The sequence below is a fragment of the Dryas octopetala genome, chromosome 2 (assembly GCF_963921425.1).
Source record: "Dryas octopetala chromosome 2, drDryOcto1.1, whole genome shotgun sequence".
Taxonomy (NCBI): domain Eukaryota; kingdom Viridiplantae; phylum Streptophyta; class Magnoliopsida; order Rosales; family Rosaceae; genus Dryas; species Dryas octopetala.
In genome coordinates this window covers 12,007,167-12,079,255 of record NC_141367.1, presented here as the reverse complement: position 1 = coordinate 12,079,255, position 72,089 = coordinate 12,007,167, and the positions used below count along the sequence as shown (strand labels likewise).

The 72,089-nt window shown below is 34.9% G+C and overlaps 4 protein-coding genes and 3 pseudogenes across 7 annotated transcripts; 4 read left to right on the top strand and 3 right to left on the bottom strand.

The window, feature by feature from the left end:
- Positions 1 to 5,934: 5,934 nt before the first annotated feature.
- LOC147293130 (methionine aminopeptidase 2B-like) lies at positions 5,935 to 17,106 on the bottom strand. 2 transcript variants are annotated; one of them, XM_086233273.1, is made up of 12 exons: positions 16,946 to 17,106; positions 15,708 to 15,852; positions 14,883 to 14,919; positions 14,663 to 14,797; positions 14,312 to 14,411; positions 14,071 to 14,216; positions 13,887 to 13,978; positions 13,676 to 13,770; positions 11,595 to 11,691; positions 8,169 to 8,312; positions 7,846 to 8,063; positions 5,935 to 6,212 (listed from the first exon to the last, which is right to left on the bottom strand). In XM_086233273.1, exons 2-12 carry the CDS (start codon positions 15,832 to 15,834, stop codon positions 6,102 to 6,104), a joined length of 1,302 nt encoding a protein of 433 aa, XP_086089399.1. In that variant the 5' UTR covers positions 15,835 to 15,852; positions 16,946 to 17,106; the 3' UTR covers positions 5,935 to 6,101. The 2 variants fall into 2 exon arrangements, with proteins under 2 accessions (XP_086089399.1, XP_086089400.1); XM_086233274.1 differs by having other exon boundaries at positions 15,708 to 15,844; positions 16,946 to 17,102.
- A 5,762-nt stretch (positions 17,107 to 22,868) lies between these two features.
- LOC147293129 (protein FAR1-RELATED SEQUENCE 5-like) lies at positions 22,869 to 28,311 on the top strand (annotated as a pseudogene). Its single transcript, XR_015120771.1, has 3 exons — positions 22,869 to 23,149; positions 26,356 to 26,911; positions 28,026 to 28,311. The product of XR_015120771.1 is annotated as a protein FAR1-RELATED SEQUENCE 5-like (transcript).
- A 1,435-nt stretch (positions 28,312 to 29,746) lies between these two features.
- Positions 29,747 to 34,864, top strand: LOC147293128 (protein FAR1-RELATED SEQUENCE 7-like). Of its 2 annotated transcripts, XM_086233761.1 has the most exons (3): positions 29,747 to 30,060; positions 30,247 to 30,776; positions 33,909 to 34,864. In XM_086233761.1, the coding sequence occupies exons 2-3, from the start codon at positions 30,252 to 30,254 to the stop codon at positions 34,092 to 34,094; spliced, it is 711 nt and encodes a 236-aa protein (XP_086089887.1). In that variant the 5' UTR covers positions 29,747 to 30,060; positions 30,247 to 30,251; the 3' UTR covers positions 34,095 to 34,864. The 2 variants fall into 2 exon arrangements, with proteins under 2 accessions (XP_086089887.1, XP_086089886.1); XM_086233760.1 differs by having other exon boundaries at positions 29,747 to 30,776.
- A 4,448-nt stretch (positions 34,865 to 39,312) lies between these two features.
- LOC147293127 (uncharacterized) lies at positions 39,313 to 43,467 on the bottom strand. Its single transcript, XM_086232730.1, has 2 exons — positions 43,431 to 43,467; positions 39,313 to 41,747 (listed from the first exon to the last, which is right to left on the bottom strand). Exons 1-2 carry the CDS (start codon positions 43,441 to 43,443, stop codon positions 39,493 to 39,495), a joined length of 2,268 nt encoding a protein of 755 aa, XP_086088856.1. The 5' UTR covers positions 43,444 to 43,467; the 3' UTR covers positions 39,313 to 39,492.
- Positions 43,468 to 52,677: 9,210 nt separating this feature from the next.
- On the top strand, positions 52,678 to 55,200 carry LOC147293126 (disease susceptibility protein LOV1-like). Its single transcript, XM_086230291.1, has 2 exons — positions 52,678 to 53,483; positions 53,517 to 55,200. The coding sequence occupies exons 1-2, from the start codon at positions 52,902 to 52,904 to the stop codon at positions 54,834 to 54,836; spliced, it is 1,902 nt and encodes a 633-aa protein (XP_086086417.1). The 5' UTR covers positions 52,678 to 52,901; the 3' UTR covers positions 54,837 to 55,200.
- Positions 55,201 to 59,446: 4,246 nt separating this feature from the next.
- Positions 59,447 to 60,673, bottom strand: LOC147293125 (calmodulin-like protein 3 pseudogene; annotated as a pseudogene).
- Positions 60,674 to 65,236: 4,563 nt separating this feature from the next.
- Positions 65,237 to 65,557, top strand: LOC147293124 (tubulin alpha chain pseudogene; annotated as a pseudogene).
- The last annotated feature ends 6,532 nt before the right edge of the window (positions 65,558 to 72,089 follow it).

Below are 72,089 nucleotides of genomic sequence, written 5' to 3'. Positions count from 1 at the left end.
GATAAACACAATAGCCAATTGACTTATAAATATCAATAATCAATAGTCAAACGTCTTATATAGGCCATCAAAGAGAATGAAAATAAACACATACACACTATAAATTTAGAATCTCTGATCTACATACTGACTAATTGATAAACTCAAAAACATGTACCTTGGTTTTCCGAACCAAGCAATATTTCTTAAAATGCTCCAACTTTTAAAGAAATACTATTTATCATTTTCCAGTTCTTTCTAATGAGCCTGAGCACATTAGCAGGTTTATTAATTTTGGGTAGTCCTCACTTTATGCCTTTACAGGCTTTTACGCAAATCTCTTTTCAGCTTCTTGACTTACGAAATGAACAAAACTATGTCCTTATTGCTTAAGCCTTACCTCTTCTCAGTCAAACATATTGGTCAAGTCCTCTTCACATTCCACTTGTCCTTAATAGTGTTATAGTGAATTTGAAATGGCCCAAACTCAAGGCAAACAGTAAAAATTAATTTGCCAAGAACTCATTCACATTCATTCTTAAGATCTTAATTTTTGTTGCTTAATTAGTTGTTTCAAGAATATACTCATTCATGCTTCGCATGCCATCAAATTTCATGATCGCGAGCTTATCCATTAATGTCCATGTAAGGTACATGCCAGCAATCTTGAAACAATTAACAAAATTTCTTAAGAATCCTCTAGCACTTTCAGTTTAAGGGAGCGTGGTCTTAATTTATATGCCAATTTTGTATAAACGAGCAATCTTATATGCCAATCCAATGGTCAACAATCTTATATGTCAATCCTATATGTGTACACCACATTGTCATATAGGATTGCTCTTATATACAGGGTTGACATATAAGATTGCTTGTAATTTATATAGGATTGGCATGTAGGATTGCTCGTTTATACAGGATTGCCCATGACTAGCATGTGGATGTGAGAATTTCTCCTAGTTTCAAGTTCAATTAAGACAAAAGTTTTGTTTATCTATATGGATATATGAACAAGGAGTGATATATATATATGATCATTGCTAGGTAGTGAGGCTTCCATTACATTTGCTAGTTGAGGAAGAATCTATATAGCAACGTTCATATGATTTTTTTTATTTAATTTTTTTTTAGACCTTTACTATTCTTTGAGTTTCTTTATAGGATCCTTTAATTTTTAAGATAAAATTATTAATTTACTTACCTAGAAGTAGGACAACAGGTTGCATTATTAAGTTTCAGGACAAAAATGCTGAGCGCTCAACACTTCGCACTTGGAAACGACGTCTGTAGTTAGAACATTGGAGCTACGTTATTTGTTTTCAATGAAAAATACTCATTTTAAATCTTTAACAAAAAAAAAAAATAATTAACTTCACAAATATTAAGATTAAAAAAATGAAAAAAAAGAGAGCGGTAAATCCAGATGCAACTCAAAATGTAGATGTAGCTCAAAAATGCAAATGCATTGTTGAGCAATTTGCAAAATACAAGTGCTCGATAGTATAATTTACATTAATGATGGACGGGAGTGCTTAACGCACACATTTTGTCTTTATCTTAATATTGTTATTAACTATATTTTTTTGTTAAAATTTTTAATTGTGTGGTAGTAGGGAGTAATAAGCCTTTAATAAAATGGTCTTACTTGTCCTAATACAATAGTTTGGATTTAATATTTTAAATATAGGGTTAAAAGAAGTGGAGCCAAGTTTTAAGGAAAAAGACAAGCTAGTTTGTAAAAACTCAAGTTATTTGACAAAAAGTAGGAGCTACTTGTAAACTTTATATTGAGTAAATCATTAGATTCAGTCCATAAATCCATGACCTAGAACTTCATGATTCTCACAGTTACTTAAGGCGAAAATTCAATTAACAATAAATACATACCTTGATCCATGAAACTCGATACTTGAATGCGGAATAACGATTGACAATGAGTTGTTCTCGAAGCCTGAGAACTGGAATTAGTGTTTCTCTCTCTTCTCTATAAACCAAAGTCATAAAAGTGTATTATGCGTGCGTAGAGTTTTAGATGGATTTATCATACATATTTATAGAGAGATAGAGGACCGAATTTCTCATTATAATCCTTTTAATCTCTACTGTCCATCATAGTAGATATAAACTAGGAAACTAACTCAAATCCTTTTATCATTATGACTATATCAATTATAATCCTTATTAGATCGAGATTGTTATATGGACCACAATTAATAGGGTATTTACTTGTTGGGCAAACAATTAATTCCAACAGTCTCCCACTTGGTCCTTATAATAATCATAACTATTATGATCTGATTTAAGGAACATAAACGCACAATAAAATTGAATCAATCACTCTAATGGTTTACCTTAGTTAAACAAACCACAGTGTGAGTCACAACGGTTCCATACTATTCAAAAGTATGGTTTCTTCCAAGTACTACGACACAATGGCTTATCTAGCTACGCCTATAAGTTGGGTCATTCATTAATGGTCCCATAATGTCTTTGAAAGACTATTTCTGTCATGTTCATTCATTCACATGCATGTGTACATTAATGCAAGACAGAAAATTTTTGAAGTCAGGAAAATATCATGTCAAATAAATAAACACTAGCAATCCACAATTAAGTTGTTCTAATGGCTACACTCAAGACCCATTCCTTCAGCATGCTTCATGAATGTATTTGGTGCCAGCCCTTTCATGAGTGATCTGCTATATTAACACTCATACTAATGTGTTCAATTGACACTCGTTTATGAACTTCTTCCTTAATTGATAGGTATTTCACTTTAATGTGTTTAGTTGCATTAGTATACCTATCGTTCTTTGAAAAGAACACTGCTGCAACATTATCACAGTAAATTTTCAACGGCCTAGAGATAGAATCCACAACTCTAAGTCCTGAAATAAAATTCCGCAACCATAACCCATAATTTGTAGCTTCAAAACAAGCTACGAATTCAGCTTTCATGGTAGATGAAGAAATGATGCTCTACTTAGCACTCTTCCATGAAACGGCCCCTTCTGTGAGAAGAAATACATAGCTAGCCGAAAGTGCTCTTTAAGCAATCTACACACCTTCCATAATATGAGTAACCAATCACCTCAAGGTGGTTACTTTACCTAAACGTGAGCATTTGGTCTTTTGTCCCTTGTAAATACCTTGACACTTTATTTGCAGAAACTTACTTCCACGATCTTTAGGTATATACACCGATCAACGATGTTTTCTTTAAACTCATAAGAAGTAATGGTATCAAGAAACTTAAAATACCATTGTCGGGAAGCCTTTTTAAGTCCATACATTGACTTCCTTAATAGACATACCTTGTCGATTTCTTGTAGGGATGTCTTGATGTTTGCAACAAACATCATTCGTAAAAACATCAGGCTGAGTTTGTTGGACCTAGATCATGCCTGATGAATATATATACTTCTCATCCTTGCTACTTGACTCAGTAAGAGCAGCGGGTTCATCAATGAGAAGTGACATATCAAGGTCTAAAATCTCCAAAATAAATTGTACTTGCTCATTCCAGTCTAAAATTAGTCTCATCAAATTTAGGAAAGGATGAGACTTGCAAATAAAGGGAGATGGGAAGAGAAACTGCAATATAATAAGTATTAACATTAATGTTATTCCTAATAATACACAACATAATAATTTTTCAAGGAAATAAATTTGTTGAAATTTAGACATGCTTATTAGCTAGGGTGACATTTTAATCAATTAAAGAAAATATGACATCTGTGGATGTCCTATATTTTCTAAGTTAAAGAATACGCCACCATTTTATTGTTTAATAAATATCAACAAATTCATGATTCAATATCATATTTAGACCTGTGGGTAGCCAACTTATGCGTGATGTGAATACAAACATATAATATAATGATCCAATATCTATAACTACAAATTGGGGCACTGTGGTGAACACCAAGCCATACATACATGAGTACTAGTATCAATATTTAAAGTTAAAACAGCTTCTTGACTAAAGAAATACGATCCTCAAACAATATATGTATATAAACAATAGTCAACAGTACAAGCCAATTGACTTGCCTAGTCAATAATTATATACATTCAGTTTATCATCATTTCATGTATACAAGTAACTTTGTACAGTATATAATTATGGCAAAAAAAATTGATGACTGTAATAGCATCCAAATCAAAACTGATATAAAATTCATATATCAAAACTGTTAGATATGTATGTTAAATTATTAATTAATATACATGAAAGTCAACAATATATAAGCACATGAATTTCAAAAGGAAACTTATAGAATATTCATCCACATAAATTCAAACATGGACGCACATTAAATCGATCAATAATAGCCTATATTATAATTATATCAATAAGAGTAGCAGCCAAACGATTTATATAAATCAATAATGAGTAGTCAAAGGCATGGAATGTAAGATATATATTAATGATAAACACAATAGCCAATTGACTTATAAATATCAATAATCAATAGTCAAACGTCTTATATAGGCCATCAAAGAGAATGAAAATAAACACATACACGGTATAAATTTAGAATCTCTGATCTACATAGTGACTAATTGATAAACTCAAAAACATGTACCTTGTTTTTCCGAACCAAGCAATCTTTCTTAAAATGCTCCAACTTTTAAAGAAATATTATTTATCATTTTCCAGTTCTTTCTAATGAGCCTGAGCACATTAGCAGGTTTATTAATTTTGGGTAGTCCTCACTTTATGCCTTTACAGGCTTTTACCCAAATCTCTTTTCAGCTTCTTGACTTACGAAATGAACAAAACTATGTCCTTATTGCTTAAGCCTTACCTCTTCTCAGTCAAACATATTGGTCAAGTCCTATTCACATTCCACTTGTCCTTAATAGTGTTATAGTGAATTTGAAATGGCCCATACTCGAGGCAAACAGTAAAAATTAATTTGCCAAGAACTCATTCACATTCATCCTTAAGATCTTAATTTTTGTTGCTTAATTAGTTGTTTCAAGAATATACTCATTTATGCTTCGCATGCCATCAAATTTCATGATCGCGAGCTTATCCATTAATGTCCATGTAAGGTACATGCCAGCAATCTTGAAACAATTAACAAAATTTCTTAAGAATCCTCTAGCACTTTCAGTTTAAGGGAGCGTGGTCTTAATTTATATTGTTTTTTTGAGTCATTGACATAAACATAATGCTTAATCTATTTAATCTTTCCTGGACTTTATGGAAAGTCTTTCCATCATACTGCTTTTAACTATAATAGCAGTAAGTTTCTCAATTTGAAGTGTCAAATCAAAATATTATCCAAAACACTTTGATGAAACTGGACTTGTTTGCATAAATGTGAGAATTAAGTCAAACATTAGAATAGATCAAACATGTGAATGAAACGAAATAGAAATTGTCATTGCAATATAATCATAAATCCCCACCGTATCAATGCTTTGAGTTAACAACACGTAGAAACATAAATTCGAATTACATATACATAAGCCGAAAACACAATAAATGTGCTATCATAGTTCTCCTTTGGATATATATATATATATATATATATATATATACACGTATGATAATACCAATAAGCAATTATTGATGTTTTTTTTTTTTTTTATCACATTATTAGTAATTGTACAATCCTATTGAGGGCTTTGTTATCTTTGGATATCCAAAACCAATAAAAATATGATATATACAAATTACCCCCTTTATATTCACTAATCATATGAATAACTTATCTACCTTTGGGCGATCCTTAAATTTCACATGACCGATGAAAATCAATTTACTCATGAAGTTCAAACTTTGAAAACTTTAATAAGGCTCAAGTACATTTATATGCATCCATAATTCATGAGTAATTGATTAATTATCATTTAATTTGAAATATATAGATCTTTTTGGTAAACGAAATATATAGATTTGAAATCCAAATAATGGAACATTAGTGTCTTTCCGAATCAACATGTCACAGACGAAGAGCATAATAGTTATATATAGTTCAAGAATTCAAGATTAGAAAACAAAGATAAAAGCAGAAAACTCAAAAATAAACTTATTCCTGTCTGTAGCCTGAAAAAACATGGTACAACCACCATGCAGGTTTTCATGACAATGTTATCTTCAACCCACGTCAGTAGTCATCACCTCTGGATATAACCTCTTTGCAGGTTGGCCGGAGTAAAATGGTATGCTCAAACTGAGATACATAGCTGCCCTTAACATCACAGAGAGGAGGATAGGGCTGTCATAAGAAAAATGAACAAGGTTCTTCCTCAGCACCAGTTGCATTTAGCGATAAAATAAAACGCAGCCAGTACACACAAGAAGCACATATTTTAGAACATATTTCTACTCCCCAAATCTGAGTTTAAGGGGAAATTATTATCACTAGCAGTCAGAACATAACTTGATTTTTTCCTTTTCTGTTTTGATCACAATAAAATACTTGAGCAATTAAAATGAACATAACTTGCATGTAGCGATATAATAAAATACACAAGGTTCTTCCTCAGCACCAGTTGCATGTAGCGATATAATAGACACAGCAAGTACACACAAGAAGCACATATTTCAGAACATATTTCTACTCCCCAAATCTGAGTTTAAGGGGAAATTATTATCACTAGCAGTAAGAACATAACTTGATTTTTTCCTTTTCTGTTTTGATCACAATGAAATACTTTAGCAATATAAAATGAACATAACTTGCATGTAGTGATATAATAAAATACACAAGGTTCTTCCTCAGCACCAGTTGCATGTAGCAATATAATAAACACAGCAAGTACACACAAGAAGCACATATTTCAGAACATATTTCCACTCCCCAAATCTGAGTTTAAGGGGAAAATTATTATCACTAGCAGTCGGAACATAACTTGATTTTTTCCATTTCTGTTTTGACCACAATAAAATACTTTAGTGACACAAATCCATAATTATATAATGCAAGTTGGTGAACTGTCACCTTTTTCCTTTCTTTGCTCTCTTTGACCAAGTTGGTGAACTGTGAAACTAAAAGGACTTGCCTATGTATGCTTTGTGGTGGGTTGGGGTTTGAAAAAAGTAGGGTTTCTGGGATAAATTGGAGCTGGCTATACAACAATCAGTTGCTGAAGTTCAGGGTTAGTAACAGATTTTGGTAATCTAAATCTGTCTTGGGGGATTACTTAAAGGCTAAAAGTGGTGGGAAAAAAGATGAGAGAGAGAGAGAGAGAGAGGGAGGGAGAAGATGAGAGAGAGCCTTGCTCCCTCCCTCCCTCTACTTCTTCAAATAAAACAAATCAGCTAGCAAGTTTTATCATGTATAAGATCAATCTGAGTATTTTCTCCATTAATATTCTTTGATATCTTCATGTTGATTCATGTCAAGCTTTTACTGCTTATTTTTCTGAAATGTGAGTCTCAATCAAGATTTTTGATTTCTAACCAAAAATGATTTGACTAATACTCAGAGCCAACTTATTTCAAATAGTATATTTTCACATAAATCCTTTCCTTAAGCATGTTGGCACATCAAATTAAAAGACATGCAAGGCATCTGAAATCTGGACCTAAAATAAATCCTTCACTTGATTTTAAAGCAGAAGTTACAACTTCAGCGCCCTGAGCTATAACATATGCAAGTACTGTATAATACTTCCAAAATTGCGTTCCTGGAGATAAATTTATAAAACACCAAAGACCATTACTATCAATTAACGTGTCCACAAGGCAAATAAGCAATTTGGTGTACGGGAAATCCTATTTTGCATCATAACAAAATCAAAATAAAGCCATGCTTCGTAATAGAAAATAGTTGCATGTTGGAGTAGAGTTGCATGGACCGTTGATGCATATACAATTGGATAAACAAGTTGATAGGTGAAAAATACCTGGACAATGCCAGCATCACACAAATTCTTTAGCGCCATAAGATATTTAGTCTCTCCCAGGCGGTCTAAATACCGCCTGCAGAAGGCCAATGTGGAGAAGTTCTTGTTAATTGTTGCCAGCAACTGCTTTGCCCTGGGCAACCTCAACGGGATGTGGCCGACTTCAAAATTTTTCATGTAATGGCTGCACTCTAGATCTTCTCTGACATACCCTTTCCCTGAATATAAGTTATAACATAGGACAATTAACAGAGGTCACATGTGAACTACTATCCATTCACAACAGAAATCAAATTCCTTCCAGTTCCAAAACTGTCTTTTACCAGTTGAGGCGAAAGTTTCAATTGCGAAAAATTCACCCTCTTCCATTTTCGTCTGCTCCCCTCCTTTCACAATAGGAACAGATTTTCCAGCATGGATTTGATAACGTCCAATGCTATGTCCATTCAAGTTTCGGATACTTTTAACTGCCAACATTAGCCAAAGTCTACCTCACATATACAGAATTATCAACAGGACATCTCATATGAAAGCTGTTGATATGATGAGTATAAATAGAAAATCAATATTTGATGAGAAAATACAACACTGAGCAGGAAAAACAAAAAAGAAAAAAAAACCAGAAGTGTTTTCAAAGCCGTTAGAGAATATGCAGGAGCACAAGCAAATGACACTTTAGTATGTAATAATGCTAATCCTTGCTTTGATATTTTTCCCTTTCCCAGTAGGAGTCAAAAGTTAATGCGACTAAGCCAACTACTCAAGAAGTGAGAATATTATAAGTCATAAGGGTGACACAGGGTGGTGTATTTAAACCATAATTTCTCCTCAAAACTCAATTCAACAAATAATTTTAGAAGTTTTTTTTTTTAATAGGGAAAACAAATAATTTTAGAAGTCTAGTCTGTAAGACCTAATTATTCAAGAGGTAGAAGTTACTAAAACAAAAAGTAATCACCAATTTGACCACATATAGATTCATTATTTCAACAAGTACAAAATTTCATCAATTAATTTTGTTCTACAGATATAATTAATAGCTTAGTATTGTGATTGGTGAGATACTCATGCAAGGGACCCACAAAGTGATAAATTAGCAGCTATCTTTGACTTCTCTGGTTTCAATGCATTTATATAAAGCCACGCGTGTCAAAAGTATTTGTGATGAATTGACAGTAAAAAGCAATCATGAAGACCAATTTGGTTTTGACTAGTAGCACCGATTTTAAGCCTTCCTTATGAAGGAATATCATGTGCTTTACAACTTGGAATGTCCTCAATGTAAAGAAAGCTTTCTGCCAGTATGTTTTGGTGACTTCAAGGTTGATTGCAGTCAAGGATCGAGGTATGCATTGAGGAGAAAACTAAGAGTGAATGCCTCTAAGTTGAGCGAGTGTTCCTGGGAATATTACGAGTCAGTGTACAAGGGGTTTGGGTTTGGGTTATATGATTTAGCTCTAATATGTGTTGTACTACCATTTATACTCCTAGTGAAGAACAAATCTCTCTCTCGTTGACATAGGCAGGAAATTTACCAAACCACATAAATCTTGTGTGCACAATCTCTCTTTCTTGTCTATTTATTCTGCCCCCATTGTGGTTTTTTCCATGGTGTACGTTATCATTTCTGAATCTCATTATACACAAATAAATCCAAACACTTAGGGTGTGCCTTGGCGCAACGGTATGGTTTGCCCCACGCAACCTGACAGTCGTAGGTTCAAGTCACAGAAACCGCCTCTCTAAAGATAGTGATATACTGATAGTTGTAGGTTAGTTACAGAAACAGCCACTGTAGAGATAGTGATATGGCTACCTACATCTTACCCTCCCCGAACCCTGCATTGCGGGGAGCCTCATGTACACTAGACCACCCTTCTAAGAAAATAATTAAAGTAGGTGCTTTCTAAAATATCTTTATCACAGATAAAGATCCAAGCATATATCATCAAAGATACTTATCCTGAGAAAGAAAAACTGCAGTGAACTAGTTAGATAGAGAGCAAAGTATGTTTTTCTTAACAAAAAAAAATGAGTGATGCTATATGCACACCTCTATTCCTCTCACTACACACACCCCCTCACTTAATTTGTGAAATGACACATTTGACGCAAAAGGAAAAAACTCTAAGGACAACCCATAGTTTATGAGGAAAAAAACTCTCTCCACAGCTAAACCCAACGCTCTATAACCCCACATCTTCCAACTACAACATTTCAGCCACAACCCCTCATCCCATAACCCCCTTCATCTTTCATTCACTAAACCCTAAACCTTCTCTCTTTCTTCTATATAGGTAATAGTATTGTAGAAAAACATATTAGTTTTGATGAATGGAGCCTCCACTCGTCCCTTATTCATCTTCAAATGAGATATGATAGTCAATTTTTTAGTGTTTTTTTATATTTTCTTTTTGTGTTATTCTGTGTTGTTCGTGATTCACTCAACGAACCAGGGCCGAATGGTCCAAAATGTTTCAGCAGGGTCCTAGCAAAAATTTATGGGTATTTGGCACAGTTTCAGCAGGGTCCTAGCGAAAATGTTATGGGTATTCGGAAACTGGGTGCCGAATACCCATAACATGTTCGGCAAACCAGTGTCAAACGACCCGCGAAACCATCTTCTTCAACTCAAAATTCCAGCTGCCAAATACCCATAACATGTTCGGCAGACCAGGGCCGAAAAACCAGCGAAACCCATCTTCTTCAACTCAAAATTTCAGTACAAAACTCTAAACACCCACAGTCCAAATCATCTCAAACACACAAAAAAAAAAAAAAAAGTGTTCTAATGGATTAACTGAGATTAGATAGGAAAACCTTAGATTTGGGAGTTTGGGGTGGGTGTGGTGAGAATTTTTGGTGTTTGAAGTTAGTTTGAAGGCAATAGGGGTAGTTTGATAATGTGAGGGATGTTTTGTGAGAAATTATAAAATCTATGAAAATATAGGGGTGTGTAGTGAGAAGATTAGGGGTGTGCATATAGCAGCACTCAAACAAATAATGTTTTCCAAAAGCACATGACACATCAAATCACAGAAACAAAGTTATCACACTTAAACCTGTAACAAGCTTCAGTTAATATCTAAAGCTTTTGGCAGAGTATTTGTAAAACTTATGACTGTTTCAAGCCATTGTCTTCTGAAGTGAGTCGAATTCCAATGTATATGATGTCGGTTTCATGATTATATATACTCTTTAATGTATAAAAACTTATTCTAATTTAAACAGTATCCAAATTTTCCATAACTTCTGCTATGATTCCCAGATCTTCTCATTTTTGGAGGCATGAATGAGCATAGAACAATATTTGGAATCAGCGCAGAAATAACCTGTACTACTTTAGGATCAGTGTGATTCAAGTATATACAAACAATAACCTCATTCACCAAAACATTAGCAATGCTGGTGATGGCTCCCTTTTTTTTTTCTTTTTTCTTTTTTTCAAAACAAATGAACTACATAATTTGCACTTTGCGATGAGTATAAAAGATGATATTTTATTTGCATGGTTTTTTAAACAGGACCAACGTTGTATGATCCAAACAGAAACCAGGTGACCTTTATATGATACTAAGCAAGAATATCAACTAAAGGATAATTATTGGAGTGACTCTTCACTCTTGTAATTTAGAGAAATAGAGAGATGATCATTGAACACTCCCTGGTGGAAGTAAGATAAGCCCTACACATTCATACTGTTAAAATATGACCAAAGTAACTATCCCAAACATCACATGGAAAAATACCTTGATACACCTTTCCATTGATTTCAACCTCATATGATTCCATGACTTCTTGGATTGCAGCACCAACATCACAAAGACGCACGTCAATTCCAGACTCCTAGACAAATAACAATTCTGAGTCACAAAGCTTTTGACTGAAGCACTAAATTCAAATTCAGGTAAAAATTATATCCAGTGAACGTGTAATGATAATAAACCATAACCTAGTTAAAAATAAAAGTTCATTCATAAGTATTATAACACCCCAACAGAGCACCAGAATGATTTAAAAAGCAGTAACATGAATGACTACTTTTGTAATACATAGAAAGACAAAGAAACTATCAAGAGAGAAAGATTAAAAACATAAAAATTCGATACTTATAAAGTTTGATTGACGGAAGGAAGGAAATAAAAGCATCAAATGTTATGAGTTATACTTTTACTGTATTACCCCATAATATTAGGTGGTATTGGTTTGACAAGAAAAAAAAAAAAAGAAACAAAAATAAATTGGTAATCTCTCAGAAGAACATTTTAATCTTTCCTCCCCTTCAATCTCCCCCAAACAAATATTCTAATCTCACAAGGATGCCACACAAAAATAGGTAAAAGACACTCCTCTCCATCCTCCCCACCCTAAACCCTCCTGTTAATTTCAAAGGCATACCATCTCCAATATATGGTATAGATAACATGCCAATAGGCTAGAGATTGTTTCCTGAGTATGCGTTCATATGGTACTAGGATGTAGAAACGCATAACCCACTAGGTTGCACTAACGAGCAATTGCAAATGGATTTCCCCCAAGCATCCGATGGTTTTGTTCTAATGCACACTACTGCCTTGGCCCCATCTCCAAATTTCAGACTGTCCTGGAAGCTTGAGTTGTTCATAAGACCTCCATTTCTGCCTAGAACATAATCCTTTGTAAGTTCCTTGGTCCTTGCCATAAATTCCCCTTTCCTTCTTTCAACTGTAACTCTTGAGCCTCTCTTTTCACCCTGCTTATCAGGGTAAAGTAAGCCAAGAATCATGTCCAACATCCATTTCCCAACTTCCATATTCCTGCCATAACATATTATGATTTTGTTGAATTAAGATGAATCTTAAACAAAAAGATGGAAATTTTTATAGCTCAGGCTCACAAGCAAAAAGATGAATCTTTTCCTTGCTGAGCCATCACCAAGGAAAAGGACGTGCTTGTTCTCAGGGTATGATTATTTAGTCCATGCCTTCATCACAAAGGGCTCATCCACAGTAGTACAGAAAATTTTATCAAAGTCATTTGATAATAAAAATATCCTCATTAAGTTTTACCCACCTTTACAGCTCCTGTCAAGAAAATAATTCATATGAGAAGAGAGTCTAGAGATAATGCAAATGAAGAAAAGTTGCATGCTTTCTGTGAGAAAGAGGGAGAATGTGAAGAGAGAGAGAGAGAGGAGTTTGGATGTGGGAGACGTGGGAGACGTGGGAGCATCCACCAAAAAAGAAAGAGGATATTAATTTCCACAATTAATGCAGAGAGCCACATTTGGTTCAGTGTGCAGTTCCCAATAAAATAATAAATGATGTTTTCTTCAGAAGCATTTTCAGCTTTTAGATGATAAAAGATCCAAGGACTGAAAATGTGTGTTAAAATTTGTGGTTTTATGTGCGACCCAAGAACCTGACCCATTCTTAGATATCTAGCAAAGTGTTTGTATTTCACAGTCACCATCTCTCTCCCTCTCACGTTTCCTCTGTACAGAATATCAAATCCAACAAAAAAAATTGACATAATTGCTCATATATTTCACATCAATTAGTATAAAATAATGATGTCACCTTGAGGAAGGATATCTTAATTGTCTTTCATGTATGGATACATATCAGTCCTAGTTTATGATCATTTGAGTAAAGATTTGTAGTCATATAATCATTATTGGCTCAAAGATCCGATTCTCAAAGTCAAAACAAGAAACTTCAAATTTACAAGCAATAATTTTTAGGACTTGAACCATACAATTATATAGATTGAGTAGATGGGCTCAATTGACAGACCCAAAAAGAAAAATTGTATTTAAGCCATTAATTTTAACCAGGGGAAGGAACAGTACCTTGATCCCAGTATTTGTTGCTTCACGTGAGGCTTCAAGCAGCGGATCAAACATAGGGTTGAATGCTACTGTAAATGCACAGTCAACTATACATCCTGTAAAGTCAACAATAACCCATGCATGATAACTGGGCCAAGCGTAATAGAGTTCGCCAAAGAGTTGACTTCTCAACAGGGATCAAAACACACAGAATAAGTAGAGGTTGAATTACCGTCAACATGAGTTCCAAAATCCAACTTCATTACATCATCATGCTGAAGCACTGTCTTGTCACCTGTATTTGGGGTCCAATGAGCAGCAACCCTGACAATAACGAGAGTAATGAACACAAATACAATTATGTGAAGAACAAAGGAAGAAATTAAATTCACAGGTGACGAATTTAGAAAAATTACCAATTCAAAGAGCATCCTGTGGGGAAAGCAATGCCTGCTTCCAGACCATTCTCGGATATTAACCTACGGACTGTGTTCTCCAATGTCTCACACAAATCAGTCATCAACATTCCAGGCCTTAAGATGCCTTTGATGTATTTCCGAACCTAAGTACAAGTAAACAAAGCCTCCAGTTGATTTCATCTCTCAGGTCATTTTATTTTAAATTAAGCAGCAATATATTTACAAAATGAAACTTCACCTGGCGATGAACTTCTGCAGCTCGACGAACCGAACTATACATTGGTTTTTCAAGACGCTCCAGCTCCCTCTTCTCTTCAGAGGTAGTCCTCCACAGGTTACTGAAACATAATACCAAATTTGAACAAAAATCTTGAAGAAATAAACAAAGGAAATGCTTCATCCTCTCCCAAATTCCCAGCCTTTCAACCAACTCTTTTTCAGTTTTATTGATGCCGCCTTCTGCAACATTTGGGTTACTTTTTGCCTCATGAGTGGGATTGCCACTTAAACTAGTGGAGTATTACAATCCCCTACCAAAGTGCCTAAGAACTTATTGCAACCAAAAAAAAAAAAAATAGCCCTCACTCACTCGTCTTTGTACTGTTGAATTTCACCCTCAGGAAACTCTCCAGATGGGAATAGATCAATAATAGGAATAGATGGTGGATCAGTCTGCCCTCGGATAGATTGTGGATCAGTCTGCTCTGGCTGTGCTTTCTTTTTCCTGCAGATAAGAAAAGAAATTAGCAAAATTCCTAGTGAAAATGTTTAACAAAAACAAAATAACAAAACCACAAAAATTTCCTTACTTGCTTTTATTTTTCTTCTTTTTTTTCTTTGTAATATCTGCCCAAAAAGCCAAGAGTGAGAGAGAGACAGACACAGAGCGAGATACAGAGAGAGAGAGAGAGAGAGAGAGAGGTGTGCAATGCAGAACTGCAAACATTAGAAACACATGAACTCATTCGAGTATAACACATTAAATTGTCCCGCTCAAGTAGAACTTATTACTAAAAGTTAATCTCACATTGTCTGGTTTACCAAAAGTATTTTTTCTAATAATGTAGGCACCCCATAATGCACTTCATAACCTGGGAAGAGAACTATTCCACCATATAGATTCTTAGATACAGAACAAGTGAAGGGAAGTGTTGAGTTAAGTATCTTTAATATTTTGAATTGAATACATTGAAGTAGAAGTATAATGGCTTTCCTGTTGCATGGCAAATTCCAAGTATACACTTGACTAAGGAAATTCAACAAAGTCTCTTTTGACTGGCTAAATACATATAGGATTTAAAAGCTTCATTTTTATCTTGTCACTCATTGCATAGCTAAAGCTTTTTCCCTTGTTTGAATCTTTCCATGGTAATGTTTTCTAGTAGCATTTAGTGCGTCTTTAGGCTTCTATGGTTGCACAAAGCTCCATATGCACTCTCCTAAGTTGATTGCAAACTGAAAGGACAACAAGTCCCACTCTTTATGCCAGAGATTAAGCTAATGGAAATAACAAAAATAATAGTATTGAGGTACCCAAAATAAAGAAAGAAAATTGCCCAATAATGTTATGGAGAAAAGAGAGAAGTAAGAGTAACATGGTAGTGATTTTGATATGAAAGCAACGAAAATATCACCTTTTTCATCATCTTCTTCATTTTGCAAACTTGGAGATTGTTGAGTGGGCTCTTCATTGCCATTTCTAGGCTCTAAAGTCCCATTTTCATCACTTGGGATATTATCATTAATCTTTTCCTCTGCCATCCTCAATGACCTGTAACTCTATAGGCAGAATGCACATCACTTATCAATCAATCATAACAAAAATGGAAAAAACAAAACTTAAAAAATTTCAATTTTAGGACTTGATACGACTGAGTATTCTTATTCTTAATCTTAACATGGTATCCCATGTTCATTGGAGGTAGAAGGGATCGGGAAGAAACACAGGATCACAGTAAGGGTAGTGAGTATTGAATATACATAGATGCCACTTGGGGTTGAACACCAAAACCCTGTACTTACAAGTTTCCAACAGTCTGGAGAATAATGACATAGGTGCAACTGTGCAAGTGAAGAAATTAAGTTTACATTACAAGTTTTTATCACTAGAATCAGAATTTAGGATTTAAATGTTTATTTATGTTTCTTAATTATTTTGCTATTTATTAGTTTTTAGGTACTTTAATTGTTATACTATTGCTGTATTCATTATGTTGCAGAAGTGAGGAGAGGAACCCACTTACAGTAAACAACCAGAGGCTCGACTCTCTACCTTATACCTTTATAATTGATAGTACGCAACTACGCAGTGACCCCATATTTGAAAACTCAAAGAGTTTTTCAATTTCTAAGAAAACCCAAAAGCGTACTGCATACATTCATTAGACTCGCAAAGAAAAAAAGAGAAAACCAGAGCAGAGCTCACATATTTAACAAATTAAGGAAGAACCAAAGAAACCAACAACGATGACACAAATAATAGATACACAGAAAAGTTGGGGAGATCAATACTTGTCAGCAAAGATAGCTGGGGTTTGTAGTGATACTAACACTTAAGCTCCAACAAAAAACTTTTTAAATCAAGTACTTTCAGAGATAATATTCAAAAATCCCACAGGTGAACTCTTTAAAATGAAACACAAAAAACAAATACCTCAAATTCCTATAACTTCTGCAACAGTTTTTCAAGTCAAATTCAAAGCTATAGAAACTAGCTTCAGAAAACTAATCCCTTCTTTCAGAAAATTAAAGACAACAAAAAAAGAAGCACAGAGAATAGGAAGTGACAGATGAAGACACCAAAATGAAATAAAAGTGTCCGTGTGTGTCGAGCACGCAGAGAATCAGAAGTGAAAGGGCTTAAAATAATTACCTGAGGCTGGAGTATAGTCCACGGCGGTGCAAAGCGGGGCTGTTGACAGAAAGAGGGAGAGAGACACTTTGAGGCAGAAAGTCGCGGCGGTCTCTGTAATGTTTCTTTCTCTGGGCCTGGGCTCCCCTTGCCTCTTGGCTTTGTTCTCGGTTTGGCTTTTGGGCCCTATTTTTATGAAATGTTTTTGCTAACTCTATATCGTGTGTCACTATTCAGACTCAACTTTTTTATTAAGACCCTCAACAATTAAATGAAATATTAATTTATAATTTCATCCTAACGTAAATTGACTATTAAAGATAAACACTTAATTTAAAAATTAAAAAAACAAAATATACCCAATATTTCTGTATACCCACAGCTTCACTTATCTCTCCAACTGCCAAAGCAATGAACCCAAGATGGGCTTGCTTTGATTCACCCATCTTTTACAGCCAAATTGGGTGGGTGGATGGGTGGGTAGGTGGGAAGGGGGTATCAAATCCTTATAACATTGTCGGAAATATCAATCACTTTTGTTTAGTACTAACTTATCTTTCTTGGCAATGCAAATCCATCTATATCAGATGCTATTTATACTAGTTTTTTATAGGAATTGAAGCTTGGAAGTTGAATGAGCTGAAATGAGATCAATAGATTTAATACACTCATTTATTGACTATAGTAAAACTCGTAGCCAGTCTGGCCTTTATTTGGTTATTTCCTTGATCTATATAAATGTATGAATGCCCAAATCCCTTTGTATATGAATTTAAGTTTCTTCAACAATATTTTGTTCAAATGATTGAAGATGTCTTTAACACTTTTCTTGAATGGATCTCTGTGATGGCATTGCTTATACCCAATTTGATATTCGATGGCAGTGGTTATGGTGTTTGGTGGTGGTGGTGGTGGTGGTGGTGGTGGTGGTGATGGGTATAGAAAATAGGAATTGTTGGGTGTGTTCATTGGGTTTTGATAAGGGTAATTTTGGAAAATTGGTTGGGTGTGGTAATAAGTTTTTAAAATTTTTAATTTGGAGTTGGGTGTAGAGATCATGGTGGGGAAAAAAATAAAAAAATTGGGTCCAAATAGCGGCACCCCTCTATCTCGAGTCTTACTTGAACTTCATTTTTTATTTTTTATTATTTCGATTTGCACACCCCCATTTTCTCTCACTACACATCTTTTCAACTTATTAAAATTTCTAATTCTCATAACACACCCTTCACATTACTAAAATACCTATATTTCATTCTCTCACCAAATTTCTCACTATACACCCACCCAATACTTCCAAACACTACACACCCCACCCCCCAACACTTCCGAACACCACACACCCCACCCCCACAACACTACCAAATTGCTACCAGCAAAACACGCCTTGCTAGTATTTTGCTGCCGTCTTTCACCGCCATCAACACACGCCTTAAATTTTTTTTAATTCAAATGTAAATCTAAAGGTTAGTCTATCTAGTTTTAATTGTTTAATCCATCACCAGAAATGAAAGAACATGAAGAAAAAAAAAAAAAAACTCAAAAATTTACTATCATATCTCATCTAAAGACGAATAATGGACGAATGGAAGCTCAAGGCTCTATTCATCAAAACTAATATACTTTTCTACAATATTATTACCTATATAGAATAAAGAGAAGATTTAGGGTTTAGTGGATGAAAGATGAAGAAATGAGGTTATGAGAGGAGGAGGTGTGCCTCAAAGGTTGGGGTTGGGGTTTAGGAGTGCTGGGTTTGGGGTGTGAAGAGAGTTTTTTTTTTTTTTTAAACATTATGGATTGTCCTTTAAGGTTTTTTCACTTTGTGTCAATTAGGTCAATTCACAAATTAAGTTAAGAGTGTGTATGAGTAGGATATTGGAGATAGAGGTAATAGAATTACAAATTAGGGCAAGTACACTGTTTTAAACTTTGACAGGTGAGCTTTGTCATGGAGGAAAGGTACACACTGCATGGTTATTTATTGTTAACATGCATTTTCATTTCATGAACTTATACATGGATAGTTGTGAGGATTAATAATGTGTGGAACAATGCCATAATAATCAAAGATTTATGATTTTATACTTATGTTTGGCATGTGATTATTAACTATTTTGGAACTCAATTTAACTTAGTGATTAAATGTGCAAAGTTTCTGATAAAGGTAATTGGCTTAAACATGATAAACCTGGTTGTTTGTAACTTATATGCCTTGTGAGTGTTTAGGCCACCGGTAAATGATTTTGGTTTCGTTGAAGCTTATGTTGATATTCAAAACTAGTTTGAAACGCATGAAATTATTTTGGATTGGTTGAGCAAGGGATCAGCTGCTTAGGTGATGTTTACCCCTACACAGTTTGTGAGTGCATGATACACTTAGGACAAATAGTTAGCTTGATTGATCTCTCGGATTCAGAGGGAGGAAGTTGGAGGAATAGGTCCCCTCGTATCGACATCCCAACATCGAAGGACACTAGTGAGGATGAGGACCCCTCTATGGATAAGTGTAAAACTATCGTTATAGTTGGGAAATCTGTTGATCATTATCTGATTTCATTGTTTTAATTTCATTGTTCTGATCTTTGGTACTTTAAAAGATTTTGATTATTGACTCTAATATGATTATTATTTATAAAGGTTTTGCTTGATATGTTTCAAAGCAAGGGTTTGCTATTCATTTTTGTAAATTCATATTTCAACTACTAACCCTAAGAAGCTCATCACATTGGTGAAGCTCCATTGTTGCTACTACTCTAAGTTATATTATAAAATGAAAAATATTCACTACTCTTTTGGTAAAGTGTTCAATTCTATTTATTTGCCTTATATTGTTTATTGACTTTGGGATGAGATTATCTTGAGGTTGATAACTAATGTGGCAGTGCCACATGCTCAAAATGACAGACCTCATTTTGGGGTGTGACAATTGGGTAGTCAATATTAAAATTTTTTGTTGGGTGGTACTTTGGACATTTCAAGTGCAAAAAGAGTTACAAGGAGTGCTCCTATATGTACACCCTTTTTCGAGATTACACACACTCTCCATCTAAATTGTGAAATTACCAATATCACCCAATATCAAAAGACAATAAAGGACAACATTTATTATTATTAATATTTTAAATAAAGAAATTTTTGAATGAAAACAAAAAAAAAACAAAAAATTAAAAACCAGAACCCAACGACCGCCGGCCTTCTACCACTCTGTCACTACCCTCGTCGCCGATGGTAGAGCCCCACCTAGCCAGCGCCTTCCTTCTCTTTCTTTCTCTTTCTCTCTCTCTTTGCACCTCATATACCGAACGAAAAGGAAGGTTGGCGACCATGCCGGCCTCTAGATTGGAAGTAATCGACCTTTGATCTAGAGGCCGACATGGTCACTGGCCTCTCTTTCAGTTCAGTAGGGAGGGTGGAAAGAGAGGGAAAGAGAGAGGAAGAAGAGGAGACACTACGCCATGCCAGCTACCAGGACAGTGGAAGAGGAGAGAGAGAGAAAGAGAGAGAGAGAGAGAGAGGAGACACTACACCTCGTAGCCGACGGTAGAGTCCGGCAAGGTTGTAGACGATGGGTCTTGGGCTTTGTTATTGTGTATTCTTTTAGTGTAATGTGGGTTTTTTTTGAAAATATTAGGGTGTGTATTGTGTAGTGAGAAATTATAAAAATAAAATAGAAATAAGGAGTGTGTAATGAGAAATAAGTGTGTAGTGAGAAGAAAAAATGTGTGCATATAACCAAGGAGTAAAATTTCGGTTTTGAGGAAATTTTTGATGGAAATTTGGATGAAAATTTTTGCGGAAATTTCGATTTCGATAAAATTAGACACAAACGACGGAAATTACTATCAAAATACGGAAATTTTGAATGAAACTTGACCATATGTTTATTTAACATATTATCTACTACATTTATAAAAAACATTGAAGAAACCAAATTATATAGTAGGTTTCATATGATATAAGGTAAATATAATGCGCGCTGGACAAATACTGTTAAATAAAATTAGTATAATGAATAAATGAAATTAGTATATTCTTTATACTCTATAATTTATAGACTAAATCCTAATACTAAACCCTATATACTCTATATACCTTAATACTCTTTATTCTCTATAATTTATAGACTAAACCCTATATACTCTATAATTTATACTTTATATTGTTTAGGATATGGTATATGATATTAGTGTTTAGGCCCTTTATGATACTTTTAATTATGTTTTATATATAAATATATTAAGGTTTAAAAACAACTAAACGAAACACCAAAACGGCCAAACGAAACCCAAAACTTTTTTTTTTTCTTTCCAATTGCTCAAAGTCCCCAAACCTCAATCAACCCTAAATTTTTTTTTTTTGTTTTCCAAATTATTTGTTTTTATTTTATACTTAAGATTAAAGAAGGGCAATACCGCAATATCTTTTACCAAAAAAAAAAAGAAGGACAATATCACTCACATTGCTATGTTAATAGTCAGGAGGAAGTTTATTGGGAACCATTATAGAAAAAAAAAAAACAATAAATATAAACAGAGGATTCAATCCCCCTAAGAAAAAAATAAAAAACTCCAACCCTCCAACAATAAACATGTCCAACTCATCTGCGTAATAAGTCACACTAATTAATATAAAGAAGGACACATGGTTTTGAATTTCTCACTTCTCTTTGTAAGTTTCTATTTCTCATCTTTTTCCCAAAAAGTCGGAATATGGTAGCTGTAGATAAGGGTTGACCACATATGTAATTGTGGCAACTATGTGACCATTCAATAATTATATATTTTTTATAAAGTTTATAAATATTTATAATGGTTAATTTAGAGCTTAACATTTATGCTTAAAGTCTAAAGACTATGTTGTAAATAGAACTCAAGTATTATCAAGAGTAAGTTGTAATTGGCATATAGACTATATAGTCACAATTGTGTAATTGTCATGTACAATTGTTTTTTTTTTTTTTTAACAAAAAATGAGTGAGCTGTGACTGTGAGCCTTCTCTGTTTTTGGCCAGGGAAAATGAGTGAGCCTTCAAATGAGCGTTTGATGGGTATCTAAACATTGGACAAGGCCCTAGACAAATTCCTTCCCTCCCCTCAATATATAAAACAAAAAAATTTATGAATTAATATTGTATCGAAAAAAAAAAAAAGTTGTACGACTTGTAAAACTGCTGTAGCTTCCCCATTCTCCATTTCCCCTTTCTTTTCCTTTTTTTTTTTTCTTCTTTTCCTTTCTCTCCACAGACTCCACCCCTTTCTTCTTTTCTTTTCTTCTTTTCCTTTCTCCTTTTCCTTTCTCTCCACTGACTCCACCCCGTGCTTCTCTCTCTCTCTCTCTCTCTCTCTCTCTCTCTCTCTCTCTCTCTCTCTCTCTCTCTCTCGGCATCCCCATCACCAGCCCACCATCACCCTCATCTCGCCCCTGCCGCCGCCCCCCGCCGCCGAAACCCACCGAAAACCCAGCCCTTCTTCTCTTTCTCCCTTCTTTTCTTCCTCCCTCCACGGCCTCAACTCCCAAGTGAGAAAGAGATCTGAGTTTGGGGGAGAGATCTCAGTTTGGGGCTGCTAGTGTTAGTCACAGTAGATTTGGGCGAAATTTCGACGAAATTTGGAGAAATTTTACAAAAACAAATAAATTATGAGTTCAAAATTTCGTCGAAATTACCGAAATTTTGTCAAAATAATACTGATCGAAAAATAATGGATACGTGATAAAATTTCGGGACCTCAAAAAAACAAAAATTAAAAATTCCAAATTTCATTCCTTGCATATAACACTCTTCAAACGTTAGAGATATGACGTGAGGGTTAAAAAAAGTAGAACAACCCCCACGGGAGATTATTGAGTGTAATTTCTCTTGTTTTCATGGTAAAAAGAATAAAATAATACCTCCAAAAAAAAATTAAAAATTCCATTCCAAGAGTTAGGGTGGCGCGTGTAAACACCCCATTTGGGAACTACTTTTGTGAAACTTCCCAGACCAAGAAGATCTTCTTCCGTGTAAACTCCCCAACCAAGACTGGTGCTGACTGACTTCGCCACTGCCCTCGAGTCCTCAAGCTCGTCTTTCTGTCGCCGATGCCATTTAATCTCTTCCATCTCCGGTGGACCCCAGAAACGGGACCCACCAGCAAGCTCCAAGAGCAATCACTTCGTTCGTTGTGCGACCATGTGGAGATCGATCTAGGACTTGTTGCACTTTCTTCAAACCCTTGGGGACTGGTGAGTTCATCAGAGCCAGTTTGGACTTTTCATTCTTTAAATCTCTGATGGAATCATAAATGTGTTGTTGTTTTGCTTCTTGGTGTTTTATTCATAGTACATTTCTAAGAACTTGTTTGTTAAATTTACATGCTGTTTGGAGTAAATTTGATGATTTTAAAGCACAACCTGACCTCATAGTTTCCTCAATCAAATTCACAACTTTGGTGAATAACCCATTTCGCCATTCTCAATAGATATCCATAATGTTATCTTACCAGATTTCCTATATGTTATGTGTTAATCTGTACAATACATCAAACAAGATTCCCACTTTATTAATATTGCAGTATGATAGTTTGATATCTTAACTTGCCAGACTAGCAAGAGAAAATTTCCCTACATGTATGCACTATATATATATATATATATATGGTATGTATGTAGTTCTCAACCAATACTGTTTAGGTGAAATCGTGATGTGTAACTAAATTAAATAGTGAAATTAAGTAACCAATCTTGCCATCTTGGACTGTTAGTTCCAAGATTACAACACTCCAACTATCAGTTTAAGGATTTTAATGTTGACTGTAGAGGAGATTTAACATAGAATTTTCCATTTGTAAGTCAAGGAACTAATCAAGTCTTGTCCTGTTGAATCTAGGGTTTTAGGTTGACAAATTTAATGACTTGTACTTATAATAATATCATCTTATGTACGGACGACTTAGAGACTATTTACAAGACTAAAGGCAGAGTCAAAGATAGAATTATGATGATCAAGCCAAAGTCACAACAGTCAAGGCCACACTTGAATTTTGGAGTGCTTCTAGTACCATGGTTAGGAACTTAGGATAGGTATCACAACCTAGACCTAGAATAGATAGGCTAAGGAGAGGAATCAATTGTGGTTGGACACTTTGTGAAGCCTTTTGGTATGTTAAAATTAGGAATGAGTTTGACAGTAAGAAGGAGATTTAGAATGAGTTTGACTGTGACCATGATAAAATTGTCTTAGGATTATAAGGGTTTATGGGTTAACTTTTGAAACCCATTGTCATTGTCATTGGAGTGATCAAGTCCAACCAAGGGGTTGGGGTGATAAATGTTGTGGTGAATGTTTTATCTGTATGGTTTATTTATGATGTATACTCAAATGATTGCCTTGGCCACAGTAAAATCTATTGTGTATAATATTTATTTCATGGATGATTTGTCTGTGTTGTGGAAATTTAATTAAGCATTAAGTTATACACAGATAGATTTAATAGAGCATAATGAACTTACCCAACTAGGTAATTTAGAGGCTAATTTGAATTTCTAAAAAATTCGTATACATCTCTAGAAAAATTTTAGACTGACCTAAACCAGAGAGGAAAAAACTGCTCCAAACATTCTTAGACATCTATATAAGCGAAATTATAAATTGACCTGAACCAGAGAATCAAAACTTCAGGGTTAGAAACTATTGGGAGAAAAATCTGATAGCTTTTTTTTGAAAAATTAGGTTATTACTATTCACCCTGTCTAGGACAATTGAATGGCAGATTTCACCAGTGGATTACATTAAATCATTAGAAGATAGACTTTAGCAGGCACAGAAATAAGGCAGGAGATTGACATCACTAGTTCTATTCAATTTTCAAGCAAAATTTTCCCTTTGAACTATCCCTTGTTGTCAACTTATCAGTGGCCCTTTCCATTCCGTTGGTCTTAAAACCATCATAAACGAACTTTTGCGTTATTAGTCCAACACATCTAGACGTATTAAGTAAGCAGCATTTACTGGGATTAGATCTCTTGATGAAGAAGATTGGACCATCTTAGAGGTTCCAGTCTCCAGATTTCTTTGAATTTGGTGTCTCTAAAGCTGTAACTGCTATTGGAACATTGGTGACCATCCAAAACAAAGTAGTGGATCAGTCAACATTGAAGAACATGTTGCCCTCCTATGTTTTCGGATTTTCTGTCACGTTTTTTTTTTTTTTTTGCTTCTTTCGTAATATTTAAAAAATACCTTAATTTGGCCATTTCCATAGCATCTGTTTGAAAACTCATCCTTGATCCATTCGTTTATCTCATTCAATGTTGAAGAACACATTGCCCTCCTTTGTTTTCTGATTTGCTGCTCTTTTTTTTTTTTCCTTCTTATTTGGAACTATTAAAATAAATTCTTTACTTGGCCATTGTCTTAGTACAGTTCTCAAAACTCACTCTTGATCCATTCATTTTATCTGGTTAAATCAAGATTTTCTAACACTCATAGTTCTTTTTGGCTACACCAAATCATTTAAGAAATAATGACCATAGATCCCTTTAGACTGAATAATGTAGCAAGAGATGGTCAATGTATCAGCAATATATCTGTACATAGTACATAGTACAATCCACTGTTAGATTCTCTCTCTTAACAAGGTTCCGCACTGCTGTCATAGACCCAAGTATAATTGGAACTATAGTTAAGTAATGCTGAAATGGTGACTTGAACTCTAAGGATTTGGTGGCTCATATGGTTTTTCCATTAAAATATATGCATATTTTAAACTAAACTTCTCCACTTACATTAATAATTAGGACATGTCAGCTCATATATATTGGTATTGTGTGTGGCATGCTTGGCAGAACTTTAATTAACAACTTTGGCATCTTCAGTACTTCATCTTTTGGATTGTCCATTCAATAATATGACCTTTCATGTTTCTAACGTCTTTTCAATTTGGAATTTGTAATTTTTACATATATGTTATGATTTATGTCATATTTGCTCATGCAAGTCATTTCTTGCGCTGCTTGCTCCTAGTTTTGCATGATAATATTTCAGGCCTTGCTAGCTTTGTTGTAGAAGTAACATTTGCTGTGTTAATTTTTCTCTAAGAGTTCGTGTTGTACATGTTTACTGTTCTTCTCTTACATGCTAAATCTTTTGCCTTTACTACGTTATTGGTGTTCCAGTTATATTATAAATGCGTGTTTATTAGCATTTACTTTCTTTCATTACGCAATGAGAAAAAGTGTAACTTGAGTGTCATTTAAGCATTGCTTTTTGAAGCCTTGACTCTTATGCGTTTCTTCTCTCTTTCAAACTCAAAAACCTGTTGATCAGAAAATCACTAATAGTAAAAGTTGATTGTATTTTATTGATTGTACTTTTTTATAATGTTTTCGTACAAAGGGTGTCCTAATTATGGTTGAACATGACCTGTCGATTTTGTTCTTTCTTCCTGTAGGAATATAATGGATCACCAATATGTCCATGGATTTGATTCAGACGAAAGTGACCTAGATATGCAAGCTGAAACCTATGATAGCAATGAAGGGATAGATGTGCTTCCTGAGAACTTGGACTTGTGTGTAGGTGAAAAAGGCGAGATAGCCGAACAATCAGAAGATCTACCTATGAATGTAGAAGCTTTAGAACCATACATAGGCATGGAGTTCAACTCAAGAGATGAAGCTAGAGAATTTTATGTTGCCTACGGCAGGCACACTGGTTTTATTGTACGTATACACCACAATTGCCGTTCACGAGTAAACAATCAAGTTATTGGTCAAGATTTTGTTTGCTCAAAAGAAGGCTTTCGTGCAAAAAAATATGTGTACAGAAAAGACAGAGTTCTTCCCCCACCATCAGTAACCCGTGAGGGCTGTCAAGCAATGATAAAGCTAGCTTTAAGAGATGGAGCAAAGTGGGTAGTCACAAAATTTGTGTAAGAGCATACTCATAAACTAATGAATCCCAGCAAGGTTCTATGGCGGGGATCAGGAAAGCACTTAGTAAGTGAGGTATGTTTGGGAGTACTTTTTATATGAACATGATTTTGAATGAAATGTTTGTGTAGGAAGATTTGTCACTGCTAGCTCACTAAAGTCTGTGGTTAATGATGTTTTTGGAGAAGAATAAATAAAATACCTGATAGTAGAAAAACATATAACAACATTACTGTTAGATTATAAAATTGTTGTTAGTACACAGACTAACAGTTTAAGCTTTTGGAAATAGTGGTAAACCAACAAAACTTATCATGGTATTAGAGTAGAAGATTATGAGTTTGAACCCTTGTAATTGTAACCTCCAAATTTAAGTTCAATTCAAGATGTTAGACACTTAGACCCTCCAATGGTGAGGAAAGGCCTGCATGTGAGGTGGAGTTTTAGATTATAAAATAATTATTGATTACATCTTAACTAATAGCTTAAACTTTGGGAGTAGTGGTATAACCATTACTATGTTTAATATGCTAACATGTTTTGAAATGTGGAAGAGCTGTAAAGATTGTTACCAGGGATTTGAGCTGCCAAGCCTAGTTGAAACTAATTACAACCCTTGCTTTTCATATGAAGGCCTCCTAGTTAATATATATATATATATATACATATTAGTCAAATTTAATATACTGGCTAAACAGTTTCCGATCATTGAAATTTGTTGTTGGGTGGTTAGGTGAGCGGGGAATTCCTCGCTCTATGGTGAGCTAGTGATCATTACTGATATGAAGGTCTTAGTTCAGTAAATGTACAAAAGAAATCTTTTGCACATACAACTTATGTTCCTCACTTCCTCCTATGTTAATCCCAAAGTTAACAGAAATTCATGTCACTTATGTCGATCAACCAACTTAATCCTCATAGATTTGTCCGCTTCTTAGATCATGATCATGGCCAAGCTGCCCATGTATGTTTTAATACTTACATTTTTATATTCAAAGGGTCCCCCAGGAGACTTCACAGACATGTATGACTGCCATAAGCAAAACCGAAAACACCAATCATTGTTGCAAGTATAACATATAATTCAAACAATACCTCTTAATCATTGGTGTTTATAATTTGCTACTTCCTGGTTTAGCATCTTAGTTATTAAAATGGTGTTGTGACCTAATAGTTTCTTAATTTGCAGGATGAGAAGGATAAAAGAATCCGTGAACTGTCCCTTGAGTTGTACAATGAGAGGCAAAAATGTAAGCGACGCTGTGCTCAATACGAAGAACAGTTAAATATGATTTTGAAAGATCTGGAGAAACATACTGAGCACATATCAAAAAAGGTTGCGGATATAGTTCAGAGCATAAGAGAAGTTGAGGAGGAACGATCAGAGGACTCGGACAGTGGATGGAGTTAGTGCAACTTGCACATTTTTATCACTCTTTGCTATGCCTTTGATAGTGAGCAGCCCATTTATCAATTTTAGGAGCCATGCAACAACTGACAATTCACCTGCAGTTTTGGTTGAGTTTACCATTGAGGTGGATCAAATTTAGTCCACAAAATCGATTATTTTTCAAAAAAATTGGCAGGTGACCTTTTGATGTTTGGATTGAGATGGTCATGCTCATTGGAGGCCTTTTGTGTAAATTGGCAAATTCCTCCCGAATGATGGAGTTCATTTGTTGAATAGCGCAGTCAAGTCATTCTCATGTTGAACCGTATTTTCTTTTTCTTCAACAATTAATTTTACTTTAACATTATGCTTTTTTCATAGTAAATTAGTCTTTTTTTTTTCTTTTTTCTTTTTTTATTGTAACATTATGTTGAGCCTTTTTTTTTTTTTTTGCTTGAATCCTTTGGCTGCATTTTGATTGCGTGGGTCTCTATTGCGTTTGTGCTTCGGTGTTGCTATTTGAGCGGCTTACGGTATTATTTTTTTTGGTTAAATGAAAAGAGATCGAACCATTAATATATTATAATTTCAATTTATTTCCCTATCTTCTCTCATCACTTGGCTAATCTGATGGCTCACTAGAACTGCTTTATTTTCTTATGGTTTAAAATGCACGGATGCTGCCACACTAATTAAATTTGATATTTATTTACTAACTAAAGATACCGGAAATGAAGAGTAACATTTTCTTAAGGAAAAAAGCGTGAGTAGCTAGCTGAATGAATAACTAGTATAGGGTTTAGGCGCTAAAATTTCTAATCTTACCTCATGAGAGCAGGTTTTATACAGGTTTTTTAATTTTATAATTTATTAACTAAAGTTTTATGATTTTTAAAATTTTAACTAAAGTTCAATAATATTATAACCATTCCATGCTACATAATATTAGTTTATTAGTTTTTTTTTTTTTTCATACATAGCAGCCGTTGAGCGCTCGACAGTCACTTTCGAGTGGTCGGCAGTGTATTTTTATTTCTTTCTCAAACCCTGATTTGTCGGTTTTATATTAGGTTTTAATTGAGATATCAGGTGAACCTGTACCCTATATCCTCAAAAAATAAAAAAATAATAACATATTTCTTTGACAAGACAATAGTTAAAAGGTTTTATTTAGGAAAAAAAAGCCATAAGGTTTTTTTTCAAATAAAAATGTTTTTTAAAATGACTAAATTTTAATTTTTCCTTTATAATTTGTCATGGGAAATGCTTGACTTCATTTAATTATGAATTAATTTTATTTATTTACTCAGACTAAAAAAAACAAAAAGAAATAGATTTGTGAAATATAGATGAATAAAAAATTATTGTTTATAATTATAATATTATATGATATAATAATATTATGTTATCACTTGTCAATCTACTTAAATTATAACGCAATTTTAAGAATGAGATTGAGGGGGTTCTCCATCCCGAGATGGAGCCATGCATTTTTCATTTGCGGTAGAGAAATAGGCCGTCCATTTCGGAGCTCCATTGTGAAGAACCCAAATCAGCCAACTTTGGACATGGCCCACTATGGAGACCACTAATAGTCTAATAGTCTAATACCATACTCACCATGTTGACAACTTGACATGTTGCATTCTCGTTGGAAGTTGGAACCACGCCGGTGCACTGACCGTTAGATCAAGAAAGCCTCTTCATCATGATCATGCATTGAGATTCGCGCTTTCTCTCTGATCAATAATCTGGGAGCACTCACACAAAACAGAGAAAGAAAGAAAGAAAAGCTGTCAAAGGCCTTGATCAAATTCAGCTTCAACCTTCAGAGGTAAGTTTCTGTTTCTGTTACTGTTAGTTTTTAATTTTCTGGGTTTCTTGTGAAAGTGATCAGATTGGTGCCAGTTTATACTTTTGAGCTTTCTTGAATCAAGCTTTTGAGCATTGCCGAAGTAATTAAACATGGGATTTTTTTGTTTTTCATTTTGTTCTTATGGTTTTGCCTCAATATATGTAGATATAATGGTGGGTGGTGCTGGTGGGCATGAATTTCTAGACAGTGATGGGGGTTCAGATGATGAAACTTTTGAAAGCTTTCATGAACATGACAGTGTGGGAGATACCCCACTGCAACATTTCAGTTTAAACAACAGTATAAATGATGGTCTGATTTCACTAGAACCATACACTGGGATGAGTTTTCAGTCATTGGATGATGCAAGAGATTTCTATTATGAATATGCAAAGCGCACAGGCTTCACCATACGAACAAATCGAATCCGACACTCACTAAAGAACACAGCTATAATAGGCCGGGACTTTGTTTGTTCAAGGGAAGGTTTTCGTGCCGCGAAGCATACACTTAGGGAAGACAGGGTTCTTCCTCCACGCCCAATCACAAGAGAAGGGTGCAAAGCAATGATTAGGTTGGCAGCAAGGGAGGAAGGGAAATGGGTAGTTACCAAATTTATAAGAGAGCACAACCACAAGCTAATGACTCACTGCAAGTCTCCTGGGGAGCTGCCGATAGTCAATATACTCACTGAGGTATGTCTGAGATATCATATAACTGAACAGATAGTGTAGCAAATTAGTTAAACATGTTAATGGAATTTAGTATCTTAATTTTGAATTATGGATTTGTTAAGTGGTCGAAACTCATATTTCGAGTTGAGCTGCTATGGTTTTTTTGGTCATTATCATTATGATTTTTTTAGTTAATGTTACTCAAGGTTTGGGGAAAATTACTCTTTAGGAAGAAGTTTTAAACTATAACCCTTCGCGTTGTTTCAGTTCCATGAGTCATTGTGCCAAAATCTGTGAGAAAAAAAAAAAAAGAAACACACACACACGCACAAACACACATATTTTCCTATAGGAAGAAAATTGCACAATACTGTGTCAAGTGACCGGCATGTTGACATGGTGGTACAAAAGTGTATTTTAAGTGTGTTACAAGTTGGATCAATTTTATTGCATTAAGCAATAATCCAGTAATCTACCATAAAAAGGAAATATGCAATAGTCCAGTATGACTGTATTACATAATCAAGTGAAAACATATAAAGCTGGACTTAAATGCGAAACAAAATTTGTAGGCATATATATGACATCAGTTAACAAACAGATTGTGAAAGATTGCATCTCATTTTCTTTAAAGCTGTCCGGTATTTTAGGCAGGAGTAGGTTAGGTTGAGTTCATGCTCTTTAACCATAATTGACAACAATATGAACAGGGAAAACATGCATACCAAAATTTTGACAGAAATATAAAACATAAAACAACTGTCGCCATGAATATGGAAGAATTTCATGAACAACATATCCAGCATGCATTTCACCTCTAAAATAATTCATGTGACAAAAACTCCACTACTGATATAATTATTACTGCTTCAGCACACTCATCATCTCTACGTTGATCTCTAGCATTCCTATCTTCGCTTATCAAAAGTATTCTCCAAAAATCCTAACCAAATTGTGGGGTTTTTTTTTTTTTTTTAATAGGAAACAAACTTTTATTAATATGAACAGAGTGGTACAATAAGATATCCAGTAAGCTTAAAAAAGCTAAAACATATAGCAACTAACTATACCAGCTACATATCAAGTACATCAATTACACAAAGCAGAAGAAAATAATAAACATCTGCATTGCAATCTAACAGTAATGCAGAAAAACAGTTATAAAGCTGAGGAAGCTGAAGCCCATAATGATGCCCAAAAACGAATCCTCTCCAATAGATGGTCAGAAGCCTCCCCTCTCGCTCCCTCAAAAAATTATATTCCTCTCCATCCCAATTACCCAGAAAACAGCCATCACTGCACAACTCCCCAGCACCCTGCCTCTCTTAAAAAACTAGCGTCTTTCACACAGTAAAGCGACACAATCAGCTGGAATGACCCAACCGAGCTTAGTCTGCCTAAATAGCCTTAGCCAAAGATCTAACGCTATTGGACGGTGAACACTTTCAGCACCTTCCTTACAGATCACACACCAATAAGGTGAAAGACAAGAAAATGGTCTTCTCCGCTGAACCATATCACAGGTATTAATCTTCCCATGAGCAATTATCCAAGATAACATGCATGCCTTAGGAGGTACTTTAGCCTTCCATATTACTGAAGAGGGAGTGAACGGAGAAAGAGAAGGGTTGTCCATCAAATGGCTCGAATATGATTTGCAAGAAAACTCCCCTGAAGATTCTAGCTTCCACCTGCTGTCTGGTCTAGATCGAACCAGCACAACACTCTCTAACTGGGAATATAAGGACAAATTCCCCAAATTCCAACTCACTCCGAACCCCAAAATCCCAACCTGTCAAGGTTTGGCTCTATTTGTTTCTGCTGTTACCTTTCAGATGTTTGGAAGAAACACATGATTCTCAACAGATTTTGGCTTCACAATTTTGTAAGTTATTAGGAAATTAGCTCAAAAATTTGTTGCAAATTTTATGTAGGCATTAATCTGAAAGATTCTGTTAAACATGCTGGATTTGGAGTTTAATTAATTGACAATTTTTGTCACTAAGCTCATCATTTCTCAAGAAGTTATGGATGCTTTCTCTAACTTTTAGTTTATACAGTTGTCATTTGTGTCTCTTCTGATGTGTTGTACCATTTATATTGTAAGACATGGTAACCTGATATATTGTGCTGTATTTTCTAGTATATAGCATATACTGTAAACACCACACTGTAGCCAACTCACAGATTTCCACAAGCTCTTCATAAATACTACATAAAAAGAAAAAAAAAAAAAAGTTGATATTCTTTGCTTTGGATGGAGGAGGGCAGATCCAAACAACTATTTGGTGTGGGTTAAGTAATTTAAATATTGCAAAGAATAATTTCATGTAAGAATACAGAGCTGAATACTGGTATGTATCTACATGTTTACCGACGATTACCAATTAGAATATATTATGCCCAGATGGCCTGAATTAGTTGTTTTCCAAAACACCCCCTTGGTAAAAGCATAGGACAGAGGCCAGTATACTGAAACATATGGCAGCACTTGAGGGGATTTGGATTTTTTCCTTGAAGGCAGTCGAACCACTCCATTCCGGTATCATTGCAGGAGCTAATGCATGATACAAGAGGAGCTACAGAGAGGAAATTTAGATCAAGAAAATTATGAGTAGCATCAAAGGCAATCCATGGATAAAAGTACAATCTCTTTAGAAAAATTCCTAAATCCGTATAAAAACTTCTAACCACATTTATGGGCTCTATGCCCTTTAATCCTTAGCATATATATATATATTTTTTGTCTCCTGTTGAATTCATGGTCAGCTTTTAACAAATTACATGGGGAATGTTTTTAAGGATATATCTCAATGCAAAAGTATGTAGTATAACTGTATAAGTAAGAGGTTTATATATAGGATAATTCTCTAATGAGGAAGCCTTCAATTTGATGTATATAATATATACACGCATCTGTTCTCCTGTGCAAAGTTGTATAGGCTGATTGGAGAACAATGCATGACTGTGGGGGATGATTTCCTAAACCATCCCCTACAAATACCCCGCTGCATCTGGGGTGATCCCCCATGAAGTTGCAGATGTGCGACTACACGCAAGGGATCATCCCCCTATACATTAGTATTTTTCTGTTTCTATTTTTTTTTCCTCTGTTAGTAGCCTCTAATTTTGAAGTGTACAACATATTTGCAGGTAGAGAAGGATAAAAAAATCCAGGATTTATATGATGAGCTCCAGCGTGAAAGACAACGATCTGCAGCATTCCAACAACAGTTATGCATGATTCTTAAAGATCTTGAAGAACATGCGGAATATATCTCTGTAAGAGTTGAAGACATTGTCAACAGCATGAAAGAAATTGAACTTGGTGAGCTTTAAAGCCATGTAGGGGATTGGTGTCATCTATCTGAATTCTAACCTGGAGCATTAAATTCACAGCTGCAATTTGAGTTTTGTGATTTGAATTCTAAGGATGAAAAAGGTACGTAGTTGGTGACCACATCTGTTGGCATGTGAAGTTTGGACATAGAATCAAGTCCTTGTGATGGGCAAAGCCAGGTGCTCTTATTTTACGATGGTAGGGACATCCTTATGCCAGATGGTAGGAACGTCCTTATGCCAGTTGTCAAAGACCAGATCTTTGCACTTAGCGAGCCTGAGTAAATTCTTAATGCAATGCGTCATAGAACTTTGAAGTAAGGATGTATGAATCTAGTTCCACAAAGTTAGAGCGAATTCTGTACACTTCCTGCTGTGGTGGACGTCGGAAGGTTTGTCAAAGCCAGTGCGCGTACTTATGAAACTGCTGCTGTGGTTGATAAGGAAAAGACTAAGGACAAGTTCCTTGTACTGTTGCGAACTACATTAGGGCTTCAAATAGAACTTGTTTAATCTTCCTTATCTTTGCTTTTTTTTTTTTTTTTTTGGTCTTTGCTTTTTCAAGCTGAGATGTTATCTGGTTGTTTGTAATTTGTGTTTTACATGTTTAATTCATCTCTAGATCAAATTAAAAAAAGACCTATGCAACTGAAACTAGGCATTTCTCCTTTTATTACTCTTTGATACAATAATTCTACTGGACACTAGTTATTAGGTGTTGCAACAACATAAAGGATGCTTGTTATGGTCTTCATCAATTCGAGTTTAGGCTCGGCCAGAATATTTCATGCTTGAGTGAGCTGGAGGCAAATCTTCCAGTTCTTGAAAAATGTCATTCAAAGCTGAAGGTTGTAAGTGTTTATCAAGGGTTTGCACTTACAGTTCTTGGAAAATGTCATTGATTCTTGGACGATGGGCGAGAACCATCTATGAACCAAGATCATTCCAATAAGGGTGCCACCGTAATCCAAGCCACTGCTTATTTTCACAAATAATTTAATCTCAACAGATTATACTGCTTCCTATAAATTTCGTCAGATTATAATTGTGCCAAAAAAATTAATCTCAACAAATTTGAGACTTAGTCTAAAGACCAAACAAGTGTGTACAAGTTAATGACTATTTAGTATAGTAAATGACACTTAGAACCTATTGGATTCTTGAATTTGGTTTTGGATTTCAAATTTATGCATTTGAAATCCATAGATTTGAAATTATATTGTTTGGATACAAAATTTAAAGGTGAGGATTTAACTGAAGATTTCAATTTAAGAATATTTTTTGACATTTTAAGAATTTAAACATATAATTAATAATAAAAATTAAGAAATATGATTTTAATTTTCATATATTTAGCAATATATGATAAATATATATTGGTCGGAAAAGTCGCTAGAGGGGATGGCCGGAAAAGTGGCGGGAGGGGGTTGCCGGAAAAGTGGTTGGAGGTGGTCGTCGGAAGTGGTTTCCGGCGATGGTGGCCGGAGATGATGAAAGATAGAGAGAAAAAATGGGGTGATGGGATTTCAAAAAACTAGTTGGAAAAGGTATTTAAAATCCATGGATTTGGGCTTCTAAAATCCACCATCCAAATCCAAATTCATTCCTTAAATTGAATCCAAACATGAGGATTTGGATCAAATCCTCTCAATGAAATCTCTAAATCCAAATGCATAGACCCTTAGTTTCTCTTTATTAGAGTAGGTCATGAGTTCCTATCTCAAAAAAGGAGAGGTGTGTAAAAGTTAGAGTTTTTTTTTTTTTCTCATATACGGAAAAGGAATTGAATTTGAGACCTCTAGAATGGTTATCATGTGCTTCGTCACTCCGGTCCGAATGTCAAAGCAAACCCTACCACAAATTAGGAACATACCCCCACCCCCTCCCCCCCTTAAATAATTGGGTTTAACCGTTTAAGTTAATTTAAGTTAATTAATTAGCAAAAGGCCACAAAAAATATTGTATTGAACTTATAAATCATGAAAAAGTTATATTTTTAAGCGATACGGAATAGCTTAAAACCTTTTTTTTTTTTTTTTGACTCGCAGAGTTAAATTTTATATTTTATCGAGTTATACTTTGTTAAATGGTGTAATATTGTTTTATGGCTTGGACCTTTAATGTTCAAGGCTAAGACTTAGTATTTATGTCTTTAGGGCTTTAGCCCTAAATTGTAAAATTAAGCCATAAACCCTAAACTCTAAAAAGAATCCAAAAATTTATTTAACTAAAATGGTAACTCTCAATTAGTCACATTCTATTTCATAAGTTGCACTTTATCAAAGTGGTATACTTTTCACCAACTTATATTTTACTTCAATATGTTCAAGATTTTATGTTGTTGTATTGGTGTTTTAAGATTTAAGATTTTAAAAAATTTGGAAGGAAATAAATAATTATAAAAACTAAGAAAATAAAAAAGAATGTATTAGGTGCTCGAACACTTTACTTAATTGGGTGTTTGAACTTTGAACACTCCATGCTGAAGTTCGAACATTCTACTTGGATGTTCAAATGCTTTATGCTTAAGTTTGAAAAAAAAAAATCATAAAAGAAATTTAAATTTAAGAATAATAAAAGTAAAAATTATATAACACGCATCATGCCTTTTAACACCTTGCTTGGGTGTTCAAACAATTGGTGCTTCAGTTTATGACAATTTTTTGTGGAATGTTTTGAAGGATCCATGCTTGACTTTTGCTTGAATTAATTGTGGCTTAAAAATACTTTTGTGGTTTAAAATATATAGATTTGTCATTAATTTTTTTTTTTCCAGAAGAATCCAGTTGTTTTATTTGTTTGGACAAGAATCTAGCTTTGTTATTGTTTTGCACAAGAATCTAGCTTTATTATTTTCTTGGACAAGAATATAATTTTGTTATTTTTAGGGTGCTTTAATTAGAAACCCAAAATGAGAAAGAAATTTAACCCAAGCTTTAGTCGGCCCAAAAATTAAGTTACAACTCAAATTGTCCACCGACCGCTCGGTAAAGTAGCTGCTGAGCGCTAGACAGTTGCAGATGCAAAGCACATCTGCAAACAAAACTCTGCATATGTAAGCAAAAAAGATGTATTTGCAAGTAAAAAAAGATGCATTCGCAAGCAAAAAAGATACATCTAGAAGTAAAAAAGATGCATTTGCAAGCAAAAATTACATGCAGATGCTTATGCAGGATGCATCTATATGCACCGAGCGCTCGGTAGTATATTTTCTCCAGCCTGTGCGCACGTAAACAGATAGATTAAGCTGAAACTTAATTTTTTATTTGGCTGGATTTCCTGTTAAAAATATTTCAAAAACTGGATTTTTGAGTAATTTATTATTATTATTTATTGGTCACTAATTAGTTACATTTGTATTTATTAGGGCTATATATTTGTATATTAGACCTAAGGTTTAGAATTTACTAGTTATGGTTTTCCTAACCCTTAAAGACTAAAGCTTGTTCCTAAGCCTTAAATGGCTAAATGGAATCTAAAAATCAGAAAAAGAAAATTCAATTACATATGTATTATTTTTAGGCTTATTTACTATTTCACTCCCTAAAAGTAACTTTTAGTTTAACTTCACTGTCTAAGGTTTATTTTGTATCACATTACCCTATAAAACTAATTCTCGTGTATCACTTTGCCCACTTTCTATTTTTACAAACTTTGGAAATTCATACGATAATCTCCTAAACTTAGTATGACAATAGCTGTTTTCCAGTCTGTCATAAGTAGGTTAACCAAATTTATTGTTATTGTTATAACATAGCTAGGTAGATGTGACACCATAAACTTGAATTTTGTGTGTTTTATGCTGGTTTTATTAGTTTTTGGCATATTTTTCTAAGAAAAAGATAGAAGGTATATCTATAAGTATCATTTATGCAGTTTTAGATAGTCACTGTTGCATAGTGCAAATGATAGTTATTATCGAACAATGACTATTTTCCAAAACATGAAAGAAAAAAAGCGTCGAGCGCTTAGTAAACAATCCAGAGCCCTTTGCTCATCAAAGTGGACCAACCTATCACTGTATTTTTACAGGTGGGCCATTCTATCATGCACCTTTTGTTTTTGGACTTAAAGAAAACCCTAAATTTAGTATGACATATTTAGAATAAAGTTTAACATAAAAAAACAAATTAACTAACCAACTAACTTCTGGTTTGGTGTTATTTATTTTCCCAATGATGAAACAGGTCTCCAGTTCGACTCCCCCTCTGCAAGATAAAAATAATAAAAAATAAAACTTGGGTGACATTTATCTAAGTGCTAGTTGATATTAAATACTAAATTAATCCAACTATATTTTCTATGGTTTTTTTTTTAATTTCAAAATGAAAATTACCCTGATTGGCCGGCCCACTTGCAAAAACACGGTGATAAGCCGATCCACCGAGTGTTTGGCAAATTGCCACTTTAATCCAACTATATTTTCTATGGTTTTTTTTTTAAATTCCAAAATGAAAATTACCCTGATTGGCCGGCCCACTTGCAAAAACACGGTGATAAGCCGGTCCATCAAGTGCTTGGCAAACTGCCACTATGCGCTCGAAAATTACTACTGTCAGACAGTGACAAACATTGTTACTGTGCGACAGTAGCTATTTAAATTGCAAAAACACACTATAGAAAAAAAAAAAAAAAAAAAAACTCACCAAAGACTCAGCGCCAAAAACACATAACAAAATATAACATGGACTTTATTTGTATAAAGTAAACCTATTCATTATTCTAACTTTTTAAGTGGGTTTGTTATTATTAATTACTAAAATTTCATGCCATTTAATTTTGAGTACCAGTTTTTAAATTTAGACAAAGCGTCATTCCGCTGGTCATTCAATAGCCTGGCTCAACGATTGGTTACACAACTTTTTTGTTTTTTTGTTTTTTTTTTTTAATTTACTAACTCAATTTTGACTGCCTGATAGTCAAACTTTTTTTATTGATTTATAGTCACAACTGCAATTCTAATAAATATCTTCCTCTCTCTAGATGTGTGTACAAATAAAGCAATAAAAATATAAATGTGTGCATTTAAAAGTGTACTAGCTGGGGTTTGAATTCCCAACCTTATATATACAAATAAAGCATTCAACCAAATAAGTTTGTGTTTAATTGTCTATTTTTTAAATATTTATGCTATATTGAAAAATATATGAAAATAAAAATCATATTTCATATTTTTTTAATATGTTTAAATTCCTAAATTGTCAAACAAAAAAAAAAATTCTTAAACTGAAATCCTCACATTTAATTTTTTTTGTTTTATTCAAACAACAGAATTTCAAATCTAATATCCATTAATCCAAACGAGACCCTAAGTGTCTAATGATTTCAACACAATTTGACTAAAAATACAATAATAATTTGGGCACAATTAAAAGTAAAACAATACCATTGCTATTAGCTACCACGCCATCAACTTGACTCTTGCATGCCCTTGTGAAATTTGAAGTTGTTCTGTGATGCCAAGATGAGCCATCAAGAGCCAGACATGAGTAAGAAACTCTCCGCCTCTTCGGAGCTGTTGAGCATGGAAATTCCCTCGACAGTGACTTGCAGCATATGCTAGAATTTCAATCCACACTTGACTCAGTATCTCCCACTTCTTCTCATTTTGCTTGTTAAGTGATGATGCAAGAATACATGCATCAAATAATACAGATTTGCTTCTGTCTCCCTTCACTTTGGCAGGTTTAACTTCAGTGCATACACGAAGCAACATTTCACGAACTTTAGATTTTTCGGAACTCATGAGATTTCTTTCTTCGAAAAATTCCACGGCCTCAGCACACGTGTCTTGAAATCTGATGAGTCCAATTCCGATGGGCAACATGAAAGGACACATGACCAGAAGATACATCATATAATTTGCTATATGCTTGCTCACTTTACGATCCATATTTTCTGGATCATCAGATTCATCATCACAAAGATCTGTGGCAATATGCCAGAGAAGAATGCTTTGGTCGAATTCCACTCCTGTAGTCCAGTCCGTGAAATTAGAGTTGTGATGTTCGAGAACAAGATTACCTCTAGCGTTGCATATATTTGTAAGATTTCCGGTCTTGTGTGATTTCCCTAACAAGTGGTCAAAGATCAACTTTTCCAGCTCATTGGAGATCGGCTCATGAGTTAGGTACAAGTACATCTTCAATTTTTCATCAAACTTTCCCAGTATATGAGTAAAGAGCGGCTCACGATTTAGGTACAAGGACATCTTTAATTTTTCATCAAACTTTCCCAGTATGTGAGTAAAGAGCCACTCTTTCAGGTAAGCAGAGATTTGCTTTAGGAATTTATACCACTGCATTTCTAACACTTTCTGCATACAAAAGAATTTTTGATTTCCATGATGAATTTCAGGCTTAATTTTGAGACAAAAGCCAAGAAAATTGAACTGAGCCATTGAATTTGACCACCTCTGCCTGTTAGACTGTTGAAGACGACGGATTACTTGTGAAAAGGGTGATTTACCATGCCTACTCAACCACATTGTTGTCCAATCAGAAGAAATTACCAAAAGCAACGCATAGATCTCCAAGAGAATGGCTCCAACCAGCAATATGTAAGTAATAATCAAATCAATGTCTGAGTGCTTGTGCCTCTCATTTATCAAGAAGAACACAAACACAAGACAGGTGGAGCAGAAAGTGATTGTGCGAAAAGCGCAACCCCAACGAGTATAAACTATTGGAGCCTTGGTGTAGAATACATCAAAGGCATATCCAAGTTCAACCTCAACTATGTTGAAGGCAGTTTCATGTGCTTTTTTAACATCAAGGCTACTATCTCGATCAAGAAATTCAAGACTCTGGAAAAAGAGTTGGCTACTATCTCGATCTTGGAAGCTGAGGATGAGATCCACAAATAGGCGCTTGAAAATCTGAAATAATTCATTTGCTTTCAGCACTATGTTTACATCAGCAGGGCTGATCATCTTTCTATTAACAATAGAGGAAGGAACTTCTGGCACATCAGCCTCATCACCCTCGTCAACCCACACTTCGTACCCCTCAGCTTGCTTCAAAGCCAATTCGTCCATGAATTTTGCATAGTTGGGGCCTGGATCAGGACGAGTGAGCATTGAATTACGAAACTTTTCGCGATTTGCTGACCGCAGGGCCAACGTCCTCTCTCCATACTTAATAAGCCCAGAAAGAAACATGGGAATAGTAAGAATCGAAAGCCAGCTGCCCTTCCAGACCATAAGAAATATGTAGAGTGCAACACCTGCTTGAACAAACAGTCCAAGCAAGTGCCTCAACCACAACTCATTATCTTCCAAAGCATATGCTGTGATTGTGTCTGGCCCGCCAAGATGCAACAGAAGAAATGGAGCCCAGAAAGCAGAGAGCTCGTCGTCCATTGGAGGAGAATCATTGTTGTTCTTGTTGGACCTGTTGCCTTGGTTCTGTGAGAGGACACCAAGAGCAACAGTTGCTACCCAATCTGCCATTAAGTAGGCAAACCAGAGGAAGACTCTGATTTTTGCTTTGACATTATACTTTCTGCGGCTTCCAAAGTGAATCAGTGAAATCTGCAAGGTGAGGCTGATCAAAACCATCACACGCAACTCCCAAGCATTCCATAGTTTCTGAACAGGTTCCGGAAACACCTCAATCAGCCTCCTCTTTTCCAGAAAAACCCAACTGCTCAAAGCTGGAAAAAGAATAAAATTTAATGAATTTATTCAAAACATGTATTAGAAGCTACGAATCATAACAAGGAGTAACATGAAAATCTCGACCGATCATATACATGAATGGACTGGACTAATCAAATTTAATCTGACAATTCTTTTCAAAACACTAAGATTAAAGATAAGGGAAGCATACTTGTAAGCAGCATTCTTGACTCAGATTGTGAGATTTCCAGGTTGCATTCCTTGACCCCAACAGTGACTGGCTCAGCAAATACTTGTATGCAAACACGCACTGACAGAGAGGTAAGGAGAGGACCTTCGAAAGAAATGGTCAGGGACTAGACTTCTATTTTTATTTTTATTTTTCTGCTCTGAACTCAAAGTGAACTTGCCAGAGAGAATTCTAGCTTGGTTCTTTTTGGACAAGAATTTATCTTTGTTGCTTTTTCCAGAAAATAATCTAGCTTTGCTTTTTTCTCAAGTTATAGACCCCAAATTACCACTTCTTCTAGAAATTAATAAACCTAGCTAAACAAATTTTTTATTTATTTTTAAGCCAATGCACGAACCCTCTTTCTAGCATACCTGTAAGCCGCATACTTGTATCCATTCACTGAGAGAACTTGAGAGGGAACCTGCGAAAGAAATGGTCAGGAGGGACAAGACTTCCTTTTTTTTTTTTTTTTCTCCTGCTCTGAACCACACAGACTAGTAAACTTGTCAATGAGAATTCTACCTTTGTTTTCAGTTTTTTTTTTTTTTTTTCCAAGAATCTATCTTTGTTATTTTTTGTCTTAAAGAATATAGCTTTGTCCTTGGTTCTTTAGTTATAGGACCAAATTACAACTCTTTCTAGAAATAAATCTAAACAATTTTATATTTATTTTTAAGCCATATATAGAGAGTTTCAACGCCTTTCTTGGGTCTTTGACGTTTGAACCCATCAACATAAAACTCCAACAATAGTATAAATCCTATTAGAATACAACTCAAATAATTACTCTTACAAAATTACCCTCAGAAAGAGTTACCAAAAAAATAAAAAAAGGCAGTGTTTGAACACCTATAAAAGGCGATCACACGCTTGAACGACGTCAAAAAAAAAAAAAAATTTCAAGCCACAAACAAAAGGAATGTCCGAAGAGTGTTGAACACTTTCATGACAATTTGAATGCTCGACAACGGAAATTTTCAAAACTATGCAATTTTGTATTTAAAGTTCTTTTTAAAAAAAAAATCACATAGAAGTTGTTTACTATTTTTATGGTTCTCATGGATTTATGAGGCATTCTTTTTTTTTTTCTTTTTTCTTTTTTCTTTTTTTCTAGAGAAGAATCTAGCATTATTATTTTTTGGAAAAGAATATAACTTTGTTATTTATCTAGCTAATTAAGAATCTAGCTTTGTTTTTGGTTTGGACAACAATCTAACTTTGTTATTTAAGTTAATTAATTAGCAAAAGGCCACAAAAATTATTTTAGTGCACTCATAAGATCATGTAAAAGCTAAATTTTTAGGCCATACGGAATGACTTAAAACAGTTTTTCAAAATTGTAAGCAATTTTAATGTGGCATACTTAGAAACTTGTGAAATATAGACGACCATTACAACTTCTAAGTCCTAACAAGGAGTTCCATTAAAACATAGACGATCATTTAGAAACTTGTAAGTAATTTTAACGTGGCATATTTTTTCAAACTTGTAAGCAGCATTCTTGCTCAGATCGTGAGATTTCCAGGGTGCATTTCCAACATTGACTTGCTCATAAGATGCTTAATTATAATTTGCAAACACTGACAGAGAGCTAGAAAGAGAACCTGGACAAGACTTTGTTTTTTCCTGCTCTGAGTACGTAGTCTTGCAAATGAGAAATTTCATGCTTTGTCTTAGTTTAGTTTAGTTTTTTTTTTGGACAAGAATCTATCTTTGTTATCTTTGTCCTTGGGGCTTTTAGTTATAGCCCCAAATTACAACTTCTTCTAAAAATAATCCTAAACAAGTTTTTTATTTATTTTTAAATCAGGAAACCTCTTTTCTATTTGTTTTTAAGCTATAAAACATAGACTGTTTGAGCGCCTTGCTTGGATCTTTAAACCCATAAACTTTAAACTCTAAAACAATGATAGATCCTATTAGCTACAGTTTGTCATTGAGTGAAAATAAAATAAACTAAGGGGAAAATTTTACTAAAAGCATTTAAACTTTGGGCCTTGTGTCATTTCAAGATGTATTATTTGTTTTGCCTCATTAAAAGATATAAACTTTCATTGTATTAACGTGGTACATATATTTCGTCAATTCAGTTACATAATCTATCCAAAACAGACTACATGTGTAACACGTTGGTAGTTGGGCTTCACGTACTATTGATGTTGATTGACGAATTTACTCCTTAAAAGTAACCACGTGCCACATACAAGGTTTGTTTTGGACGAACTATGTAATTGAATTGACAAAATGTACATATTAACACAAAATGAAAGTTTATATCCTCTAATGGCACAAAACTAAATTCACATCCTCAAATGGCACAATACGTACCCAAAGTTTATGTCATTTTGAAAAACTATTCCCTTTACTAAAGACAATGTTCGAACAGCATTAAAAGGCGTTCAAACACATATCATGAGGGTTTGAATGCTCGACAACACAATTAAATTTTCAAAACTACATTACTTTATCTTAATTTTTTTTAAAAAAATATAGACAAGTAGTTGAATGATATTTATGAGGCATTATGTTGTTTTTAAGTTCCGGACAAAAATATAGCATTATTATCTTTTGGACAAGAATATGGCTTTGTTATTTAAGTTAATTAATTAGAAAAAAGTCACGTAAACCACTTGTTTCAATCATAAAATCATGTAAAAGTTCTGTTCTTAGGTCGACACACGAAGTGGCTGAAAAAAAAATATATATATATTCATGATGCCATAAGTAACCTCAGTACTCTCACATAGCAACACTTTATAATTTTATAGACTTACACTTTGTTAAATGCTATAGTATTGTTTTATGGTTTAATTATTCCTTAGAGTTTAGGGTTTATGACTTAGTGCTTTAATTTAGCCCTAAATAATAAAGATTAAACCACAAACCCTAAGCTCTAAAAGAAATCCGAAAAGTTATTTAACTAAAACTGTAACTCTTAATAAGTTATATTTTATTTCATAAAATTGCACTTTATTGAATTAGTGTAATTTTCACTAACTTATATTTTTTGTCAAAGTATTCAAAATTTTACGATGTTGATTTGGTGTTTTAAGATTTTAGAAAATTTCAACGAAAATAAATAATTATAAAAACTAAGAAAATATAAAAATGTATTAGGTGTTCAAACACTTTATTTCGGTGAGAACGGTAACATTCGAAGACTGACCACGTCACAACGGCACCCATAATAAGGATCCCAATATTATAATACTCAACCCTTTGAGTATTATAATACTCAACCCTTTGAGCATTATAGTCTCAAGTCCTTTAAAATGAGCTAACCACTTTTATATAGAATTTAGGTTAAATCAGAGTGTAAAACTTACAGTGAAAAATATTTAACCCAAAAATCAATATTTTATATATAAATATGACCAACCAATCAGGGTTAAGAGTTTACAATGTATAACCCTGTGGAACAAAAGATGATGTTCACAAGTACAAAATAAAGATAATTAACCTATATGCCCATAGTGATGTAGCTATTAACAAAGTAGTAAAGCAAATTGGGTACATGGATAGCTACTAAATAAGACCACCTACAGAGAGAATGGAAAAACACCACCACCAGCTCAAAGAAAGGATCTGAACCATATAGCCAAGTACTGGAGCTGACAAGATGCAAGTGTCGAGCCCTACCAATCTCGATCTAGATCGGTAACTGTTGGAATATACACTTATGTAAATCGTTTTAATAAACGTATTGTGTATATAACTAATATCAATGGGCAAATTTTTCTTTTATGTTTCATCCTTCATATACATACTATATCCTTATAAATGTGTATATGCATAAAAGAGGTTTGTGATTTTATGTAAAGAGAATAATGTCTTAAAGAAGCTAAGACAGTGAGACTTATATCTCTTAGTACTTGAAGTCTAAACTGTTCCTGGTTACAGGATTGATAACTGGACAATATCAATCCAGTGAAGCCAGCATAATCTATCTCTGTTTAACGTTTAGGATAATGGATCTCAAATTCTCAATGTAGAGACACTAGAAGAAGATCATGGGTGCCAATAAATGGTTCACTAAACGTGACCGATATAACAAATAGTTGCTATGGAGTATTACACACACGTCAGCAGGAATTCGTTAAGTCTTGATAATACAACTAGTCTCTAGACTTAAGACGCCACAGTTGTCTTGTGCGTTCGGACACTATGTTTTGACTATATCATAAGGCTAGATTCCTAGAATTTAGTTAAAGATGCTGATTAGGTATAGTCACTAACGTATGAGGACATATGTGTGTTTAACACAAGATCTATCACTCCTGGTAATAGGGGAGATGTTTCAAGAGACAACATATGTTTATATTCAGAAATCTTTGGCCAAAGTACTAGATTATGGAAACTAGGTTTCTTGGTCGAATAGAATCTATACATAAGTGTTGAGTCTCAAGGATTATGCTAAGGTTGATGGAATTCCATACCCGACCATAATTTAGGAACATAGGATGAGGGAAAGACTGTATTGTATTGCAATTAAAGACGAAATATGTTTTTCTCTTTTCCGGTTAATCCGGGTAGTCATGAAACTTTGCTAGGCGTCAATCTTGACTTATGGAGACCTAAGGGTAAAATGGTATTTTACCTAGATTAGGTTATTTTGAGAACGTGTCTCAATTTATTGCCGGATTCAATTAGAACTTAAGAGGTCACACACCAATAAGTGTGAGATGATATTAGATTTGAGCTTGGATAGAATTAATTAATGGGTTAATTAATTGGGCCTAAATGATAATAGAAAGAATATTAAAATGATGGGTTTTTGGGCTTGTTAATTTATTAATTAAATAATTAAATGGTTAATTACCTAGTCAAATGGACCAACTAACTTGGTCCATAAGACTAGGTGGTCGGCCCCTTCTTTGTGGAACAATAGTTTTACACTCAAGTATATTTATATGGACTTATAGTCAAGTTATTTGAATAAGTAAAACTCCGGCGAAATCATTTTACGTTCTTTCTATCAAAAAGCCATTCTTGAGAAAGAGAGCTAGCACTCTCATTCTCCAGAGAGTTCAATCCCTCCATCTCCTCCTAGCATGGACTAATTAGAGGTCATACATATTTGTGTGACTAAAAGGACCAACTGGCGGAGAGCTTTTGAATTTGCACCTTGGTAGACTTCCAATCAAGAGAACAAGGTATGCATCTTATTTTGTAAAAGGCAGTGCTTGGGTACTCAAAAATGAGTACAAGTTTATCCTCACAACTAATTACATGAGCCCATGATGGGGCCCACCACCTTCTCTCTCATGGTGGGCCCCATTATGGGCTCATGTGATTGGTTGTAAGAATAAGCTTGGTACTCATTTCTGAGTACCAAAGTATTGTTCTTTTGCAAATCATAGATTGTATCATATCTCCATCAGAAGCATGATCGTATAAAATTTTATTTCTCGCTGCGTTTATATGATCAATTTTCTAATAGTAACCACCAGATTATCTGCACTCATAGAATACAGTAGGGTATCACATACGTTCTTAGCTTCCTCTCAAGGGATTTCCAGGTTAAGTTTGAAAATAATAATGCAAACATTTAATACATATAAGGCCAGTGTGTAACAGTTGGGAAAACAATGCACCTCAAAAATAGTATATCAATGATAATGATAATGTCAATAATCAATAAGTAAAACCATTGATTAGTCACACAAATTTTGCAAAATCCGACACGTGTGTCAAAATTAAAAAACATAACTGACGACCTATCAAATAATGACCAATTAACTACCTTGACCGATAAGCACAATTTGATAAGGTAGCAAGAGTATCCATCCTTGGTAGATACTACCTAGACTAGCCTCCCCATAAGAACAATTGACTAATTCGTTCGTATCACGACCTTAGGAGGTTTAAGGGGTTCGAAACCCAAGGTCATTCGCACATGACCCCTTAATCTCAGGTTGTACCAAAATATCACAAGAAGATCCACACAAATATTGCATATAAAAACCATGCAGTTTTTCGCAAAACAATATTTACTATAATAATACAGGCGCAAAAACCACTAACTAGGTTGTGATGTTTTCCCCTATCTTTTACCAAAGTGTGCCTCTTGCCTAATCCCAGTGTCCTTACTCTTTCCCACATCTACTTGGTTCCTGCTAGGCAATTGGAGTTCTTAGTCCCATAGTAATCAACGTTAAGAAAAATTAAACACCCTTTTACGACCTTGCGTAGATAAGGTCTGGATTCAGATGTTTAGCATTAGCTGAATTGCAAGACTTCTCGGAATCATTAATCTAGCATGATTTGTCTCATAACGACTTAGCCTCTAGACCCTAAACAGGATTCTACAAATGTCCATGTTTAATTCAAGTCAAGGAGGTTGACCAGCCAAGGACCTACAACCATGACCAAGTCTATTTGAGAAGGCTAGAGGAGTCACAATGGTCTCTCTTAAAAAACAGAAACTCTTAGCTGGCAGAACTCAAATGTAAGAACTGACCTAAGACTTCATGTTATTTGATACTTATTGGAGTGACCTCAATATATTATTAAGCTGATTTTATTTAACAAAAGTTGGACAACAGTTTGACTATAAACTCAACTAAAATAAATTGTAATTTAAATAAGTCAAGTTGGCAAGATTACCTAGTTGAACACCTCCCATGGGTAGAACCTCAGTATTACTTGGTTACTAATTAATTAATTTAGAAAATAACAAGATTCTAGTTAACATATGATCAATCTAACAAATTTTGACAAAACCTCAGCTAGGTTGTAAAGATTACCAATGGAGCTTGAAAAATGTACTTTGGAATTTTTCTAGTCTTCACACATGTAGAATTGAAGAACTCGTCGCCACTTTCACATAGGCGAAAACGAATCGTCGATCCGATCTCAAGAACTCAACTTATGAGAGAAACAAGAATTGAAGAGATAGAGTGAGAATTCATAAATGAGTGAAGAGAGATGATGGTGTGCACGGGTCCTTGTTTATAGGGGTGGCTGACTAGGTCAACTCAGTCAACTCCTCATAGTCACTAGGTTGACTCGGGCAAACCTTCATAAGGACAACCAAAATGGCTAGACACATGTGGCGAAGTGCATGTGAGAGAGAATAGGGACTTGACACATGGCATGTGGTACATGGGAGTAGAGGTGGGCATCAACCCGTCCAAGCCGACGCTTCGACCAACCCGGCGACCAAATCATCCAAAGCTGACCCAACCTGATAGACACTGGCTCGGGATCGGGCTCAGGCTTCATCATCCACCGACCATCGACACCTTAGCCAACCCGCCAGATGAGAGAGAGAGATCCCGGCGAGAGAGAGAGATTTAGGCAAGAAGTAGAGAGATTTAGGTGACTAGGTGAGAGAAAGAATGGCAGCGGCTGCCAAGCTTGTCATTTTTTCTAGCGAGATAGAGAAGCCTTTAACCTGTCTCCGATTGCGCTTTGACCGTCAAGCCGATAGAGGCTGGCCCACTCCAACCTATGGCTGTGCGAGTGGTGGCGGTTTGAGCCCCAACTCGCCCAATGCCCACCCCTACGTGGGAGCCATGCACGACGTCATCCATCGCCATGAGAGGAGACACGTGGTGCCCTTCTACAACACCTTTTGAACCATCAGATCTGTTGTGTCAGTGCAATCAACAGCTATGATTGTGCCACGTGGAAAACTAATTTTTTTCTTAATTTTATCTTCTCAACTTCAGAAATTTATTAAAAATAACTCGGGACTTGGAAAAATTTCTCAAAAAATACTACGGACTAGGTTAAAAAGAAAATAAAAAATACTAATTTGACTTCTAGGCTTTTCTTGACAATTCCAACTTCTCAAACTACTTTTCAAAAAATTTAAAATAACTTTTAAAATAATTTTCCGATCTTTGAAAAATACAAGGTTTTCATACCATTGGATTTGTAGTGATGAGTACTACTTTCCGAGGGTTTCACTTTGGTAAAAGGGCTCCCTTAGGTTAACTCAAAAACTAACACCAAGGAAGAAAAATTCAATTTCTCCACCAAAATAATTCTACAGAAAATCTAGATTAATGTTATAAATTTAGGACAAATTTAAAAACAAAATTTGAAAAAATTCCGGCCCTCACAGGCCGGAATGCTCCGTGCTTAAGTTCAAACATCTTACTTTTATTGGGTGTTCAAATGGTCTTAAGAAAAATAAAAGTTAAAATATAAAAAAGATATGTATATATAGAAGAGTGCTCTAAAACTAACTGGTTAGCAAGTTAATACGAAACTAACCATACTTTTGGAACTACCACATAACTAATCTCATAATCCGAACCATCAATTATTTAGGTCATACTTAAAAAATTATCATTGCAAAAAATCAACTAAATCGGAAATCAACTAAATCGGAAATCATTTAGTCATCTAATTGAGATCAAATAAATAGATGATCAGTGTTTTCGATAAAAGCATATAAATAGTTGTTGTTATAATCAAATGACTAAATGACTTCCGATTTTGGAGATTTTTTACAGAGATGATCTTTGAAGTAGGGCCTAAAAAATAGACGGTTCGGATTTTGAGATTACATTGTGCGGTGGACCCAACAAGGTGGTTAGCTTTGTATTAACTTACTAATTAGTTAGCTTTAGAGCATTTTTGTGTGTATATATATATATATATATATAATGCGTCATGCTCTTGAACACGTTGCTTGGGTGTTATGCGTGCTTGAGTTTTTACATTTTTCTTTTGGATGTTTGGAAGGTTCCATACTTGATATTTGCTTGTGGCTTAAAAATACTTTTTCTAGCTTAAAAATAATAGAAAATAAGCTTGGGTTCATGACTAAACATGGTTGTATTAATTTTGTGGCTTATTGATAAAGAAGCATTTTGGATAAGAATCTTGCCTTGTTTTTTTTATTTTTTTTTATTTTTTTTTTATAACAAGAATCTAGCTTTGTTATTTCTTTGGAAAAGAATATAGCTTTGTTATTTTTTGGACAAGAATCTTGTTTTGTTATTTTTTTTACAAGAATCTAGGTTTGTTAATTTTTTGGACAAGAATTTAATTAGGTTTTTTATTTCATCTGGACAAGAATCTAGCTTTCTTCTGTTTTAGGACAGGAATTTAGATATATTTTTCTTTAATGAATCTAGCTTTGTTATTTCTTTGGGCAAGAATCTAGCTAGCTTTGTTATTCTTTGTTTGAAAATAATCTAGGTTTGTTATTTTTTCTGGACAAGTATCTAGGTTTGTTATTTTTTTGGACAAGAATCTAGCTTTGTTATTGTTTTGGACAAGAATAAGCTTTGTTAATTTTTTGGAAAGAATCTAGCTTTGTTGTTTTATTGGGCAAGAATCCAATTTTGTTATTATTTTTAGGACATGAATCCTCAAAATTTTTTTTTTGTTGTTATTTAACTTTGAATTCTCAAAGTTAAATAAGTAGACTACTGTAGTTCTTACTAGAGTTACGTTTGTATTTATTAGGGATAGTTTGTATATTAGACTTAAGGGTTAGAATTATAAGTAATATATTATGGTTTCCCTAACCACTAGAGGCTAAAGCTTGCTCCTAAGCCCTAAATGGCTAAATGAATTTTTTTTTTTTTATTTAGGGAGAGGAGGGATCGAACTTGGATGTATTGTGGGTAATTCTACGGCTCTTCCAACTGTGATACCAACAACAACAAATGGCTAAATGAATTCTAAACATCAGAGAAAAAAAAAATCAACTAAAGAATAGTACATGCGTTCTCACTTAATTAATTACTAAGGAATCGTACGTTTTTGCATTTTCACTGAGTTACAACTATGATGGTGCAATTATGATTAAACTTTAGCAAGCAAAAACAAGGTAACTGATAGTAATACTTCTCTTTCCAATAATACAAGAGATATCAAGTTCGACTCCCTGCTCCCCATAATAAAAATAAATAAATAAATAACTGGGTGAAAATGCTACTTGGGATTAAATACTAAATTAATCCAACTATGGTTTACCATTATAATTACTAAAATTTTATGCCATAGAAGTTTGAGTGCCGGCCAACTTTTAAATTTAGACAAAATGTAATTCCACCAATCTTTCGTAACCTGACTCATGGATTCGTCACACAACATTTTTATTTATTTACTTACTCAATTATAGCGTGACAATCACACTTTTTTGATTGAGTTATATGCATAGCTTATTTCATTTTTTGTTTTTTCAGGGTTTGAATTTGATTTAAGGTTAGATTTTGGGTGGTGGACCAACAAATTAAACTAATGAAAAACAAATTAAATTCTCCAAACTGTACGTACAAGATTTCTTGCCCCAAACAAATTGTGCCTCACTTGGTATTAAAGTAAAAAATAATAAAGAATTTTTTTTTCACTACTGTTTGATGAAAAAAGAAAATTTGACTTAGTATTTAATCTAATTTTTCTTAATTTAATTACTCTATACTAATATTACATAAGTTTTTTTTTCTTTACAACTATTATTCAGTTTAATCAATTACAAATAATGTCATTGGGTGTAACAATTATATTACTGTCAATTATGTGTAATTAGGGAGGGAAAAATCGAATTTGGGATATGTTCAAAAGAGAAACACCACCAAACTATCTCTAATTGTAAACAAATCCAAACTCTACTTCTCAGTCTTTATTACCCAATCTATTTTATGAAATAAAAAATTGAGAACAAAAGAAGAATAAAATTTCAAAAGTAAAAGGGGACAAAGTAATGTACGTATCACAAGAGCTGCAATTGTGATATATGTTTTCCTCTTTGTCCACGCAACATCACACACCCACGTACAGCATTCAATTCCATGCTTGAACTCTGACTGGTTTTGGAATTCGCTTACACAAATGAAATGTTCCTTTTCCTCATTAATTTGACAAACATTTAAGACTCATCAGCTTCAACGCCTCTAGCTACTCAATATACTCTACAGTATATTTACTGTATACATCAAGCTGAGAAGGGCCAACTGAAATTCTTAGCGGCGGCGCCCCACACAGACTATATATGGCTGCATATGCTCATGCTGTTTTCCAGGCTGTCAAGCTTAAACTCAGGTACTACGTTAAAAATCACGGGGTTTCGGACGACGTCAGACACCGCTTCGAAGGATTAGAAAGTTTTTTAAGAGATGCGGAAGAAAAAGAGAAAAGCGGTGAAAATGTTAGTAAGTCCATTGACGAATTTTTGCAGATTGCTTATGATATGGACTCCATAATCGATTTTTTTAAAATGCAAAGAGTACACCACAACAGGAGATCTTGTTTCATCCGATGCATAACCCCGTTCCAAGTTTCAAAGGCTGATCTGAACGTTTTAAACGAGATGGAACAAATGAAAAACAGAATCATGGCTTTTAACACGAGGTTGCAGCTTCCTATCGATGGCGAAATTCCTGAGTCAAGCAGCTCCAGGAAGCATAATGATGAGGATGCGGGTGATGATGTATTCGACTTGCGGGCCTGCCTTGTTTATCTTGCCATGTTTCCTAAAGAAATGGATGTACCCGTTAGAAGATTATTTCATCTGTGGAATGCAGACTGGCCTATTGGTTTGAGTCCTGGAAGATTATTAATTCCTGACCTATTGGTTTATTGGTCTGAATTAATTTCTGCCGGTGAGGTGGTGAAATATCTTGCTGCTCTGGAAGAAAGAGGAATGGTGGATGTAACAAGATCCGATGATGGAAGTGTCAAGACATGCCGTATGAGAGGAGACTTGTATGATATCTTTTCCCGCAAAGCTCAGAATACTGGTCTCTTTTATATCCATAAAAAATCAACCGATGGTCACAGTACACCAGCAACACGTCCTCAGTTTGCAGTTCGTAGGGTTGTTGAGTGTGCTGACATGAAAGACTACCCAGTTGATGAATTTTATGACAAATATCTACGCATTTATATGTCCTTTAACTTCCAGAAGAAGGATCTGCAAGCACTCGAAATTGGAAGTTTTTTGAGGAAGATTATAGGTAAAAGAGGGTTTGCGATACTTAAGGTGCTTGATCTTGAACGTGTTTATAAACCTCATTTGCCTGAGGAGCTGGGAAATCTTTACAAGTTGAGGTATCTGGGTTTGAGATGGACCTTCTTGGACACTCTTCCTTCATCTCTTGCCAACCTGCTCTATCTACAGACCTTGGACGTCAAGCATACTTATATCAGATCTCTCCCAGCTTCCAAAAATTGGGGGGAAGATATGCGGCATCTATACTTGAATCAAATTAATATGGATGGGAATATTGGTCGATATAAATATCTTGAGACATTATCGGGATTATTCGTGGACAAGAAGAGCCCGCTGGTCAGATATGCATTGAGGGATTTGTCTCGTCTAGAAAAGTTGGGTCTGACATGCCACTCATCCTCCACTCCAGAATTAGGCCAACAGATCTCAGCACTAACCGAACTCCAATCTTTAAAGTTGAGATCCATTGATGACAATGGAATGGGCGTACCTTCATCACTCCAACTGGTGTCTTTGATGGGTCTCGAGAATCTCACACGTCTCTATTTGATGGGAAAATTGCCAAAGCTGGAGAAGCCCTCTTTTGAATTCCCACCTTCACTCAGGGATCTAACTTTGTCAGTCTCAAGGCTAGAGGACGATCCCATGCCAACGCTCGGGCAACTTCCGCACTTGACTGTCCTGAGGCTTTTGGCTCATTCTTACACTGGCAACAAAATGGTTTGCGAAGAAGGTGGCTTTGAGTCACTTCAAGTTCTGAGACTATGGGTGCTGGAAAATCTTGAGGAATGGGTGGTGGAGAAAGGAGCAATGCTGAGCCTCAAGAAATTGGAAGTCAGAGGCTGTGTTAAGCTAAAAAGCCTTCCAGCTTCACTTCTAAATTCAAGTCCCTTAGAGGAACTGACTCTGACAAATATGCCAAGGGAATTTGTTGCAGTTACTGAAGCTAAAAGGCAGAAACAAACATCCATATGAAGACTGCCAATACTTTGGAATTCTGAAGGTAAATCCTCTGTAACAGAATTTGCTAATTAGCTGTTTAATTAAGTTGTTTGGGTTTGTTGATGTTAATAAACCAGAATTTGCTGGCTGTTCTCTGCATGTATTTTAGCTCTATGCTAGATTGCAGGATCTGTCATTGCAAGGAATCTCGAGAGGTGCTATATGTTTGTTGTTGTTGTTGTTGTAGCGTGGTTCTTCTTCTTACAATTTAGACTGCTCTACATTTTCCCAATAAAATGTGTGTATCATTTGCAACTCTTTAATGAATTTGTATGGATCTGCTTGTTGTTACGGGAGCTATTTGATATTTTCTGATAATCTGTGTATCATTTACTAATTTTTTTCTTTGTGTCGCATGAAGTCAGATACTTTTATACGAATTTTATGGGCTATCTATAGTAGTCAAATACATAGTTATATAAGATAGTGACTATTATCTATGTCTGTGTTCGACCAATATTATACTGTGAAAAAGAGGTCTGGTTCGGTTGATGTACATAAATCAACACACTAACCTGTTAAAATTGAAATAATATGAAGTTCTGTTTGTGTTCATATTGTTCTCTTTAATCTACACTCTACTCACTTAATTATGACCTTTATTTTTAAAAGTGAGAGTCATAAACCAGACCAATGAAGGTCTGTATTGAGTTTATGTATTTCCCCTATAATTTAGTGTTTCCACATGAAATAAGCTTCTCAGCAGAAACAGAAACAAATTAAATTTTTCAACTTTATTATCCGAAAGGGACATAAATTTCATATTTACTGATAACCTACCTACCTTTCTTGAACTTATTTGAATTTCAACCCAGCATTGACCATCTCCCACTTAGTCTCGTTTCCCTTAGGTGTTGATGCAAGTCTACATGCATCAAATAGTACAGATTTGCTTTTGTCACCCTGCACTTCAATCGGTTCAACTTTAGGGCACACATTTTACAAGCATTGGTTTTAGTTGATTTGCAATGTTTGGCAGCAAAAATTTCGTCATCATCATGATCCAAGTGACAGCAGAAATATTTGGCATTATGCCACAAAAGTATGGTCTTATTGAATTCCACTCTAGTAGTTTAATCTAGGGGTCGGCAATGGGCCGGCCCAAATTTTTCAGGTTCGGGCCGGGCTCGGACTTGAATTATAGAAGTCCAATAAGGCTTTTGGGCCGGGCCTGGCCGGACTTGGGCTTTAATACACAAGCCCAAGGCCCGCCCATTGGGCTTTGGCTTGCGGGCTTAGAGGGCCGGGCCGGGCTAGGCCCGAACGGGCGGCCCAAAATGGGCCCAAAGCCTATTTAGACACATATATATCTTTAAAAAAAAATATAGGATTTTGGCTATGTTGTGATTTGAACATGAGACCTCATGTAACAAGCTTCAACTCTCAACCAACTGAGCTGACTAGTTTATTTGTCAAGTTTGTGAATCATAATATATTTAATAGCTCTTTCATTTGTTTATTTCAATAAATTATTAATATGTTTATTAAGTTATTATATAATACTATTATGTTAGTAATAGTGTAATACCATAAATAATAAACTTTTAAAATTATATACAACATTACAACTATAATAAAATATAAATGTACATATGTTTTATTATATATTTTATTACATATTTTTATAAACAAACGATGCAATTGTGTTGTCAACGATCCGAATCGTTCAAATTTAGTTCCTCACTCAAAGATAATTCGTGCAAAAAATTAGCTCAATCAGAGATGTAAAAGTGACATAATGGTGGTCGAATTAATAAACGATCGTGGTTTTTCTAATGATGATCGAATGGGTAGATGAATTTCGATTTAGCCGATTTTTTGTACGGATGATCTTTAACTATGAACATAGAAAATGAACGGGTCAGATTGTTGAAATCACGTTGTGGTCTTCATAATTATGGAAACAACAAGGTTTCAACGGGAAAGTTATTAGAATTATACTCTTCAAGTGTATTTATATGTAGAAGCTCACATATCGATCGTGTTTTCAACAATCCGAACCGTTCAAGTTTTAGTTCCCCACTGAAAGAGAATTCTTGCAAAAAATTAGCTTAATCGGAGATGTAAAAGTGACGTAACGGTGGTCGAATTAATGAACGATCATGGTTTTTCTAATGATAATCAAATAGTTAGATGAATTCCGATTTAGCCGATTTTTTGTAAGGATGATCTTTGACTATGAAAATAGAAAATGAACGGTTCAGATCGTTGAATTAATGAATTGACGATCGTGGTTTAATAACTTTAATTATAGTTGTATTATAAAAGTTGTATATACACATATACATTTATGTTTTATTATAGTTGTAATGTTGTATATAATTTTAAAGTTTATTACTTTATTAGTTATGATATTACATAGCTTACACTATTCCTATTTACTAACATTATAGTATTATATAATAACTTAATAGGCATATTAATAATTTATTAGAGTAAACAAACGAAAAACTTATGAAATATGTTATGATTCTCAAATCGGGCTTTGGGCGGGCCTAAACGGGCCGGGCTTCGGGCGGCCCATAGACTTCAAGGGGATGACCCAAGCCCAACCCAAGAGACTTTCGGGCCGGACTAGGCCGGCCCAAATTTCGGGCCAAAATCGGGCTTTGGGCCTAATGGACCGGGTGAGCTTCAGGTGGGCTTCGGGCCTTGGGCTTTTTGGTGAGACCTAGTTTAATCCACAATATGATTAATCATAATATTCAAGGACAAGACACTGTACCTCTACAAGTTACTAAATCTGTAACCTCTCTATTAAGTGAAACAAAGAAAGTTTTTTGAATTATCAGCGATATCTTTCGAGTCCAATACAAGACATTTCTTGCTCTGAATCTAACTTTTACAGTATGTGACTGAAGATCCTTCTCAAAAGACGAAATTCTGAAAGTAAGAAGGTTGGGAGAAGTAATTGGTTGTCTCTAAGTTTTTGAGATTTTTTTTGTTAACATGAAATTTGTAAGCATGTATGTGAATTATGTGCTAGCAGGAGGAGGATTTGTCACTGAATTCGTGAATTGGTGGTTTTTTATTTCTAGTTGTTACTGATGTTCTTCTAATGAGAGCTATTTGTTCTAGTTGTTGCGGTTGCACCCTCATCATCCTCCATTATGATGATGCTGATGGTGCTTTATTTGAAGCTTTTTGCTCAATGTTGCATACAGTAGGATACTATTTCATGAATTTTATGGAACCATCCAATACTATTCCACCATAAATAGGATGATGAATATCATCTATGTTCTCTGATCCACCAGTATCATACCATCTATGGGCACTAACCTGGTTGAAATTGAAACCACATGAACACAAGGGTTAAAAGTGACAGTCATAAATCTGACCAATTAACTCTGCATCCAACTTCTGAATCTCTTCTGAAAAAAAAGCATCAGGAACATGAACCTCAACCACCTCATCAGCCCTCACTTGGTACACCTCTGCTTTCCTAAACATTAATTCTTCCATTAATGTAATTTGCATAGTTGATGCCTAGTTCCAGAGACGAGTGTGCATTGAATCACAAAACTACTCGCAATTTTCTGACCTCAGAACCATAAGAAAATAACTTATGAAAGTCAGCTGCTCTTCCAGGCCATGAGAAAGATCAAGTTAATACCTGTTTGATTTACTAAACAGTTCAATCAAGCTCCTAAACCACAGTTGCAAAAGTTGTAATTATGCTTAATTCTCTATACAACTCCACTGTGTCAATTTTCTGAACCTGCATTTCACCATCACAATGCTAATTAATTTCTCCTAATTTTGACAATTTGATCAGACTTCTGGACTTTATTTTTACTTCTGTTGGGAGAATCAACACCATTTGTATATTGATATGCATAATACCCTTTGCATCAAATGGACTTCTTCGCCATTTTGTTCTCCTCGATCTTTAACTGCACCATTCCTGAGCCTGGAATCAACAGTCTGACAATGGCATGCATGTAAGAACATAACAATCTCACTTCAACTCCAACAAGCAGATTTGTACCTTGTACAAGAATCTGGTTCAACAGCTCAACTAAAAACGAAACAACATAAACCATTCCTTCTGCTCTTACATTTTGAAACCATTGCTGCAATCCCTCGACTTTCAAACCTGTGCTCAAAGCACTGCCCAAACTTTAAGCTGTTTCCTAAAACTCCGAGTTAGAAAAAAAAAAAATAAGGGGTTTCAAGCAACAATGGCCATTGTAAATTTAGTTAAAGAAAGTTACATATGTTCTGCAGCACAAAGAGTCCTTTAAAGTATTTGTAGTAATTCAATTGCCTAAATGCAATTGTACCAATTGAATATCCGCTGAAATTCAAATAAAGGGTTTTGCATGCAATCTTTCAAATTAAAATTCTTGCAATTTGGTGATTAGACTTATGAAATGGGAAGTTAAACCCGAACAGATCCACACAAATCCTATAATATTAACGAGAAATTCTTCCCTAAAAACTATGAAAAGTAAACCAATATGAAATAATAATCAGAACATAAGAGAATGTAAGAATTTCTAGCATTGGCCATTGTGAAAGGAGCGACCTCATCAGTGGAGATGATGAAGATAGAATGCAGTCCAATGTAATCAATGTCATGATAACAAATATACACATTCCATAATGAAATAACAAATACAATGGGGAAAATTTCAAGCAAAAGCAGATGTGGAAAATAAAAAAAATAAAAATACAAAAGAGAAGTGAGAACCACGAAACCGATCTTACTAAATTAAAAACAAAACCCCACAGACAGAAACAGAATTGCTCTCTATGCCTTCCTCTTCAATCTTCCCCTTCCCAAAGCTAAGCCCCCGGACTCAATCAGCCAATGCGGTTCCGCCACGTACACAACACCATTTGTACGTACCATAAGACCGGCACCATGTGATCACCACCAACCACTCTTGACACTCTCTTTTGTGTGCAATTCTCAAAAATATTTACACATCGACCCACATTAATCAATAGAATCCCCCCCAAAGGCCCCCATAATCTCTAAAAATTACACACCTAGCTTAACGCACTAAACCCACCTCCCTTCATCATTTGCTTGAACTCCTTGTAGTTGACCCTCCCATCGCCATCCACATCCACCTTCATGATCATCCGCTTGCAATCCTCTAAGGTCCTCCCTTGCTTAAGCCCGAGGGACGACAACACCGATCTCAACTCATCAACGGTGATAAACCCATCTCCATTTTGATCAAAGACGTTGAATGCCTCCTTCATGTCCTCCTCCTCATCACGCTCGTCCATTATGGACTGGTACAACTCTCCAAACTCGTCTATGTCCACACACCCGTCGCCATTCACGTCGATCTTCTCGATCATGTTGAAGAGCTCCTTGTCCGGGATGAAGATCCCCAGGTTCTCCAACGAGTCGTTCAGCTCCTGCTTCGTGATCCGCCCGTCCCCGTTGCGGTCGAACATTTGGAACACGCGCTTTAGCTCGTTCGGGTCCATTCTTTTAATTTTTTTGCTACCAAGACTCAATGACGACGACGACGAGGGTGAAGGTGATGGCGATTGGGGTAAAGTTGTTTTATTTTCGACAAGATTGTTAATGTTGGTTTGGTGTGGGAACCAAGAGGAGGGGAGGAGATGCCTAAGATTCTTGGGGACCAAAGAGAGGAGGAATGTATTTAGAAGATTGTAAATAAGGAAAATCCTTAGCAAAATGGTTGGCATTGTGAGAGAGTTGGGTATTAGTTTTTTTTTTTTTTTTTTTTTGTTGTGTACTTGTGTGGTGGAGGTTGTTTGGCTACTAATAGTGTTGTTGAGAAAATTTTGCAGAGAAAATTGGGTTCTTGAGAAAATTGGAAGTTGGGAGATGGCGATAGAAGACATGGACCTTTGGGGGGGTTTTTAGAGCTGTCTTTGTGACACTTTTACGCGTGATTTGGAAGAGTAATTATTAATTATTAATTGCTGGACTTGGCCTCTCATTAATTTAATTTAATTTTTACACCTTTCGAAAACGCGTTGTTATAATTGTTGTTTGGTATGTGTGGGTGACTTGGAGTGTCACTGATTATTATTATTAGGGAGGTTGAAGGTGTTATTTGTTTGGACTTCTTGAATTTAAAAATGTGAACGTTGATAACGGATCTAAAAATTAAAGTATGAGAAAGACGTTGGGGACTGGAATGCGCCAAATATTAAGGCCGGCAGGTCATGGCCGTTGGATTTACTCAACGGCTACTTCCGTGGCCTTGTGATAATGGTGACACGTGGAGGATTTTAGGAGAGGGGTTAGTTGGCTTATACTGGGTTTGGTATTATATCGGTGACATTAGTGCACGGATCCAAATTTATAATTTATAAAAATAATGTGTTAGTATTTGATTGATTTATATATGACTAATTTTAAGTATTATTTATTTCACAATAAATAAAATACTAACATGTGTAATGATACATTATTTGGAATTCAAATTTAAGATATAAATTTAGAATCTATAACATTATTGATAATAATACCGAAAAAAATTTAATGAATACTTCGCATACTAGAGACACTAATTATTATCTTAATTTTGTTTGCATACAGGTTTAGAGTAGACTTAATTATTAAACAAATAAAATAATATCACCTTAGTTGAGATCTAAAAAATTACAACACTAGTTTGTGCATTTAGCACTTAGTGACTTTTGTTCTAGTTTATTTTCTTTTTAAAATCAAAGTCATTGGTAGCAGATTTGGTTTGGGTGTGGTGTGGGTTTTGATGGCCTTCAAAGCCACTTAATATCTCCTTTTCTTTTTACTGAAAATTTCAAAAGAAGGAGAAAGAGAATAATTAAATCCATAGAAATTCTCACATGAGCACCTTGGTCGTTAGGATCTACTCCGGAGTCGGATTATAACGATACATGATGTTTTGTATTGCAGTATATGAACGTTTTGGTATATGATAGACATTATGTATTATCGTATAGTATCCGGGTCCAGATCATATTTTGACGACTCAAGTACTCATAAGAGGACTCTTAAAATTGACCGTAGATGTGGAGGAAAGTGATCTACCACTTGATCTATAAATTCTCACAAACTTTAAAAAATAAGAAAGGTGAGAATTGAACTCTGTTGTGCATGTGGGGATAAGGTGTCCTTATATTTGATGGGTGAGTTACAAAGACACCATTAAGTCCTCGTTTGGTTCGCGAATTGAGACCTGTGAATGGAAAACTAATTTCATTCCCGTATTAATTTGGAATGTGCAACATTGAGAAAACAATTCCTACTTCATTGGAAAGTGATGCCCCTAAAGGGGGAAAGTGAAACCCTCCAACCAACTTGGGATTCATTTTCTCTTCCCATAGGAAAGTATTAATTACAAGATTTCAAGACCAAAGTGCATGCCATTGTTAACAATTGAAATATCAGTTACATACTCTTATCTATGATAAAATTATATAAATAAGGGTATAAACCAAACATGGGAATGAAAATAAAAAAAGATTTCCTAGTTATCTTCCCAGCATTATCAAACATATTAAGGTTTTAAATTGTTTCACATAACCTCTTTTGTTATAATTTTGTCCAAAATATCTCTAAATGAAACATTTAATCTTAGGGTAAATTTAAACTTACACCCTTGAAGTTTATCATGTTTTCACAGCCTCCTTGAGTTCTAGAACATGCACTAATCCCCATAGGTTTTAGTGTGTTTCTATATAACCCCTTAGAAATGAATATGATTGAATCTGGAAAAATACCAGAATAACACACACAAAGTTAAAATATAGTTTGTCTATAGAAACATTCCTTTTTTTTTCATCCTAAAAGCGGCATTGTTCTTGAAATTTTAAGGGCCCGTTTGGTAACGTTTTACAAAAATATTTTCGTAAAAATATGTTGCAATTTTTTTTTTTTTTTTGGTCTAAATATATTGCTAAGCCAATAAATGAAATTGAATTTTTAAAATATTGCAAGACAAAGATATTTCTTACAATCAAATAAATGTATTATCTAACAACAACTGAATTATATAACAAAACGTTTAATTTTCAAAGAGAAAAGTTTCACTTATTTGATTTAAAAATCATTTAAAAATTTAACCCCATTATATTCGGCCCTTCAGGAATGAATTTTAAAACTTAATTAGTATAAGAGAGGTATTATTAGCACTCCCATGTAATCCTACACTCTTCCATTTTCTTTATTTTTAAAATTTAATTGTACCAACTCAATTGCCCAAATGGTCCTTAAGCTTTTTAAGTCTTCAATCTAGAACTCTTTACTTCACCCTTTAAGTCTCAATGGTTAATCAACCTTTTTATTTTCTTAAAACAAAAAAGAGAAATTGTAAGAGGTATAACCCTAAAAAGTTTTTGCAAGACGCCTCTAAGTATAGGCCTCAAAGTTAGTTTAGTGGGAAATCTCCGGTGGAGGTGTTGAATTTTGATCTCCCACTACAACCCTTTTACTTGATAAGAGAAATTTAGTCAGGATTTATGTGGATATCCATACGTCGGATTGAAGACTTGAAGTGAACTATATTTAGAAAAAAACGGCTGCATATATATTTTAATTGATTAGGCAAGGTTGGACTGGAGAGAGATTGCAATATATATAGTGCAGCTTGTGCTAATATTTTTGTGCAACTTGCGATCGGATGCTCTAATATTGGATAATTTTAAACTTTAGCAGGCTGTGATAATTGGCTTTGTTAATTAATTATAATTAGGGAGACTAATTAAGATGCTGGATCGGCATGGACCGCATGGTTGACCAAGCCACTAAGATATATGCTCCAGACACTGAGACAAGTACAATTCTATATTGTTCAGCAAATTTAATTACATGAATTAGGGAACATATGTGTCTGTCTGTTAATGAGCTGTCCCTGTAATCACGGCCGCGCGCGCAACTCCCTCAAACGGCTCACAGTCACAGAGATGTCAACTATGCCAGCTATACTCTACATATCAGCTCTCATGTCTTGGACTTGGACTACTTTTCTTTCTTTCTTTTTTTTTTTTTTTGTTGGTCTTTTAAGAAAAAAAAAAAACCCTGTGTCTAAAAAAAATCCACATTTATAAATTGTGGGCATCCGATTCCGGATCTAGGTAAAATGATAGGAATTATCAATTTTTTCTAAGTCATTCTTTAAAGATTATCTTTATGAAAAAAAAAAAAAGTTATACAATCGTTTGATTATTGAACAACAAAACCCGTTTTTATGTATCTACAAAATTTAGATAATAAATGGTTTTTAATTTAACAAATGTTTTGCAGAAATATGCTTGAAAAGATTAAAAAAAAATTCAGTGTGACCGTACCACTGCTACGTGGTATTACTGATTCACATGTTATAACATAGATAGACAACGAGTTTATATTTTTAAGATATAATATAAGTAAATTAGAAACATTACGAAGGTGTTACGCCTACGCTGAAAAATTACTCAATAATTTCGATATTGACTTAGAAGAGTGCCCACAATACGAGTCATTCACAAATCACACTTGAACCTGCCTGACAGGGTGATGTGGCGTTCACATGAGCGCTGAATAGGGGTGTGATTTGGATTGGAAAATCTGAATCCGACCGATTCCTATCCGAAAATTTCTAATTTTATTCCGAATCCGAAATTGCCGAATCCGAAAATGCCGAAATCCGAAAATTCCGAAAAAAATTGGATTGGAATTGGAATGTTTATGTAAATTCCGATTCCGATCCGAATTCCGATCCAAAAAATTTCGAAATGTTCCGAAGGCATTCCGATCCAATATTTCCAAAATTATGCCAATTTATTCCATATTATATATTTTATTATTTATTTAGTATGATACATATAACATATATTTTAAAAAAGATGACTAATACTATTAATATAAACATATGTACATTATAAATATATGTGTATCATAATAACATAAAGGGAAAATGTTAGCAAAAGAACTATAAATATACCCCTATTTTTAGTTGAGGATCCCGATTTCACTTTGATTCAATTAAGGACTATAATTTTTCAAATGGCTCAATCAAGTACATTCCGTCATGTCTGTCACATTTACCGTTAAGAATTGGTCACGTGACCAATTTATAAGGACAAAAAAGTCTTTTCTCCCCTCCCCTCCCCTCCTCTCCCCCTTCTCTTTTCTCTCTGCCCCCCAGCCAGCTCCCCCTCCCCGTCACAGTCACCCATCTCCGCCCCCTTCTCCCCCTATACCATCGCCATCCCTCCCCCCTCCCCCACCAGTCCCAGCCCAGCCCCGCCCCGGCCCCATCCAGCTCCACCACCCCAACCCAGCCCCGGCCCCGTCGCAAAACCCAATCAAACCCAGCCCCAGCCCCGTACACCACACCCAGCCGCACTAAGTGGGCAATGCCTGCTGGGAACTCTACTGCCTGGAGCACGGCATCCAGCCCAACGGCCAGATGCCGAGCGACAAGACCATCGGCCGCGGCGACGACGCCTTCAACACCTTCTTCAGCGAGACCGGCGCCGGCAAGCACGTCCCCCGCGCCATCTTCGTCGACCTCGAGCCCACCGTCATCGACGAGGTCCGCACGGGCACCTACCGCCAGCTCTTCCACCCTGAGCAGCTCATCAGTGGCAAGGACGACGTCGCCAACAACTTCGCCCGCGGCCACTACACCATCGGCAAAGAGATCGTCGATCCCTGCCTGTGGATGCAGTTGGATGCAGTTGGATGCCTCCTGGACAACATAACCACCTCAAAGCCACTCAATATGTAATGGGTATCTAGCAAATCCTAAGAAACCCCTAAACCAGCCCACCATTTTCAGTAAACTCGACCCAGTAGATGACCCAATTTTGGAGGGGTCTTAGTAGCAAATAACCCAAATTGAATAAGTAATTTTTACCAATTTAAGCATTTGTTTTCAGAACATTATAGATTTTAAGCCCGCTTTTGTAAGATCATCTCAAATATAAGAGCTTTCCCCTCAATCTACTTAAGCAATCCCTATGCTAAGAACAAAGCTGAAAATTCAAATACACCCAAAAGCCCAATTATTCAGGAAAAAAAAAAGGAGACAAAGTAAGGGAAAAGGCTATGATTTACAAAAGAATATAGTGGAGATTCTCTGAGTGCTTGATTTAGAGCGGATGAATGCAGCAATATGGACTTGTTTGCCGTCATGAAAAGAGAAGGGGGAGAGGAGGGGAGGGGAGGGGAGGGGAGAAAAGGCTTTTTTGCCCTTATAAATTGGTCACGTGAGGGTCACGTGACCAATTTTTAACGGTAAATGTGACAGACATGACGGAATGTACTTGATTGAGCCATTTGAAAAATTATAGTCCTTAATTGAATCAAAGTGAAATCGGGATCCTCAACTAAAAATAGGGGTATATTTATAGTCCTTTTGCTAACATTTTCCCTAACATAAATGGTAAGTTGGTAACACAAACATGCACCCACATTTTCCGTACATGTAATTACTATTTTTTTTTTTTTATCAAGGAGGGGAATTGAAGATATGGAGCAATTCTACAGTTATTCCAACTGGAATATCCCACCAATTGTAATTACTAATTACTAAATATTTAAGCTTATTATTTTCAAAATTTCAAACATGATATATATATATGTGAGTAACATGTATCTACTAATGACATTTATTCTAACAATGTTGGATGAGCTCCAAAGATTAATCCCCCACCTTTAAGATATGTGCTATTAAGCCTATTATACATTCATAGTGACATTTATTTCTCTTATATAATATGTATGTTATAATATATAATATATACCATTAAACATACACAATATATATCATACATAATTTATTTCTTAACATACATAATCTAGCAATGAAAAACTTGCTAAATTGCATCTTTTTTTTTTTTCCTTCTTTTCTAGATTTTTTTTATGGTACTGGTATGAGATGGTATGGTTCTAAATGTTATTTAAATTAATATTTTGAATTTTCTTTTTAAATTGGACATATATTTTAATTACATTTTAATATAAATATTGAAATGCATCATAATCTATTGTCTTTTAATTTTTGTTTGTTTGTTAATTTCATCATTATTCTAAAAAAAAAAAATCCAAACATGTTCTAAAAAATATTATGAAAATGTGAAAATTCTGATTTTTTATTCGAAAATTTCAAATTTTATCCGAAAATTCCGAAAATGTTGTATTCCGAAAAATTTCGAAAATTCCGAGAAATCCGAAAATTCCGAATCGGAATGAGATGTTGAAATTCCGATTTTTTGGAATGGAAATTGGAACATAAATTTCATTCCAAAATTTTTTGGATTGGAATTGGAACACCCTATTTCCGATCCGATCCGGCCGAAACACACCCCTAGCGCTGAAGCACTAATTAGAGTGGATCCTCTTACCAGCAATCAGGCCATTAACAGATTCAGAGCACTTTAATCAATCTAATATTGCTATTGCTAGAGAGAGGCTCATGTTTAATGGCAAACGCAATCCTCACCAGACAATTAGGAACAAAACCTCTTTGTACTACCATGTAGATTTAGGTAAGAGTTTCACATATATATTTCAAAGGACAAATGCTTGGGGACCAGCTTACTTTATTCTCACCCATCATCTATATTATGATGATTCAAGTAATTCAAAATGAAAAAAGAAAAAAAGTGAATCGTTAAAAGAGTGAAAGAGCTTATGAAAGACTTAAATTAAGTACGTTCAAACCAACCTTAAAAACAAAAACAAAAAAGACTCATATTAAGTTGACATGCAATAGTACGTGTATAGCATTTCTCCTAATTATAAGTGTTTGGCTCCATCAAAGTCATTCAATGTCAACAAGAGTAGTTCAACCAAAAAAAAAAAAAAAAGAGTCAACAAGAATACGTATGTAACATTTCTAATTACATCTTTTCTATTTGTTACACTCGTTAAAATGTTGCCTTATTAATTCATAACTTCCTATCTACTTTATTCCAACTTTTGTTTTCATTTCTTTTCCGCCCCTAGACTTTGTTTTGGAATTTTCCACTCCTACCCTTTTTTCCCACTTCTTTTTTGCCTCTTGATGCCATTAAAGCCCTGTTTGTTTGGCTGCAATCCAGACCTGGAATGGGAGTGATTAGTTTCCTCTTCCACTTAAAAGTATTGTTTGGTTGCACTTTTTCTTAAGAAGGAAACTGAAAAAATTAAATTGACTAGGAGTCTAACTCCTAAAGAGAGGAGGAATTGCAATAACAAGAGGGGGGGTGGTATTGCAATTCCAACCAAGAACACGGAATGAAAATTAAAGGCTGTTGTCACTGAAAAAAAAAAAAAATTACTGAACCTTACCCCTTCAAATTCGACGAGTATAAAATAGAAGCGATACAACATTTGCGTGCAATCCTGTGATAGACTTCTTCGTCGAACTATTTGCCGTCAAGAATCTTCGACCTTAATTGAACCTGCTTATCGATCGAAGTCGTCCTAAGGAAACGAGTATGACTTCTTACATCAACAATTTATTCTTTTGGATTATTATCTTGTTAAGTTTGCTTTCTCTTTTTTGCCTTATTGTTTCTGCAACTTTACTCTGAACCTTGTGATGAAGAAGAAGAAGATTTGTGTTTTAATTGTTTAAAAAACTTTTAATTAAATATTTTATTTTTTCTGGGTTATTATTTGTAAACTTTGCTTCTTCTTTTTTTTTTTTTTTTTTCTTTTCCCTTTGGGTTTGTTTTTTTGTTTGTGCAACTTTACTTCTGATCCTTGTTCTGGAGAAGATAGTTTGTGTTTTAGCTATCCAAAATTCCTTGAATGATTATTGATATATTTTTCTTAACAATATGATTCATGTTTTTTATATTACATAGGCTATGTGTATCTCTACTTTAACGTGTCTAATATAATTCTTGTTGCACTATTATATATAATTATTTACTATTGTATTGCTTTTTCATTTGGTTTGACATGGTTCATTACAAATTATGTGATTTTAATAGAAGAAATGAGTTATACTTATTACTGTTATTAGTTTTTTATTGGGTCTTGATTTGGTTTTGTATTGCAGTCATGACACGTAGAATTTTAGACAAAAGAGAGAAAATCATTTTTGCACTGTCAATCATGATGAATGCATTTAATCTTATGTGTATGATGTGCCTTATCGTAGAGAGACATTATAGAAAGGGAAAATTTTTCATTCAGGACACGTACTTTGGGGTCAATCTTAGTTTAGGACACCAGTTTGGGTTTGTGCTAGTTTAGGACACATATTTAGGATTTGTATTAATGTGGGACAATCCGTCACCTCCGTCAAGAATTCCGTTAAAAATAGACATGTGCCATGCACATGACCTATTTTCAAGGGACAAAATGGACAATTCACCATAATATATTAAAATAATTAAAAATAAAACTAAAACAAAAAAGAAAGAAGAACAAGATGACAGCGCACCCCTTCTCCACCCAGCCCCAACTCACCTCCGGTGGCCATACTTGCCGGCAGTGACCCCACCATCCCCCCTCTCTATCTCACTCTCTCTCTCCCTCCATTTCTCTATTCCTCTCTTTGTCTCTTTTTCTCTGCAGATCGCACCCTCCTTTTTCTCTCTCTATTTCTCTGCACATCGCCCCAACCACCTCTAGCGGTGGCCTTACCCACCGGCGACGACCCACCCTCCCCCCTCTCTCTCTTTCTCTCTTCATCTCCGCACCTCTCTTCATTATGTTCTTCTCAAACCTCTCCACCTTCCTATCAGCCAAACGCCTCGATGTTGTCTGCAAAAACCCAATACACATATACAAGAAATTTATTCTCTTCTTTTGCCAAATTGAAATTGCTCATCTAGTCAGGCAAAAAAAAGAACAAAAAAAAAGCGAAGTGCTTTAATTATTTTCGAGATGAAACTTGCACTCAGATCCACACTTAACCAAACAAAGGTTACAAAACCCAATACATCAATAAGAATCCAAAAAAAAAAAAAAAATCAGTAAGATCTCAATATAAACCCAGATGAGAAGAGGAGAGATTCAATCATTCAAAGATAACCCAAAACCAAATCTTTTCACAAAAAATAGCCTACCATAATAGTCAACATAAAACCCCAAACTATGAAAAACCAAAGACTTCATAAGCCCAAAAAGACAACCAAAAAAAAATGTGGTCGGCGTCAGGTGGCTGGGCCATGTGCGCTTGCAGGGGGCGCGAAGGAGAGAGAGAACAGAGGAGAGAGAGAGCGGCGGGCTGGCAAAGGGGACTGGTCTGGGGGGGTTGGCGCCGGCGAGAACAGCTCGCCGATGATCTTGGGTTGTCGGGGAAAGTGGCCGGAGGGGCTGGACTTGGGTGGAGCTGGGTGTGTGCAGGGAGTGCTGCCCGAGAGAGAGAGAAGTGAGAATAAGAGAGAGAGAGAGAGAGAGAGAGAGAGAGAGAGAGAGAGGGTGGGTCGTCGCCGGCAGTAAAGCCACCGCCGGAGGTGGTTGGGGCTGAGTGAAAACGGGGGGGGGGGGGGGGTGAGATCTGCATCTCCCTCTTCAATCCTTTTTTTTTTTTCTGTGTTTTTTGTGTTTATAGTTTTAAACTTTTTTAATATATTTTTAGTTTTAATCTTGTTTATTTTTAATTATTTTAATATATTATGGTGAATTGTCCATTTTGTCCCTTGAAAATAGGTCATGTGCATGGCACATGTCTATTTTTAACGGAATTCTTGACGGAAGTGACGGATTGTCCCACATTAATACAAATCCTAAATATGTGTCCTAAACTAGCACAAACCCAAACTGGTGTCCTAAACTAAGATTGACCCCAAACTAGGTGTCCTGTTTGAAAATTTTTCCCTTATAGAAAATACTTCTTGAAGGAGCGTACTGCTAATAAAGATTTCTTACGGAGTAACCATCTTAGTTGATTAATTTATACAAACGATATGACATGTGTTGACCAATTAAGAATGAATAGGCATACTTTTGATAAGTTGTGCTCAATGCTTCGTACTACTGGGAAATTAAAAGATTCAGGGCATGTTAGCGTAGATGAAATATTGCAATGTTCCTACATATTCTTGCTCATCATGAAAAAAATAGGGTGATAAAGTTCAATTTTCTAAGATCCGGCGAGACTGTTAGTGCCTACTAAAATAGGGTGTTAAAGTTCATTCAGTATTGAATGCCATCCTTCGGTTACATAGGAGCCTACTAAAATCACCCGAACCAATTCCAATTCCTAATAACTCCACATATGAGAGATGGAAATGGTTTAAGGTATATAACATTGTCTTAGTTTAATTTTCTTACATTTTGTAAATTTGTACTTGTAATAATTAATATAAACTTTTTTCTTTCGTAAAACTGTTTAGGAGCGCTAGATGGTACTTATATTAGGTTGAATGTGCTTGAGGCTGACAAGGCTAGATATCGAACTAGAAAGAATGAAATTGCAACAAATGTCTTAGGAGTTTGCTCTCATGACATGCAATTTATATATCTTTTACCGGGCTGGGAAGGCTCGGTAGCTAATTCTTGAGGCTTCGAGATGCTGTGAGTAGAAGGAATGGTTTAAAAGTAACTAATGGTAAGCTATACCACTGAGTTCTATCATTTTGTTTTTCAATTTTATTACAAAAATTAAGATTGTATAAAAAAATTGACTATTATTTTAGGCTACTACTACCTGGTGGATGCTAGATATACAAATATAAATGGATTTCTTGCTCCTCATAGAGGGCAACGATATCATCTAAATGAATGGAGAAAGGGACATATATACCCCAAATACTCATAAAGAATTTTTTAATATGAAGCATTCTGCAGCTATAAATGTCATCGAAAGGTGTTTCGAATTACTTAAAACTACGATATATGGGCTATTCTTAGGAGCCCTTCTTTCTATTTAGTGAAAACATAATGTAAGATCATTTTTGCTTGTTGTCTTCTCCACAATCTTATAAGAAAAGAGATTGCCTCAAGATCCACTAGAGAATCATGCATTGGAAGACCATATTCATGAAGTGCATGCAAGGTGACCTAATCACTATTGTTGAGCCATCTGACCAATGGAGTGGTTGAAGGACAAACTTAGCAATAGAAATGTTCAATGAGTGGAGAGCTAATAGGCTAGGCTAGATGGTTGCAATAGAGTCGTTTAAGCTATTTGTACTTGATTATTATAAGTTTGGCATTATGAACCATTTTGAGTAATGTTTTTTGAAATGTTGATGTTGCTAAATAAGCAAGAATTTCTAGCTTCCTGATCTTTTTATGTATTTACAATGAAGTAATTTTCTTCAATTTGGCTTCTGTCAATGACCTGCAAATTATGTGATTTGTATAGTTGTACA

Excerpts from the sequence above, each read along its gene's own strand:
- LOC147293126 (XM_086230291.1), top strand. The coding sequence starts at position 52,902 with ATGGCTGCATATGCTCATGCTGTTTTCCAGGCTGTCAAGCTTAAACTC. Across the intron at positions 53,484-53,516 it reads TATTAATTCCTGACCTATTG|GTGGTGAAATATCTTGCTGC; the intron begins GTTTATTGGTCT and ends TCTGCCGGTGAG.
- LOC147293130 (XM_086233273.1), bottom strand. The coding sequence starts at position 15,834 with ATGGCAGAGGAAAAGATTAATGATAATATCCCAAGTGATGAAAATGGG. Across the intron at positions 14,217-14,311 it reads CTGCAGAAGTTCATCGCCAG|GTTCGGAAATACATCAAAGG; the intron begins GTGAAGTTTCAT and ends ACTTGTACTTAG. Across the intron at positions 8,313-11,594 it reads CAATGGAAAGGTGTATCAAG|TTAAAAGTATCCGAAACTTG; the intron begins GTATTTTTCCAT and ends TAATGTTGGCAG.
- LOC147293128 (XM_086233760.1), top strand. The coding sequence starts at position 30,192 with ATGGGATTTTTTTGTTTTTCATTTTGTTCTTATGGTTTTGCCTCAATA. Across the intron at positions 30,777-33,908 it reads TAGTCAATATACTCACTGAG|GTAGAGAAGGATAAAAAAAT; the intron begins GTATGTCTGAGA and ends ACATATTTGCAG.